At 40.8% G+C, this 72089-nt stretch overlaps 1 long non-coding RNA gene across 1 annotated transcript; it reads right to left on the bottom strand.

The window, feature by feature from the left end:
- Nucleotides 1–22990: 22990 nt before the first annotated feature.
- On the bottom strand, nucleotides 22991–67313 carry LOC136874574 (uncharacterized). The gene is made up of 3 exons (XR_011018324.1): nucleotides 67158–67313; nucleotides 64417–64578; nucleotides 22991–23258 (listed from the first exon to the last, which is right to left on the bottom strand). It is a non-coding gene; the product is annotated as an uncharacterized lncRNA (long non-coding RNA).
- Nucleotides 67314–72089: the final 4776 nt, after the last annotated feature.

The raw sequence follows: 72089 nt of genomic DNA, 5'->3' as shown, positions 1-72089 counted from the left end.
CAAGTAGTGCTTTACATTAGTTGAATTTTGTACTCGTGTTGGAATAACATCTCAAATTAGCTTGCAACCAGGCATGGAGTGCTCAGATTTGGCTATGTGTTGTTGGCACTTCTGGCTTCCTGTGACAAATTAAAACTTCTCTGTTTCTGTCTAGCGATCTTCTTTCTCTTACTCTGACTCGCTTGAAAACGTTACCTACGGGGTCTTCACGAGTAAGTTCAAATAAAACTTGTTTCCTCTTGGGGTTTCAATGAGTAACCGCAAGCACGGCAGCTTGTGCTACGGGGTTCGTCTCCCCCTAAAGCATGGAGCTCGGGCTCTGCATTGTGCTATATTCAAATATTTTATTAACGTCAAATGAAGGTATTTTGACCGTTATATGGTGATATGGTAGAGTATGGCCAAATAGGATGAAAGCTGTGGCCATGTAGGGTGAAAGGATAATCTGTTATGTAATCAAGATTACATAAGGAATAATGAATAATTATCAATATTATTTCTCTTTATATAGTTATCTTTCACATAAATAATTCAAAAATCTCACGAATTAAACCTTTTAAAGAACGATTTTAGGAAATAATTAAAGCGAATTTAAAGCGATGGGGTCGAACCTATTTCGCGAAATAACGCGAAAAATAGTTTCCTTTCGCGAAATCGAACATAAATTAATGCGAAAAAGTCATGCCCCTACATATATAGTGGTCAGCTGTACAAAAATCACAAGTACGGTGTGTAATTTGATGTTCGTGTGGAAAACAAAGGCTTCGTTACAGCTAACAGTACTATATTTACACGGGACTCCAGGAACGAACACAGGCCTGTACTGTAGGCAAACTATTCTATGATACACCCAGCAGAGATGGCTGCGATTGATACTTTATGCTAGGGATTATGAGGAACCTGCCATACACAAAGGACGTTATTCCTCGAATATTTCCACCCTGTGGGTATGGGCGTAAGAATACATTCAGGGTAACCCTGCCAGTCGTAAAAGGTGACTAAAATGGGACCCTGGATGCCTGGATTGGCTACCGCGGGTCCCTAGCTGAATATGACGTTGTGTCCACTTGTGTCGCCTTCTTCTTTCCTACCTGACCTCTCTTGGTTAACTCTTCTTCTTTCCCGACCCCAGCGGTATTAAGTTTGCGGGTCCGAGGGAATGCTCTTCGTCACCCTGCTCTTTCTTCTACCGATACCGTCATTCTTCGAAGTGTCGGGCTTCTTCCTGTTTTCCTTTTAATTAGTGTTAATGGAGGAAGTTTGCCCATTTGCACCACTCACTCGCTTATTCTTACCACAATAATTACATTGTTAACTATCTCTTAGTCCCTTTTCCTAATGAGTCGTATAAGAGGTGAGTTGAAATTATACTGCATGTTTTTACGGTCGAATGCCCTTCCTAATTTCAAGCTCGGTTGAGGGGCTAATGAAGATGAAATATACCGTATGGTGGATGCTGAATGAAACTGGATAAGGTGGTGGAAGCCTATGAATAGGAAATGTCCCGGCATTTGTCTGGAAATGCAAATCGTAAAGCACAGAAAATCATTCTCAGGAGAGCCCGCGGTGAGTTCGTCTCCCGAATGCAGAGCTTGGCTCCATAGCGGTTAAAACTGTTTAAGACATACAGGATTGGAAATTGCATTATCTATAACTTTGCTTATGAAGTACTTTTTGATAGGGCCAATAACATATGTACAGTATTTAAAAATTCACTTTTAGGCGCCTCCCACAAAACTAACATTTCAGCCAGTGTGAATAACAATTATTTATAACCTAGACTATAGTGCCTTATTCCCTGACTTTACATACCCATTTTTCATTCAATTCTGTTCACCTATTTTCTTGTGGTTCGGCGTTGATATGGACCTAGCAACACAAATTGAAATTCATGAATATCTCTGCTATAGTAGCCGGTACGCTAAAAATGTATAAGACATAAATGGTCGAAAATTTAATTCCATATAATTTTAGTTACATAATATTTATTGATAGGACCACTAATGGCATATATATTTGAGAATTAAATTTTTGTCCTTCCCCTAAACTACCATTTCACTCAGCGTGAACAGATTGATTTATAACCTATATTGCAGAGCCTTATTTTCTGACTTTACATACCGATTTTCATTAAATTCTCTTCGGCCACTTTCTCGCGATGCGCGTACATACAGACAGATAGATAGACAGACAGACAGAGAGAGAGAGAGAGACAGAGATGAAGGGACATTAAAAAGTGCATTTTCTTCATACTGTGGGCACGACCGATACAGAAATACAATTCTTTTTTAAATTCTTGGCAATGTACAGAGAAAATGTTCATCATGTACACCAGGAAGCCCGCGAGCGCCGTACTTTCTACTTACACTTGTCCCGCATGCACTAGTGATGCACAGGATGCCTAATCACTTGTTTCCGAAGGAGCACGTCAAAGTGCTGTGTTTCGGATGTTGTGAAACAGATAGCAGTCATTTTACTACACACGTTTCATAACATGGTGCATTTGTAAATACGTCAAAGATGCAGAAAAAAGTATAACATTAATTTACACACGTGCAGACATTCCACGCTATAAAAGAGTTGTCTGTATGAAAAACCAAATACTGTTCTGCGAAATACGCGCGTAGAAGGCAGACGTCTGGTTGGAAACTCCTGTGCATACCGTCCGCGAGCTTCGGCTGCATTTCGACCATAGATGAAAATTCATAGATGAAAAATGTCTGCGTATTCGTCGTTGCTGAACACATTAGCCATTCCCTATATACAGAGAGCAAATATAGTGCTGCTGTACCATATACCAGCCTAGTACTATGCGGTCGAAAACGAGGTTTACCAATACAAGGGGTTGCATTAGACGGGTAGCGCTGAGGAACATGCTGCGAGTGACTGTCCGGTTGTTATCTTTTCATACTGACATAACCTGCCCCCTGGCAGTAGTTCTCCTGTGCAAATCAGTTAGTAGACATCCCATTCATCAATAGGGCATGCGGGACATTTATAAGTAGAAAGTACGGCGCTCGCAGGTCGCCTGGTATAGATCAATAAATTATCAGTTATATGAATTGAGTGCTATGAAAAAGAAAGTAGTAACCCGGAGAGGAGTGAAGCAAAGCTGCAGTTTGTTCCCTTTCCTTCTCAGTGTTTGTATAGAATAGGCGGCAGAGGAAATCAAAGAGGAATTTGGAAAGGAAATCGCGTTCGAAGTAGGCCAGAGGAAATTAAAACTCTGAGATTTGTCAATGAAATTGCTACAGTCTTGGAGAAGGAGTAAAGGATGAAAATAAATCCAAAACAAAAGTAATGAGTGCAGTCAGCGGCGGCTCCTGACTAAAATTTTAGGCTGGACCAGATAATATTATTGTTGTTTCATATTAAACAATGTTTTATATTTTAGATTCATTGTTGTCAATATTGCCATTATCATCATTCCGCACAACACAACATTGTAACCAATTTTAACAAAGACAGTAGTTCATGTATTAAAAACTGTACTCACATGGTGTCTTATTTGCAAATATATTCTCCTTTCCTGTGCTTGGATGAAGCAAGTTTTGGTTCATCTTGGAACATGATTATAATATCTTTTGGTTGATGAGTTCCTAATATTTGTATTTGTTAACTTAATGTTCATAGGTATAGAAGAAAATGGATTTGTAAATAAAAATTCTGCTGCATTTATTTTCCTAAATCGGACACAATCAGGATATGAAATAACTACTACAAACGTTAAAACACATTCATTTATAGAAATGAACTTCATTCACAGAGAACTCACAAACACACTTGTACTTGGAGCACCTGACAACTGAAACTGTATAAATATACTTTTGTATAAAATTTTAACTTCAACCAAATAGCTTAAAATCATATTAAGCTATTTGCTTCAACAAGCTGTCAACATTGGCCGAGTACCTGTTCAAAGGCGTGGGGTAGATGCATCTCCACTAAACCGATTTGACCTTTCAAACAGAGACAGAAGCAGGAAGAGGGAACATGCATGATCCGGGGTTTTAGTTAAAAATATGCTAATCTGATTCAAAATTTCATGCAGAATTCAAAAATGTGATCAGAATGTACAAATAATAACTCCAAACATGATAAAAATCTAAATTAAAGTACGAAAATGTCACGTGACGCAAGTACGCGATCTCATTGGTCTGACGTCATCGTACAGGTTGACTGAATTAGCAGAAGAAATAACACATAGGTAGTGTGCTGTGAGAAGCAGGATACACTTTGCGTATTTCTACTTTATGTTAGTGTCTGGTATAGTTAAATTCGGGGTCTATACATTGAATAATAATCTGAGTGGTATATTTTAGGCTTAAAAGGAATCCTGCGCAGACAGTGAGGCAGAAAACTTATAAATGGTGTACAGTTCCTATGTGCAATAGCACATCGCATACCATCCCAAACAAATTGTTTATAAATGTTCCAAAGACGCTAAAACTAGGTAAAAATGGATTTTGGCGAGCCGGAGAAATGCTGGTGATATATCGGAAAAGTCCACAGTTTATTTTTTGAAGATCATTTTAACCTACGTTGAATTTGTTTGAATTTTCAATCACTTTTCCATGTCAGCTGTTCTAGTATTAAAACTTTAAATTTTAATGTAGGATGCTTTAATTAAATGCTTCAATTACATCTTGGAATATGAAAGTAACAAACAGCGCATTAATTAATGCTGCTTATTGAAGTATTCTCCAAACCTATGTTTTGGGTGATCCATGTCAAGGTAATAAATCAAAGGGGTTATGAACCATATTGATAGCTCTAATTATACCAATTTATCTTGGCATGCGACAGTTATTTATGTCTTTGTTGAAGAGCTTACATTTGTAAAGAAATTTAGGCTATAGCTAAATACTCTATAATATAACAAAAATAGGCGTGTACATCATGAAAGAAAACAACGTGAATTTAACGAATGTATATCTCTACACAAAACCAATGCTTGTCTGTTGGGGTCTTATAAGTTAATAATGCTCAATTATAATAATTATCATAATATTAATGAAATAAATAACATAATTGCACACAGGTGTTTTAAATATTATGCAACTTAGCCTAAGTTTTAGGTTATAAAAGCCAAGTCAATAAACCGAAGGGTAAAAATACCGAGCGAGTTGGCCGTGCGGTTAGGAGCGCGCAGCTGTGAGCTCGCATCCGGGAGATAGTGGGTTGGAACCGCACTGTCGGCAGCCCTGAAGATGGTTTTCCGTGGTTTCCCATTTTCACACCAGGCAAATGCTGGGGCTGTACCTTAATTAAGGCCATGGCCGCTTCCTTCCCATTCCTAGGCATTTCCTGTCCCATCGTCGCCATAAGACCTATCTGTGACGATGCTACGTAAAGCAAATAGCAATATATATACGTAAAAGTCACAGCACCCAAAGACATCCTTGTATTGAACGACTAAAATGTCACCAAGAGACTTTTCTTGGGTGATATGCTCAGCTTGTTAAAAGCCAAATGTAATTAATGTTATTGGCTTTACGTCCCGCTAACTACTTCTACGGTTTTCGAAGACGCCGATGTGCAGGAATTTAGTCCTGCAGGAGTTCTTTTACGTGCCAGTAAATCTACCGACACAAGACTGACGTTATTGAGCACCTTCAACTACCACCGGACTGAACCAGGATCAAACCTGCCAAGTTGAGTTCAGAAGGCCAGCACCTCAACCGTCTGAACCACTCAGCCCGACTTGTGAAGACTAGATGAAGTCATATTTATCTTTATCATGTTTGACCTTTTCCCTCCACCAAGATATTTAATGTTTCTCTTTCATGGGCCCCGGAAGTGGGTAGGCCAGTTGCTCCAACCATAAATATATATTTTTTCGGGAATGATAGATTATAGACCTATAGAACTATGATCTTTCTTTCTTTCTTTCTTAATCAGTTTATCCTTCAGGATTGATTTTCCCTCGGACTCAGCGAGGGATTTCACCTCTACCGCTTCAAGGGCAGTGTCCTGGAACGTGAGACTTTGGGTATAGTGATACAACTGGTGAGGAGAGCCATTACCTCGCCCAGGCGGCCTCACCTGCTATGCTCAACAGGGGCCTTGTTGGAGGATGGGAAGATCGGAAGGAATAGACAAAGGAGAGGGAAGGAATCGGCCGTGGCCTTAGGTGCCTGGAGGAGAAGTGGGAAAATACTAAAAACCACTTCGAGGATGGCTGAGACCCCTCTACTCAGTTGAACTCCCGAGGCTGAGTAGACCCCGTTCCAGCCCTCGTACTATTTGTTTTCAACTTTCTTGGCAGAGCCGGGAATCGAAACCTGGCCTCGGGGGGGGGGGGGCAGCTTATCACATTAACCACTACACCACAGAGGCCGACTAGTACTATAATGCTACCTATATGTTTATGTTAGTGCTGCACTTTACTAATGCTGAAAGCCCGAAAATGTAATGTTATTCTTTAATATGGGAATCAGTCTAGAAGGAAAAGTTGAAAGTGATGTGATTTCTATCCAGGTTCGTTGTTATCCTAATATTATGAGTTACAATACATTGCACGTATATAAAAGTTCCCACTTACAAACTTGCTTTTTATCCGCGAATTTCTGCGGCCACAAAAGTCACTATTTTTCAAGAATGATGACATCTGCACATGGTAGATTGTCTGACTGTGCTGTTTTGAACCTTTCTTCTGTCATTTTGAAGGTATTCGCGATCACGAATAATAAACAATCGGCTTTTAGTAACGGCTGATGCACAATGGCTGGTAGAGCTGCTTGCGGTACTGGATCGTGACGTCACAGCGCGCCGCTTACGTCAGAGGCCGTTTCACTCGCCTTGCGGAAAGGCACTTTTAAATATTTTTTTAATGGTAGAAAACAAGGCAACTTGCCTCACTGTAATACGTTTACGTACTATTTCATTGGTGTACTTTTAAAAAAATTGAAAATTATCCATGTTTCCTATTCTCCAGGCCGTTGAAAAGAAAAGAAAATCCTTTAAGCGCAGAAATCTCTGCATGCAAGACAATCCACTGTTTTCTCACCCGGCCCCTCGCTCCATACGGAAGGTTCCGTAGAGCGGCCCTCGCTGTTACAACACACCGCACGAGACTCTCGAAACTTAAGCAAGGGATGAGTTCTGTATACTGAATTCTTTTTAGAGATTCGAGAAGAGAAAAACACCTATTTTACGTAGAGTATCTGCAATGTTGTAAATTTGAAAGACAATAAAACAAATTTTAATGAAGGCACCGTCCCTAAGTTCAGTCGAATGAAGTCAGGTCTTAAAGTCTTAAAGGAAGTACCGGTAGATGAGTATTGTTACTTGTGTTGTAGAGTAATTAATAATGGAAGAAGTAATGTCATGAAATGCAGACTAGCACAAGCAAGGAAGGTCTTTCTTAAGGAATTAGAAGGATATTTTTAAGACTTTCGTCTGGAACGTGGCATTTATGGAAGTGAAACATGAATCACAACTGGATCAGAATGAAAGGGCTAGAAGCTTTTGAAGTAAAGCGTTACAGAAAAATGCAGCGGGGAAAATGGGTAGATCAAGTCATGAATGATGAAATACTGAATCGAATTGGCGAGAGAACGATTTTTCAATATTTGGTCAAAAGAGAAGACATGATGTAATGATAGGACACAAGACACCCATAACTTGTTCAGTGGTTTTTTAATAATAATAATAATGTTATTTGTTTTACGTCCCACTAACTACTTTTACGGTCTTCGGAGACGCCGAGGTGCCGGAATTTAGTCCCGCAGGAGTTCTTTTACGTGCCAGTAAATCTACCGACACGAGGCTGTCGTATTTGAGCACCTTCAAATACCACCGGACTGAGCCAGGATCGAACCTGCCAAGTTGGGGTTAGAAGGCCAGCGCCTTAACCGTCTGAGCCACTCAGCCCGGCAGTGTTTTTTTTTTTTAAGGAACTGTAGGTGGTAGGGACGGCAGGGATAGACCAAGGTATGCATATGACAAAAAGATTAAAGTAGATGTAAGATGAAGTAGTTACGAAGAAATGGAAGAGTTATCGCAGGATAGGGTGGCATGGAGAGCTGCATTACACCAGTCTATGAACTGATGACTCAAACGACAGCAATAATATTACAAGCCCATACTAATGACAGACACCTATTATATTGTTTCTATTCTTCGTCAAAACTTGCGGTCATGACCTCGACGCAGCCCAGTTCGAATACTTGCGGCGTCTGAACACTAGAAAACAAATACGTACGTCAGTTTCGTGTCGGTAGATTTACTGGCACGTAAAAGAACACCTGCGGGACAAAATTCCGGCACCTTGGCATCTCCTTAAACCATAATAGTAGTTAGTGGGGCGTAAAATCAATAATAATATTATTATTACCAGAAAACAATAACTTCAATTACATTTTAAAGGTAGTTTAGTCCACTGTTCCGATTCGTCTTAATATTTACTTACCTCTTCAAAACAATATCGGCATTTACCCAATAAAAGGATAATCCCGGAACATGCAAGATCCATTCCTCAGGTGGTGGTGGTGGTGATTATTGTTTTAAGAGGAAGTACAACTAGGAAATCATTCTCTATCAACAGTAATCAGAGAGAAAATGAGTGGAAGGGATCCGACACTTCGAAAATGAAGATATCGGCCAAAGGAAGACAAGGGCCATGCAGGACGTGAAAATGGAAGACTCCCTAGGATTCGCAACATAATACCGTCGGGGTCGAAAAGAACAAGAGTTGACCAAGGGAAGTCCTATCCTAGTAGGTGAGAGTGAAGAGCTTGCAAAAGTAAGTGGAAGCAATATCAGGACTCAGCCATGGGCCCCGTGGTCGCCAACCCACGATCCTCAAGCTCAGAGCCTCTGGGGTCGCATTTATTTATTTATTTATGTATTTATTTATTTATTTATTTATTTATTTATTTATTTATTTATGTATTTATTTATTTATTTATTTATTTATTTATTTATTTATTTATTTATTTATTTATTTATTTATTTATTTATTTATTGTTCAACGGGAATTTCTACCCACTTTCAGAATATTTACATTTCTTATTTCTAATGTTATAAATAATTTACAATAAAAATTAAAATATGCAACCTAATACTATACTTAAAAACTATGGACAGTGGTAAGTGTGTGTTTCAACTTAACATTTTAATTTCTCCTAAAATATGCATTGTTAACCTGAATTAATCTAAGGGCAACACTATTCATGATACACAAATATGCTACTCTACTTAATGTATGTCTCCTCTCTGTGCGAATTCCCTCTTCATTCCCTCTGGAATCCATCATGTAATAAACGTATAAAAGAAATAGAAAGTGTTCAAGCTAAATTTCTGAGATATCTGTATTTTTGTATCTCTAAAATCGTGATTTGTGTTTGACCATTTAATAAAGAAAAATTATTTCTATTACTTCCAAATGGTGCATACAGGTTTATTTGGTGGAGTAACTCTCGATTATCTGCTTTACCTTTGAGAATTATATGTAGGTAATGGTCTCCTAGTATGCAACTTATCTATTCCAAAATTTGATATTAAGTCACTATATGCCTCATAATTTGCACTAGTTTTAGAGATACAGAAATACAGATATCTCAGAAATTTAGCTTGAACACTTTCTATTTCTTTTATACGTTTATTACATGATGGATTCCAGACTATAGATGTATATTCCATTACTGTTCTAACTAATGAATTGTATACCTGATTAATAGCTTTGATATGTTTTAATTTGTTCGTGTTTCTCATTAGAAATCCTAGGTTCCTATAGGCCTTATGAACGGCGTTATTTATCTGTATATTGAACTGAAGTTTACTATCAAATATTAGTCCTAAATCCTTCTTTCCTTCAACCCGTTTTAGGCTGATACTGTTCATTTCATGAGAATGGATTTTTGGTTGTCTATTTCTAGTAAAGATCATTTATTCACATTTCTCATTGAATTGAAAGGAATTGTGTTTTCCCCATTCAACAAGTGCTGTGAGGTCTTGTTGCAATTTTTCGTTATCCTGGTTTAAAGAAATCTGCCTGTAAATTTTCATGTCATCGGCATATAACTGAAATTTAGAATCCTTCAGTACAGAACCAAGATCATTAACAAACAGAATGAACAACAGTGGACCTAATTTTGAACCTTGGTTTATGCCTGAAGTTACCCTGTACATGGATGGAGCTACCCCTTCGAAACTAACAAATTGAAATCTATTCCTGAAGTAGGAGTTAAAGAATTCGACCAGGCCAGGCCTAAAACCAAAACTATGAAGCTTGTTTAGAAGTTTATGATCATCAATCCTATCGAATGCTATTGTCATGTCCGTGTATATGACATCCAATTGTCCTCCTTGATCTAAAATAGATGAAAATGAAATGTCGTATGGCTTTTAGTGCCGGGATATCCCAGGATGGGTTTGGCTCGCCAGGTGCAGGTCTTTCTATTTGACGTCTGTAGGCGACCTGCGCGTCGTGATGAGGATGAAATGAGGATGAAGACAACACATACACCCAGCCCCCGTGCCATTGGAATTAACTAATTAAGGTTAAAATCCCCGACCCGGCCGGGAATCGAACCCGGGACCCTCTGAACCGAAGGCCAGTACGCTGACCGTTCAGCCAACGAGTCGGACTATCTAAAATAGATGCCAAATAATTATAACGTTCACTATATTTGAACTTGTTGATCTCTCTTGCATAAAGCCATGTTGTTGCTCTATGATGACTTTCTCAATGTGTCGATAGATATTACAGTAAAGTGTATCCTTAAAAAACGTTGCATAAGACTGTTGGTATTGATACTGGTTCATAATTATGTAGCCTATGTTTTCAATATTACCATCTTTATGAATTGGACACACTCTTGCTATCCTCCACAAAACAGGAAATATTTTTTGTTGCAAAGGTTAGTTAATAATTATACAAAGCGGATACACAAGTGCGCCTCCACATCCTTTCACTACATACTGGGGTATATTATCTGGACCAGCACTCCTTTTAGACTGTAATCCTTTTATGGCATATTTAACATCATCAACAGATACCTCTGAAATGTTTCACATGTCAAGTTTCTTATATTACAGTTCTTCTATAATATACTGCTCATTGTTTTCGGTTTTAGTTTTTGTGTATGTCCTTTTGAAGTACGATGCAAATCCATCGACTATTTCTGTCTTAGAAGTTAAGAACATATCTGTGACATTCTTGATTATCGGTCCTCTTTTTCTTTAAAAAGTGCTAAAAGTGTTTGCTATTACTAGCTATACTACTTTCTGTACCTTGAATGTATTCTTTATACGCTATTCTTATTTTTATGGCAAATATGTTTTTTCCGCACGAATGCTGAATCTACCAGACAAAAGAAAATATATGTACGGGAGTGGGATGTGTAAGGTGCTGTGGAATGTATGAATAATGCCGAGTAAGTTTACCAGCCGTAGGACACAAAGCGAGGAAACTGTCCCCCAGAAAATCTTTGTGCTGCATAGTGTTTATTATGAAAGAGCAAAGTAAATACAACGGTAAAACCTAGATTGACCACAACACGTTGCCAACTATACCGGAGACTTTGGATACCAGGCGCTGAACCACCCGTGAATTTTGCGATGTTCCACAGCGTTGGCAATGACCTATAGTGTCACAAACCACCTCTCAAGAAGCAATACTTTCTTTCCGGGGACGAGATGAAACTTGCATGGAGATAGATCCAGTGAGTATGGTGGTTGTTCCTGTATGTAATTCTTACTCCCAGCACTGAAGTTCCCTCCGTACAGTCTCTGTGACATACGGATTGGCGTTGTCATGGAGAAGACTGGTATTGTTTCGGCATGTAACTCAGGCAGTGTCACATCTTCTGCCCACGTCCATGCACTGGCTAATTACTGCACTTAACACATCAGTCCGAACACTAACAGGTCTTACCTGCTTGTTTTACGTCCGTGCTGAAATGTTGTTGCCTATTTCCCAACAGTTCGGTACTCAAGGGCATTATTCTCCGCAGCATCCACAACCGCTCTATGACATTCTTTGGTATTGCGACTCCGGGTAACGACCAGTTTGACGTACGCAAGCAGTTCTTGCCTTGTCACATCTATTCTACACGGAGCCTGACTAACTACTGCAATCCCATCGCCCTGTGAGTGGTACATGTCCAACGCACCGCCATCTCGTGCTGTGTCCATATACTATAAATATCATATGATCATTGTACTCGTATGCAGTAGTAGCACGGAGCAAAGGTGAGGAAAATCTTAGTTGCCATGACTTCTATCCCAACACTCATATATGACATCGGGCCTACGCAGTTTATCACCACCTTAATTTAAATTATATACAAATTAGTGGTACAAGAAATAAAGTAGGGGAACCTGTCCTAAAATGACATACCATGAAATAAAAGCACTGCTGTAGACATAATTCTTTACATAACTCAGTTTTGAACATTAATAACACTAGGAAAGAGCACTATTGTGGCATAACTTACGTATTTATATAATGTTTCTGCCTCTTTTAATTTGAATATTTCCAAAAACACATTACTGTGCAATTTAACCTGAGGTACTTGGTAAAAATTATGTACTTGCTGAATATCTCAGGTAAAAATGATTTCTTTCTCGCACACTCACAAATAAATGCTTTTGATGTTTTTGAGAGTCCAGCATACTCATTGTGCGCCCACAATGCACACTTAGTACACTTTGATCATGTCTCCCGTGGTTTATAGTTACTGAATGTCATTACAATAGAGACATGGTACATCACTGTCGTCATCAGCATCAATATCCACGTCTTCATCACTGTCAGCACCTGAAGAAAGCTTCTTTCTTGTCTGTTAAGCAGCGCGTCTTGATACTACCTTATTCTTCTTCTCTGCAGCCTTACTTTTTATTTCAATGAGGTATGGATTGCTAGTCAGGATTTGAGACCCTTCATGTTTCCGTTTTCTTGAGACACATCCAGTTTGTGATGCAGAAGGTACTGGAGATATCCGAACTGGTCTGATATATGGGGACGGTGAATAGACAGGAGATGTAGGCCTACTCACAATTGGAAAAGACCTAGAAGATCACGGTGTTGCACACGAGGAACTGGAGGGGATTACAGAATCTTGAGGAGGTTAAAAGGATGCTGTTGCAGCCTCTTCCTGTGTTTCACCGTTTGCCTTGTTTTGGTCTTCATGGCTTGCTTCCTGGCGTTACCCGCATTGCATAGACCTTTCAGTAACTGCTACTGTGCAGAAGACATGATCTGGAAACACATCACGATCTGAAGGCCAGATGCCAGTTTTGGCAAACCCACTGGTAGCATTGTGAATTGAAGCTGCTTTCCCATAGAATAATGAAAACAAACCAGCCATTTGGTACTGTGTAACAACTCTTCCTGGGTGAGCTTTGAGCCATTTGGATACTTCTTGATTATAATATGTCTTCAGTGGTCAAAACAATGCTACATCCAAAGGCTGAAGCCGATAGGTACAGTGAGGAGGAAACGAGAATATGATAATACTATTCTTCTTAGCATATGTTAGTACATCAACCATACTTATGACTAGCATGGCAATCGGTTAGGAGAAGCACCCTCTGGTCTTCCGATGAACTGGCATGTTATTGGAAGTGTTTCAACCACTGAAGCAACAGTTCTCCTGTTATACAGCCCGTTTCAATTATAAGAGCCAATGTTCCTGTAGGTGCTTGTTTATGAACTTCTTTCTTGCAAATATTGTAGCAAGCGGATTGAAAATTCCAGCAGTTCTCATACAGCATACCACTGTCGCATGCTGACCCTTTTCATAACTGGTCATAGAACCAACTTGTTTCTTGTCTTTAGAAGCTAGAATCTTCTAGGGCCTCTTACATGTGGTAAGAGCCGATTCACCTGCATTGTAAATCCTTGTTGAATGGATATCATTCTGAGCAAGAACAAGTTCGAATTTGTCCAACAACGTAGAGACTAGCGGCTTATTGAATGCTTGGGTTCTTCCTGCTGAAGTTGCTTCTACCGGGAGAGCTGGCCGTGCGCGTAGAGGCGCGCGGCTGTGAGCTTGCATCCGGGAGATAGTAGGTTCGAATCCTACTATCCGCAGCCCTGAAGATAGTTTTCCATGGTTTCCCATTTTCACACCAGGAAAATGCTGGGGCTGTACCTTAAATAAGGCCACGGCCGCTTCTTTCCAACTCCTAGGCCTTTCCTATCCCATCGTCACCATAAGACCTATCTGTGTCGCCCCCCCCCCCAAAAAAAGTTGCTTCTGGTCGCCTCAATGAAAGCTCGATGTTCCTCTCCCGAAAACCACGTAACCATTCTCAGCCCAGAAAAGATCGAGGCATTTGTGATAAATTATTGCCATTATCCTTCAGCCTTTTAACGTATAGCTTATAAAAAATAAAATGGCGTATGGCTTTTAGTGCCGGGAGTGTCCGAGGACATGTTCGGCTCGCCAGGTGCAGGTCTTTCGATTTGACTCCCTTAGGTGACCTACGCGTCATGATGAGGATGAAATGATGATGAAGACGACACATACACCCAGCCCCGTGCCAGAGAAATTAACCAATGATGGTTAAAATTCCCGACCCTACCGGGAATCGAACTAGGGACTCCTGTGACCAAAGGCCAGTACGCTAACCATTTAGCCATGGAGCCGGACATAGCTTATAATTTATCAGAAATATACTAACCTTCCATCTTCTCTTCTTTGCTAAAACGATGAATCATTCCATTACTTTCAGCCAATTGATAGGCTAGCCTTCGAACATCATCCAGTGTAAACCAAAAAGACTACTTTCAAGATCTTGAATGTGCTGTATGAGATCAACCTCCAGGAACAAGGGAAAAGTAGTTTGATAACGGCCCTGTCTCTTCTCAGCATCAGTTACTTTCTTATTTTTCCTACAGCTCTCCGCCTCAGCGCAGCTTGTGGGACATTAAAGGTCTTGGATGGAAGATACTAGCCTATTTCCTTTTTCTAATGGCAATCATGGCTTGTTTCATATTTGTTTTATCCCCCGATTGTTGAGTATTATGTCTTTTGTAACTGCCAACCATTATCTCTGAAAATAATAATAATAATAATAATAATAATAATAATAATAATAATAATAATAATAATAATAATAATAATAATAAAAATCCCGTGTGGGGATTTACCGGTTACCTCCATCGGGCGCGTCCCATTGGAGTTGGGGAAGCTCGCTGGCTCTGCCGCCAGCAGAGTCAGAGGGTAGTAGGGAAATATAATACCACCGTGAAAAAAAACTGGTCCCTTGCCAGGGTTACGGCGAAGACTGGTAAATGACCGGAAGCCAGAAAACATCTTGAGGCAACCTCTAGGGCTAACAACCCTATTTGTAAAATAATGGGTACCCGTCCAAAGCAAAATCAAGTCAAAAAGCATGATGGCACAACATTTCAAGAAACATACCCCAGGAGATAAATCTTCGGATAAATCCCTCGTCGTGAACGCCACGGCGCACGAGTCTCGTTCGCATTCTGGGGGAGACTCGACATCATGCAAGAGACGAGTCGAGCGTCTCGGTGTACCCCGAAGAGTCAAAAACTCAGGCCAAAATCTAAAACCTTTCTAGCAACTTTCAACATAAATTCACTTACACAAACCGGCAAGCTGAAAACCCTCACCAAAGCTCTTCACGAAAATCAGATATCCATAATGGCCGTACAGGAAATAAGGTACCCAGATGAAGAGATTTTTGAATTCGAAGGCTACCGATTTTTCAAGAGCAAAGCGCAAAGAGGAATCCTCAATGGAAAATCACAACCTGCAGGTCATGTCGACCCACTTTCGCCATCTACCCAGAAAGCAAATGACTTGGCGTTCTCCCGTTCAAGCTCTCGGAGAGTTCCAAATTGATCATGTTGCAATCTCCAGGAGAAACAGCCCTGAGATTATGAATGTCAAGGTAAAGAAGGCATCAATGTGGCCTCTCTTATCAAATTCAAACCAATTCCCGCAAACACAAGGAAGACCACCAAACAGATCACACGCTTCGACAACGATAAACTTCGGCAAAGGGTCGAGGAGTTCCAGGAGAAGGCTAGACCAAATGACTGTGACTTTAACAACGCCAAAAGTCTCCTTGTTGAGGCCGCCAAAGACGTTGCAGAAATCAAGAGAAGCAAAAAGCATGCCTGGTGGAATGGTACCTGCGAATCAGTCCTCCAAGAAAGACTCAATGCGCGGAAACAGTACTACTCTACGAAATCAGAAAATGATTGGGAAACCTACAAAACCCAACGTGCCCAAGCAGCTAGGGTGTTCAGAACTGAGAAACGTAAATACGAAAAATCTCTCATTGAAAAGATAGAACAAAACGTTAGGAAGAATGAAAGCGGAGAGTACTACAGAGTCTTCAAACGCAAACTCACTGGCTATAAACCACCATTTCTATGCTTTGAGCGAAAGGACGGCACACTGGCGATGTCAAATGAAGAAAATTGCAGCATTCTGGCAGATTACTTCAAGAATTTACTTAATTGCTCTAAACCGCAAAGCGCCATTGAGACCAAGGAACCCTTACTCAGGTACCCAGATTCCAGACCACCCGACAGAGATGAAATCAAGCGCCACATTGCCCGTCTCAAAAATAACAAAGCGCCGGGGGAAGACTCAGTAGTAGCAGAACTATGGAAATATGCCCCAGAGGAATCACTTGATATCTTGCAAAAGCAAATAGAAGAAATTTGGAACAAGGAGACCCTACCCAAAGATTGGAAAATAGCTTTGATCCATCCATTACACAAAAAAGGCAGCATGAAGAACATCAACAACTACAGAGGAATATATTTGCTACCCGTGACTTACAAAATTATATCACTTGCCATCCTGGAGCGTTTGGAAGCACAAGTCGAACATCAAATAGGTGAATACCAAGGAGGGTTCAGAAAAGGTCGCTCAACAGCTGAACAGATCCAAAATCTCAAAACGATCATCAGATATTGTACACTAAGGTCCAAGCAGTATGTGTCTGTCTTTGTGGACTTTAAGAAAGCGTACGACTCCATTGACCGGGAAGTCCTGCTAAACATCTTAAATGAATTTGGAGTTGATTTGAAACTGCTGGCATTAATTAGAGCCACCCTGACCGATACAAAATCCAAGGTGAAGTTCCACGGATGTCTCTCGCATTCCTTTGACATCAAAACAGGAGTCCAACAAGGTGATGGGCTATCCCCGATACTCTTCAACTGTGTTCTTGAAAAGATCATCAGAACCTGGCGGGTGAGATTACAGGAAACCAACTACAGTCCATTGAGAATAGGAACCAAATCCAAGGGGATCGCATCAGACTGCTTAGCATTTGCCTATGATATTGCTGTTCTCTCAAACGACATAGAAACCGCTAGAGCTCAAGTTGAAATTTTAAAGGAAATTGCCGAACAAACTGGTTTGCAGATATCGTTTGAGAAAACAGAAGTAATGACTAACATCAAAGAGGTTCCACCAAAACTCCATACAAAATACGGGGACATCACCCGAGTAGACAAATTCAAATACCTGGGTGAGATCATCATGAAAAATGGACTGGACAAAGAAGCACTTCACGAGCGAGTACGCAAACTGGAAATAGCCTACCAAACATCCCGCACAATCTACAACAAAAAATGCCTTTCCCAAAACACCAAGATACGTCACTATGAAACAGTTCTGAAGCCAGTAGTTCTATATGCAGCCGAAACCCTGTCTCTAAATGCCAACAAAGGACTCCTTGAAGAATTGGAGAAAAGAGAACGCAAAATTGTGAGAGAAATCTTGGGATCAAAGTACAGAAATGGAATCCATCAAAAGAGATCCAACAAGGAAGTCTACAGCAAAATAGAGAAAATTACCGACACAATCAGAAAAAGACGGGCACGATTTTACGGTCATCTGAAAAGAATGGACGGAAGAAAGTTAACTAAAGAGATCTTTCACTTTTTTTATTCAAATTCCAAAACCACAATTCCCTGGTTTAGAAATACCAAAGAAGACCTGCAAATGCTACATATCTCAGCTGAAGACGCCCTTAACAGAGATCTCTTCCGCAAGAAAATATTGACGAACGGACTAAACCGAGACGAGCAACCGAAGAGAAGGCGCGGTGCCCCTTGGACAGAGGAGCGTAAGCAGGCCCACTCACAAAGAATGAGGGAAATTTGGGCTCTAAAGAAGGCCAAGTTCAGTGCCAAATTCAACAAGACTTAACGTGGTCCTTGATGGCCCCAGCGAATTACAGTATATATATAATATTAATAATAATAATAATAATAATAATAATAATAAAAATAACGGGTTGACGACCACAAATTTCCCAAACCCCAGAAGCTTAAGCAACCACCACCACCTACAACAAAAACAACAAAAACAATATTGTGATGTTAGTCCTATTCGTCTAATTACCAATAGTTTAATAGTGTGGAGGAGGAAAATGAAATTAAACTTTGCTCGGGTATATGTCATTTTACCTTAGGGCACAGTATGTCATTTTACCAACATTGTTAACCTCAAACACAGCACAGCAATGCTCACAAACGCCTCGTGTGAGGAGTTATGTAAATACCACAAAATAATCAGAATGAATGCTTTTAGTTAATGTAAAAAAATGTTACGCTATTTGAAATAAACATATTTGGTAACAGATTTACACTTACTTTATAAGCCAATGACGTGATGTTGATAGATTTCCACTACTATACAAAAACCGCGGCAACAGCAATGCTATACACTCTGCTCCAGACTTACCAATCCATAAATAATTCCAGCTAGAGAGATGAGTGCTTCCCAATGCGTCATTTACGAGAAACGACCAGTATTTCGTTTTATCGAAGTTGTATGTCATTTTAGGGCAGGTTCTCCTATATCATTTCCTCAGTGCGTGAATCATATTTTGATGTTCAGCTCGTGTGCTTTCTCTTAACTTTGCCGCATATATTTCGTAAAATCAACGATCTGGTAAGTTACCTTTCTTCCTCCTCAATGGCTCAACACAGTCTGAATTTCTTCGTTCCTACAATCAAGGTGTCTGAAATAATTTTGCTATTTATTTTCTTCTCACTGACACAGTTTGGTCTCATGTCGACGATGGGATGGGAAAGGCCTACGAATGGGAAGGAAGCGGCCGTGGTCTTAATTAAGGTACAGCCCCGGCATTTGTGTGATGTGGAAATGGGAAACCACGGAAAACCATCTTCACTGTATTCGAAATAAACTTTCTACGCATTAGATTATGTTAAGTACATGCAGCATGTGCCGAAAACATGTTCAATACGGAACAAAAATGGTCAAACGGAGCTGTAGCTTAGATCTTGACCTGGATGCTGGGGCTGTAACTTAATTAAGACCATGGTCGCTTTTCTCCCTCCACTAGTATTTCCCTATCCCGTCGTCACTATGAGACATATCTGTGTCGGTTCAACGTAAATTAAAGAAAACACTAGCAAAAGAAAGAAACCCTAGGTCACCATAGCTCAACTTGTAAGAGCATACGACGCGAAATCGGAAGGTTGAGGTTTCGGATCCCAATCTTATCCTGTTTGCCATGTTTGTCCTGTACTCAAGATCTATGCACTATATCTTCTGAACACGACCTAAATCGTTGAAAGTTTATTTCGATCACATAAAGCTAACAGGTGAGAGCAGTTTTAGGCTCCAAAGCCTCACAACACGTCACAACGTGGAAAATAGAACTTCTAGGCGGTATAACACACTTCGCAAACTTTCGTGCTTTATATTAAACATTAGGCATTTAACTAGTTTCGCCTCAGGTGCATACTAGCAAATATAAGCATCTAACTTAGAATCGAAAGTCTACGAATAACTTACATTCTCGTATTTTCATTTTTTAATATATTTTAATGAAATGTAGGCCTACATATAATTTTGGAAGAACCGGATTGTTTACATAAATGCTGCATCATTTCTCAGACGAGCTAACAGCCACTGATAAAATTTCGTTCAAGCTTCGAAATCCCACCCGTAGATCTCCTGGTTTAGCTGTAGATTGGGGGAGATATTTATTCGCATGCAATATCCGTAGTACGGAAGCCTGGCTGATGTTCACCTGTTGTGCAATTGCCGTGTACTCGAGTGTAGGTTATTGCGATCTGTGTCCAGAACAGCTTCCTCATTCGCACCAGAAGTCATGTATTCTAACGGACAGGTCGTGTCGTCTGGAGTACCCGTGTTGTTCGTAAAAGTCCCTCAGCACTGCGGAACGTCCTTACAATCGGAAGTTGCTTGTCTTGATGACTTTCCTGATACAGACACGGTGCCTGCAACGAATTCTCTCTTGCTTCCCTAAACATAAACAGCACGTTAATGTATTCGTCCGTGGAATACAAGGCGAAGGCCTGAAGCAACTTAATTCCGATCGTATAGCAGCACATTTTGCGAAACACACTAAAACAATAATGGTGGCATTTTACTGCATGCGTGTGGCACACACCGGCCAGTCTTTAAGCATTAAATGATGTAAAAATGTGTGTACGATGTAGGACTCTATCAATAGAGAGTTTTCGCGCTGTACTCGTTCGTTAAGCGCTTAACGTTATAAAATGTCAGTTATGACGTGTTTCTGACGTATGTTTCGTAACTTGTAGCGTAACGTAAACACCTTTCGCGTACCTTCTGACCGTCCGCTAAACTTCGGGGAAGAATCGGAAGAAATTGTAACTCTCCGCTTGCCGAAGGTCGCTTCACGAACGGCAGTCGAACAGCTGTATTAACATGGAGGAAATAATACAGCTTGCATTACTTGGTGATGTGGAAGATGATATTCCTATTTTGATGCTACAATCTCTATCGGAGAGAGCAGGAAAGCGAAGGTTAAGATCAATGGAATTTCCACGTTTTAATATAGACAACTTTTCTCCCGAGGATAGCTTACTTAATTTTAGATTTGATACAGATGGCTTGGTTAAACTGTTGGATGCTTCAAATATGCCAAGAAGCATTACAGTAGAGAATCGAACTGTAACACGTACGTTTACTAACTCTGAATCTACTGAATTAGCATTTCACATGTCTTCATATACTGTATTTAGATCTAATGAATGCCATTATTTTTCAGGTTTGGAAGCCCTCTGCATGTATCTACGACGCCTAGCCTACCCAAATAGGTTAACTGATTTGGAAAGAATATTTGTAGTGTCTGCACCATATATTTCAATGATTTGCAGTTAAGTAATGAATTTTATTCACCAGCATTGGGGACCTCTACTTACCAACTTGCATAATCTGAAGTGGTTAAAAAAGGAGAAATGAATTAACTATTCTGCTGCTGTTGCATCAAAAAATGTTCCAGTTAACAATTGTTGGGGATTTATTGATGGAACAGCAAGGGCAATATGTAGGCCAGTGAGAAATCAAGAAAACTACTTTTCTGGACACAAGCGGGTACATTGTATCAAATATCAATCTGTTAGGTTCCGTAAAGCGTTTGACCACATGCGCTACGCCACAGCTTCAAGTGAGGGTTGTATTATGAAAACCTCCTCCAGTTCGCGTTTCGTCACCATATCTCATTTTTAAGCATTAACTTTGCGTTTTTCTCTACCCCGTCACTTGGCACGACATCTTAACATAGTCACATGATGGAATGACGTACGGTAAATGACTGAAAGGATGATACATACTTTCGACCGGTCTGTAGTCACATGATGGAAAGATAATAGTGTACAGAATCGTTTGCAGGATGTGTTTAAAGGGTACTAGAAACATACGGGACGCTATAAGAGAAATATACTGTAGACCTCATGATGATCTCACATGTTTGTTGGACTATTGAATAAAATATTGATTGAGGTAACCGATTCACAACACTGATTTAGAAATCAGTGGGACAAAGAAAAATGCCAAAATAAGAAGAGGAGTTAGACAAGGATGTCCACTGTCTCCTTATCTCTTCAATATGTTCATCAAAGAAGCCATCTCAGTCATGAAGGAGAAAACAACGGGGATCAAAATTAATGGCAAACAAGTACACTCTTATAAGACTTGCTGATGATATTGCCATACTAGCAGAAACAGGTAAAAGTATGCAGAGAATGATCAACATATTGGCAGAAACTTTAGGCAAATGGAACCTCAAAATTAATACAAGGAAAAAAAAACCATGACAATATGTAAAGACAAGAAAACACCTGTAACACGCTTAAGAATTGGCCCTGATAAAATAGAACAAGTGAAACAGGTTTGCTACCTGGGAACCCTGATCACGAGTGATAATCGGAGTATATCAGAAGTTACGAAGAGGATAGCCATGGCAAAGAGAGCATTCTAAGATAAAAAGCATCTGCTGGCCAACAAACATATAGATATTCAAACTCGGAAGCCCTTTGCAAACACCTTTGTATGGAGCGTGCTTCTGTATGGTTGCGAAAGCTGGACGTTAGGAATGCAAGAAAAGAAAAAACTAGAGGCAGTTGAAATGTGGATCTGGAGAAGAATGCAGAGGATAAGTTGGACTGAAATGAAGAACAATACCGAAGTCCTCAGAGAGACAAGAGAAGAACGGAGTCTGATAACCGAAATTGAAAAACGGAAAATAAAATGTAATGGTCATATTCTGCGGCATGAGGAGTTCCTTTGTAATATCATTGAAGGAAGAATTGCTGGAAAAAGAGGAAGAGGACGACCCAGAGTGTCTTACTTCAAGAACCTGCTTCTGAGGATGAAGTGCAAGACCTACGCTGAGTTGAAAAGACTGGCTCAAGATAGACAACTGTGGCGGCAGCGACAAGGCTTAGCCTTTAGAATATGATGATGATGGTGATGATGATGATGATGATGATGATGATGATGATGATGATGATGAAGAACTGATTCACTTGGCATACCTCATGAAACTTTAATTGCTGAGCCACTGAAATAAGAAAATACATTCTGAGAGATGTGATTGTGTGCATTTACCCATTATTTCATAAAAAAGAGAAAATATCCACAACTAGAAAAATGGCTTGTGAGCTGGGCACAATCTTTTATTGTAGCTCAAAAACTCAATCACTGAGTTAATCTCCATAACTCGAAGTTTGACCAAAAATTTTCTAAGTGTGGGGCATTAACCTCCACCATTAACATCATCGATAACAACAATAAACTGTCTGTTGGTGGAAATATATTTCATATTTTTCACGAAGTACGTTATTTTCCTGCTGCTTCTTCTGTGATCTCCGCCACACTGACCATGCAAGAGAAACGTTCGTCACCTTTTAGGTACTCAAACTTCATCTTGTATTTCCCAAATGGAAGAGCGGGAAACTTCTCTAGCTTCCCTAAGTTAACTGGAAATTCATTCAACGTGTACGAACCCTGAAATAAACAGAGAATTGTGTTTTAATCCATATGATATGTTACAAGTACAGAATACAAATGTACAAAGCTAAATCTGAAGGCAATCTAACGACAAACGTCATGTAATTTTGTCAAATACACTGACTGACAGTGACAATGCAACACCAAGGAGGAGTGGTTCGAAAGGGATGAAAGTTGGGGAAAAAACAGAGACGGCACGGATGAATAATTGATGTTTATTTCAAACCGATATGCATTTTACACAATGCGCACGGCATCGACTTAGTAGGATGTAGGACCACCGCGAGCGGCGATGCACGCAGAAACACGTCGAGGTACAGAGTCAATAAGAGTGCGGATGGTGTCCTGAGGGATGGTTCTCCATTCGCTGTGAAACCATTTGCCACAGTTGGTCGTCCGTACGAGGCTGGGGCAGAGTTTGCAAACGGCGTCCAATGAGATCCCACACGTGTTCGATTGGTGAGAGATCCGGAGAGTACGCTGGCCACGGAAGCATCTGTACACCTCGTAGAGCCTCTTGGGAGATGCGAGCAGTGTGTGGGCGGGCATTATCCTGCTGAAACAGAGCATTGGGCAGCCCCTGAAGGTACGGGAGTGCCACCGGCCGCAGCACATGCTGCACGTAGCGGTGGGCATTTAACGTGCCTTGAATACGCACTAGAGGTGACGTGGAATCATACGCAATAGCGCCCCAAACCATGATGCCGCGTTGTCTAGCGGTAGGGCGCTCCACAGTTACTGCCGGATTTGACCTCTCTCCACGCCGACGCCACACTCGTCTGCGGTGACTATCACTGACAGAACAGAAGCGTGACTCATCGGAGAACACGACGTTCCGCCATTCCCTCATCCAAGTCGCTCTAGCCCGGCACCATGCCAGGCGTGCCCGTCTATGCTGTGGAGTCAATGGTAGTCTCCTGAGCGGACGCTGGGAGTGCAGGCCTCCTTCAACCAATCGACGGGAAATTGTTCTGGTCGATATTGGAACAGCCAGGGTGTCTTGCACATGCTGAAGAATGGCGGTTGACGTGGCGTGCGGGGCTGCCACCGCTTGGCGGCGGATGCGCCGATCCTCGCGTGCTGACGTCACTCGGGCTGCGCCTGGACCCCTCGCACGTGCCACATGTCCCTGCGCCAACCATCTTCGCTACAGGCGCTGCACCGTGGACACATCCCTATGGGTATCGGCTGCGATTTGACGAAGCGACCAACCTGCCCTTCTCAGCCCGATCACCATACCCCTCGTAAAGTCGTCTGTCTGCTGGAAATGCCTCCGTTGACGGCGGCCTGGCATTCTTAGCTATACACGTGTCCTGTGGCACACGACAACACGTTCTACAATGACTGTCGGCTGAGAAATCACGGTACGAAGTGGGCCATTCGCCAACGCCGTGTCCCATTTATCGTTCGCTACGTGCGCAGCACAGCGGCGCATTTCACATCATGAGCATACCTCAGTGACGTCAGTCTACCCTGCAATTGGCATAAAGTTCTGACCACTCCTTCTTGGTGTTGCATTTGCTCTGTCAGTCAGTGTATGTTATACATGTGGCGGAAAGCTATCGATAGCGACCACCATCGTCTGAGATCGATAGTTAGTTCCTTATTATCGATAGTCAACGATAGTTCTTTTTTCCTCATTGGCTTATTTTTCGCGCTAACAAAAATTGCACAGCTGTTTGCAGTTAACTGGTGAGGAGTTTGTTCCAATTCAAAGGTGTGCATTTAAGTATATCTATGTACGTGCGACTTCAGTGCCGGCAGAAAGACTATTTAGCATTTTGGAAGGTGGGATTCTCCATTCAACCTAACCTTAGTTGAGTTGAGGCCAATACGGGACAAAATAAATAGATTTATATGTTGTCAGACATTGCAAGTAGGCGAGAGAAGATAAGCAACTGAGAACCTTCCTGCCATCTGTTGAGAATGCTGTAATATATTTTCCAAAGGTATTACACTACCCGAGAAAATGTCGGGCGATCGCAAAATGAACACTGCAGCTGAACGAGAATTTCTCGGGCGGTCACGTTATGAGCAAGCGCGTGCAGCCCGAGAATGTCTCGGACGTGCCACTGAAGAGATTTATGAGTGATTCCGATTTGAATTTCAGAAATTACACAGCATGACATAGTTGTGCTTTCTACTGAGTTTTTGTGGATTGTGTTCAATAAATGTTCAATTTTCAGGCATAATAATATGATTCGTTCCACTTTTTGAAAACTATCGATTACTATCGATAGTAGAACTCATAATATCGGAAAGTATCGATGGCTATTATTATCGATAGTTTGCCTCCTCTAAATTGTGGCGCAAGCTGAGCCCTTCGTACTCGGAGTAGGCACCAGCTGCAGTAGTATTATATTGGAGATCCTCTCGAGAAGATAGCCATCGACATTGCAGGACATTTTCCCGAAAAGTACAGCACGCCAGAAATCAGTACCTACATCTAGCCGTGGACTATTTCAGCAAGTGGCCTAAGGTCTACGCTATCTCCAATCATGAAGAATCAACAATGGCGGATGCCCTGGCGAAGGAGTTCTCCTGTCGCTTCTGTGCGACGGGGGAGCTACATAGTGACAGGGGCAGGAACTTTGAGTCAACACTGATGAAGCAAGACCGACTCCAATCCTCATACCGAAATATAAAAACAACATGGCGGCCGAAGTAGCCGGATTGCTGGTATTGGCTAACCCGAAAATATCACGTACATATTATACAAACGGCGGTAATTTAACATGCTACAGGCAATATCATAGGGAAAATCACTTTTGCACGAAAACGCTTCGCCAACAAGTACGCACCACATGTAATCAACTAGAATCACATATATTCTACTAGAAAAGAGAACAACAAGCTGATTATTTAGAAATTTCAATTAATCACATAACGTTTTCTCTTAGATTTCACTTCGCTGGATATATGAAAATCTTACTTACTTACTTCCTTAATCTGTTTACCCTCCAGGGTTGGCTTTTCCCTCGGACTCAGCGAAGGATCCAACCTCTACCGCCTCAAGGGCAGTGTTCTGGAGCTTCAGAATATGGGTCGGGGATACAACTGGGGAGGATGACCTGTACCTCGCCCAGGCGGCCTCACCTGCTATGCTGAACAGGGGCCTTGCGGGGGGATGGGAAGATTGGAAGGGATAGACAAGGAAAAGGGAAGGAAGCGGCCGTGGCCTTAAGTTAGGTACCATCCCGGCATTTGCCTGGAGGAGAATTGGGAAACCACGGAAAACCACTTCTAGGATGGCTGAGGTGGGAATCGAACCCATCTCTACTCAGTTGATCTCCCCAACTGAGTAGACCCCGTTCCAGCCATCGTGTCACTTTTCAAATTTCGTGGCAGAGCCGGGAATCAGACCCGGGCCTCCGGGTGTCACATCTAATCACACTAACCACGACACCACAGAGGCGTCGGATATATGAAAATATATGATAATACTCTTAAAATCATATTTATACCTTCATTTTGAATGTTTAAAAATAAATTAAGGTGCGAAATTCCTCAATTTATTCGGTCTCATGAGAACTATGAAACACAATTCGTTGCTTTAGTTTTGAAGTAGTGGACAATTTCGTATGTTCAGCACCCAATGAAAGAAAGTATACCCGAAATAATAATGTTATTGGCTTTACGTCCCACTAACTACTTTTTTACGGTTTTCGGAGACGCCGAAGTGCAAGAATTTAGTCCCGGAGGAGTTCTTTTATGTGCCAATAAATCTACCGACACGAAGCTGACGTATTTGAGCACTTCAAATACCACCGAACTGAGCCAGGACCTAACCTGCCAGAAAGCCAGCGCCTTAACAGTCTTCGCCACTTAGCCCAAGTACACACGAAATTATTATGTCAACCCAATGAACGGCCCTGGTAATGCTAACATAATGTTGACATATGGCACAGCAGCACTTCGCACAATGATGGTAACCTTAGTAATGAAACTTTCAGACACTAAAGATATAATAGGTTTTTACCCATTCAAGAACATGAGTGCAAAACTCTATTGACTCTAAACACTGATATTTAACCACATGGACGAGCTTCAGTTTTGTGGTAGTCTGCTTGATAACAGATAACCACAGCATGAACCGGAAGGTGTTGGTAGTGTAAAATCCTGCGTTACAAACCCACCTAATCCCTCCAAGTCACTATTTCTTCTGTGTAACAGTATACAGATTGCTCCATCTGTCACACTTATAAGTTATGTTATGCTCCAAGATCCAGCCAAACATTTCCGCAGGCAAAGCACAGATTATTGTAAAATGCACTTGCATATAAATCACTCGACACTTTAAAGCACATAGACACTGACGGAATAACACAATATCAGTTATATTCTATCTAATTTAATATTTTTTGAGAAACACGAATACGTTTACCGTCTGGAATTAGAGAAAAGTCTTCCCTAACCTCAGACTTATTCTCAAAATGATGTGTGTACACTGCAGTTTTGTCATCGACTTCAAGGTAATCACGATGTGTATTCCTAATCCGTTTCTCTTTTAATGTTTTATTCCGTAGAAAACTTAAGAATAGTTGTATGAGAGGCATTGCTATAGTTAAACGGTTCACAACACGATCAAAACACATTCTCACATTACTGCGTATAATTACAGATCCTAAGTATCCACTGATTCATATAAATACACTCGTACATTTATATTCTACAAAGAAACTAACATTTATTGTCAACTTTCATTAAATTACACCGACTACATTCGATAACAACAAACCAAAACAAACCCACGTTTCTAACATATCCGGCTACTCGATTCGCTATCTTTGAACGATCGAGAGTAGCATTAAGGTCTGAGGATTGGAGTCGGTCTTGGATGAAGGATGTTCTGCTGCGCCTCGGTGTACGAACTACCAGAACGAGACTTCTCCACCCGCAGTCGGACCGAAAGGTAGCGCAGTTCCTGAAAATTGGCGAAGAGGATCTGAGTAAGTTGTTGGCGGCGCACCTGAGAGAATACAATGAGAGGATGCCCTTCCTCCTGATGGCCTATCAAGCATTTGCTCAGGAAAAAACAGCAATAATGCTCATCATCATTGTCTTCGGAAGAGAACTATGTCTTCCGAGTTATTTAATGTTCAGGACAACCCCAGAACAAGAAAAATCGGTGATAGATCATGCATGGGAACTGGTGATCAGACACAGTTTCATCCTCAGGTATGCCCGACGACACCTGAAGACGAAAGGGATTTCCCCGACACTGCAGTCAACATGGGGAGTTCCCTACATCGTAATTATGAGTATTAAAGGTGTAGTTTACAGGATCCAGTGACCTCCCCGAGGAAGAATTATAATCGTCAACTTAGACTGGATGGTACCTTGTTCTGGAGCTACCTGACAGAGGAACCAAAGGAGGGAGGATTGTGACAATGACGGCCATGAGTATAACTGCGGCGGGACGTGGTGGGTGGGGAGTGGCGCTTAGGCTGCAATACCGACGGAGCTTTGACAACCAGGGTGGAGCCAGCGGCGAACGAAGCAACGGGTCCAGCGAAGTTTTTAGGCCCGTTAAAAATAAGTTGGAATTAGTCAATAATTGAGAATGTGCCTGAATGATTTGTAGGTGGAAACTGCGAGTATCTTCCATGGGATGATATAAAGAGCGAAGCTGGATTGTGCCCAGTCATGAGCGAGATATTTGGGAATATCTCAGCAGGGTGTGGGATGAACTTGATCCTGCTAAATGCATCTTATGAGATGATTTGTGAACTGCTCTGGGGCAACACTGCCCTGAGGTAGCCCGTGTAGGAGAAAAGTTCTACGCTCGGGAGGGTAGCGTTGTCGGCCAAGTTAGTGAGTACGAACTGAACTCGTGTGGACACGTAAAACGATTTTAAATCACGCTACCTCTCTGAGTAATCATTGTTGTTTTGAGCATCCTGCCTGTGGAAGTAGAGGAGAAGAAGCGGTAAGCTTAAGCAGCTGAACAAAGACAACAGCAAAATTTTACATTTTGAAAATATTCTGAAAAATAGTTTCTTTCCGTTTTATTTTTATCAAAACAATAACAAGACATAACAGAAGAATATGTATTTGAAAGGTTTAACAAGAGTGATTTACAAGAAATCCCAACAGGGTAGACAAGTTTCCATAGTTCTTGAAGAGCAATCGATTATAGGGGAGAATGAGCTCCCCTTTCACAATACCAGACTTTTGAATCTTCGTAGGACGAATAGGTCTTCCCAATTCTTTGGTAATTAGCAGAAGGAGCAAGTATTTTCAAAACAAGTCCATTATTTCAAAACAAATTCTTAAGACTGATAATCTCTTTGGTAAAGCACAAAGTATGAATGATGTTTTCCAAAAGGAGATTAAACTCCTAACCTTTAAGACCGAGAGGGCCTATTTTACACTCACTGAAAATCTGCAGCTACCTGGCAGAGGATAGGTCCTGGAAAATGTTTAGCCTCTTTATAAAGGAGTTGTTGAAAACAATCAATAATTGAGAAGGCTCCTGAATTCTCCCTACATTGTCACTCGCTACCCTGACTGAGTAGCGAAGGATCCAGAAATAACAGGAGCCGGAGCTCATACGAGATGGCTGAGAAAGGGAACAACAAAAGGTAAGTAGAAAGCACGAGAACAAAATTGAATAGAATGTTGAACCTACTCAAGCAATCCCGTGACATAACTTGTCATACAACCTAATGGGACAGAAGGTATGGCATACTACACTGGCAACTAAGAGACGAAGAAAATAAAATGCCAAAGGGTGCGAAGAGACTTAAGAAAGTAAAGCTTGATCACCGGAAAGGAAAGGAAAAAAGGAAAACAAGAGTCCACACAAGTACACCCTTAAGATTAACATTATACCCCTTAGGGTGGTTACACGGTTACACACTGCCCATAGACATCCTAGAAACCTATAACTTGACTGAATTTAAAACAAACCTACATTTAAAATATTGGTAATCATGGTACGCCCTAATATTTACATGCTGAAGGGGAATGCTCTAAATTTCCCGTCACCACACACAGGTAAGTTCACTTATGAGGGAAAACTTACCGCTTACCTTATATACTGCCCCAGCTCGCCGTAGCCTTTTGTGAGGAGTACTTCACTATCCGTAGCGCAAATCAAGTTAGATCAGAAGATGATCATAAAGGCGAAGATTACTAGATTTTACTGGGAGGAGCAAGTCACAGATCGGTCGGTTTAATTTGAACAGCTAGTAGTGGCAACTTAGAAACAGTTGAATAAATGTATTTAATGCCAACACAGCAACAGGAGAAATACACTATTAAAGCATTAATATACCAAGTTCCTAGGAGGCACTAAAAAAAAGTAGTGACATCTGTCAATACGCATGACATTTAAGGGATCTTCAGAAATGTCAGCTCATTTCCGTAAGAGTTCACAGCCCTCAGGCGGTTAAAGTGTTGCTTACTACTAGGCTTACGATTGTCACAGACCTCCCCCTCCTAAGCTTTATAATTGTACAAAACATCTGAAGGCTTTGAAAATTTTCAAAATTATGTCCAAACATTTTCAATTCTTGAGGTTAAGTTCCCGTAGGACATAACAGAGAAATTTATAGAAGATCGACAGATGCTGTAGGCAACCGTTGCATCGGCTCCTCGGTTGAAAATCACGTAGCCTCCAACTCGGTGAATGTACGGTGACGAAGAGCGAAACATAAATAAGAACTGTAGGCCGGAGAAATGCCCTCTATTTTGGTAGAAACTATCTGTATTTCAGAGTAAATTAGAGCGACGAATCCAGCATAGAACTCAATGTCTTGTGTAAAATTAGCCTAGTTTTCATTTAGGCATTGCACTAGGAAATAATGTGTTTACACTAAATACGAGAGTGCTCTGGAAGGAATAAAATACGCCAATAAATGGTTACGTAAGCATTTAAGTGAACTCTTGTCCGAAATTCTCACAATTTTATCCGTCAACACCCCTACAGTGCAGGGGGAGATAATATACAAAATTTGCGAATGAGATAACCCAAACAACAATGTGTGATCTCGAAATTCAACGGGAAAGCCAAAAAAGGCAATAATTTCGTTGGTAGAATTAATAGAATATCTAGATATTCCCTTCAGTAAAATGGCAAGCGGATGGGGCAAGTTAAAGAAACTCGCAAAAATACAGGGACCGGATTGTCCGGTAGAGCAAACGCACAATTAATGGAAAATTCAGGCAACGGAGGACTCTCATGACGACCTGGGACCTGTTGATCTGACAAAAGCACACTTTCAGATCATAAATTATATTCTCCTTCAACATTCTCAACAGCAGGCGGAACTCCATCAGACTTACTATTAGCAGGACCACGAAACCAAAACTAGTTAACTTTTATCTAGCATAAAGGAAAATTTGCACTCACGGAGTCAGTAGGTTTGCGATAGTCGACACTTAACTCAAGAGACAATAGATCCCCCACACGATTATCAAAATGCGAAAGACGACCTGAATGCGCCTAAGCTGATTAGCTAAAGGTTCACCACCTTCAAGAGCTAATAAGAGAAGTGAATTCAGCAATGTTCGATTCGATCAAGAATAGTGACTCACCCAATCCCTTCTCCTCGAATTCGGGAATTACAAAGGACAGAGTCGTAGCATCTTATGGCATGTCACATCGGTAATAACAGTGTCACCAGATTGCCCCTTTCTGATTAGAAGTTCATCAATAAACTAGGTATTCTTTGTGGAAGTACCGAGGACGAAAATCTTTCTGATGTTCTCACTTATTAAAATTTTTAAAATGGAAAAACAAGAAATTTTCACAGTCTAGGAAAGGAAATATATGAATATGGTCAAAAGGTACTCTGTCGGGAATATTTAACCATGCTTTGCTACCAATTTCTAGAAAAATTCCGTAGAAGTAGTAGAAAAGAACCGGTGAACATAGGCAGCTGAACAAAGAAAACATCAAAATTTTAAATTTCGAGGATATTTCGAAAAATTCTTTCTTTTCTTTGCTTTTCTCTTTATCTCAAAACAATAACAACACATAACCGAGGAATAAATATGTTAAAGTCTTAACAACAGTAATAAATCCCAACAGGACAGACAAGTCCCCAAAGTTCTGGAAGGGTAATCGATTATAGGGGAGAATGAGTTCCCGTTTCACAATACCAGACTTTAAAATCTTCGTAGGACAAATTGGTCTTCGCCATTCTTCGGTAATTAGCAGAAGGAGCAAATGCTTCCAAAACAAGTTCATTATTTCAAAATAAATTCTTAAGACTAATAGTCTCTTGGGTAATGCACAATGTATGAATGTTTCTTTCTTCAAAAGGAGATTAAACTCCTAACCCTTAAGACCAACAGGGTCTATTTACACTCACTGAAAAGCTTAGCAGCTTTTCCCTACTCTGACACTCGCTGCCCTTGCTCAACAGGGAACCAACAATACATGTTTGGAAGGATCCAGAAATAACAGGAGACGAAGCTCATACTAGACGGCCAAGACAGAGCGAGCCATCTACTGACGAACGAAAGTACCACTTAATATAGACAAATCATTATTAGAAAAGACTTGATGCCTCTGCGGCTCAGCACCGCTGGGTTCCGTGCTTCAAATCCCGGTTAGTCCACATGGGATTTGTGCTGGATAAAGCGGAGGTGGGACTGGTTTTTCTACGGGTACTCCGGTTTTCCCTGTCATATTTCATTCTAGCAGCACTCTCCAGTATCATTTCATTTCATCTGTCAGTCATTAATCATTGCCTCGGCAGCCGGCACAATTCCTACCCTCGTCGCTAGATGGAGGCTTCACTCATTCCATTCCTGACCCGGTCGAATGGCTAGAAACAGGCTGTGGATTTTTATTTTCATTAGAAAAGACTTGCTCGTGAACAGACGAGATTTCCTTCTGAAGACGCGGGGCAAAGTTCTCTGAGAAACGTAAAGAATTTCATCTTCTTTTCTGACACGGCAAAACTCCAAAAGATTATTTTCTTATTCTTCTTCATCGGTTTACCCTCCAGAGTCGGTTTCACCCTCGGACTCAGCGACGGATCCCATCTCTACCGCCTCAAGGGCAGTGTCCTGGAGTTTCAGACTCTGGATCGGGAGATACAACTGGAGAGAATGACCAGTACCTCGCCCAGGTGGCCTCACGTGCTATGCTGACCAGGGGCCTTGTGGGGGATGGGAAGTTTGGACGGGATATACAAGGAAGAGGGAAGGAAGTGGCCGTGGCCTTAAGTTAGGTACCATCCCGGCATTTGCCTGGAGGAGAAGTGGGAACCACGGAAAAACACTTCCAGGATGGCTGAGAAGGGAATCGAACACCCCTCTACTCGGTTGACCTTCCGAGGCTGAGTGGACCCCGTTCCAGCCCTCTACCACTTTTTGAATTTCGTGACAGAGCCGGGAATCGAACCTGGGCCTCCGGGGGTGGCAGCTAATCACAGTAACCACTACACCACAGAGGCGGACAAGCTTATTATCATGTCTACAATTACGGGCCGTGAAAAGCATCAATCCTTATTATTATTATTATTATTATTATTATTATTATTATTATTATTATTATTATTATTATTACTATTATTATTATTATTAATAATGTTATTTGTTTTACGTCCCACTAACTGCTCTTTTACGGTTTTCGGAGACGCCGAGGTGCCGGAATTTAGTCCCGCAGGAGTTCTTTTACGTGCCAGTAAATATTATTATTATTATTATTATTATTATTATTATTATTATTATTATTATTATTATTATTATTATTATTATTATTATTATTATTATTATTATTATTATTATTATTATTATTATTATTGTACCGGGCGGTACACCTCCGCTCTGCTAATTCAAACATTGCGCCAGTTGAAACTCCTCTACAGGGGGAAGCCTGAACTTTAACTGCTGTGCTAATTAGTGATGGGACATTCGATTCATTTTACTGAATCGGTTCATTTGATTCCGTTCACATTACTGAATCGATACAGTGATCCGATTCACGGCTCATTGGTCACCGCTCCTACTGCATCTGTGTAGTATGTGCTGGTAAGACAGCAGCAACAGCATTCAGTGCTCGCAGCTGCCATCTGGTCTTCATACAATGAACTCCTTTCTTAGAAAAAATGCTAGTTACTCTAATACATCGAAGGTTTCCGGCGACGCAGGGTGGGAAAGCCCTGGCCTGAATTAAGGTACAGTCCCAGCATTTCCTGGTGTGAAAATGGGGAAACTACGGAAAAACCATCTTAACGGTTGCCGACGGTGGGATTCGAACCCACCATCCCCCGAATGCAAGCGCATAGCCACGCGATATTAACCGCACGACAACTCGCTCAGTCATTTTTTTAAAAAAGTATTTTGCTATCAGCTGAGGATTTTTTTTAATCGTCATATTTTGTATAGGCTACCCGAGATGTACAGTTGCCCGCTGGTTTTCTGATTCAACATACTGTTATTGCGTCTGTCCACATATGATTGAAGTCTTGTGCAACGATGTGACATATGAACTGAGAGAATACTGAGCCGTTCTGGTGTAAAGGAATGGATTCTCCTGAAGAAATATGGTATTCCTAAGTTTTGTTTTTACTAAATTTTGGTCTGTGGTTTGTGGGTTGGCAATATAAATCCTTTCTTTCCGCCTGTTTTGAATGTAGCCAATCATGAATTTCAGTAATTAATTTTTCACGTCTCGCTGCAGCGGAAGCTCGGCTCTCCGCGTGTCCAGTGAGCCGATAAGGAGCCGTGTGTATCATGTGTCTCACTGAGCCGCGCTCGTTCACGATTCTTTCGATGTGCCATGATTCAGTGTCTCGCTGCAGCGGAAGCCCGGCTCTCCGCGTGTCCAGTGAGCCGATAAGGAGCCGTGTGTATCATGTGTCTCACTGAGCCGCGCTCGTTCACGATTCTTTCGATGTGCCATGATTCAGTGTCTCGCTGCAGCGGAAGCTCGGCTCCCCGTCAACGTCCAGTGAGTGCGCCACTCAGCACTGTCCGCTGGGAGTAAGCTGAATCGTGTGCCGTGAGTTCGCCGTTCCTATGAATCGATTCACTCGGACACTTAAATGAATCGATACACTGCTTCGAATCATTCATTCAGTAGCCAACACTAGTGCTAATTCTCAAGTTTTTCAGAAGATGTCACTACTTGTAAATTTTGAAGTTTTCTGAACCGTGTCATTTTCGATGTATTTTTGTTTTGCCTGTAGTAAGAAGTGTGAACATTCTCTTCTAGATGGCACTACTGAAGGACTACAATTATGCACCCTAGTGCGAAGTGAAAGAACTGTGTTTTTGGAGAAATTTGGTGTTCATAAGTTTGTTCTTTGTTAAATTTCTTTCAGTCATTGTTTAAGTTGGCAATATTAACCCTTTCTTTCCGCCAGTTTTGAATTTGACCAATAAGGAATTTCTGTAATTAATTTTCCACCTGTCGTGTCCGCCCCAGATTGGAGCTCAGGACTCATTCTTCCGAGGATCGAACCCATGACCAGGAACGTAGGAGGAATGGTGTCGCTGAGACATACATTGATATTATAGGGGAAATTATAAGCTAATAGTAATGACTATGTAATGGCAACAAGGCCAAAGAATCATAATTATAATGTTGATATAAGTAAATTAAGAAACATATAAGATTTAAGAGTTTGAAGGCACACCAAAAGCTGTGAGCAACAAGTTGTGTAATTAGAAGTAAGGCTTGGTCGAAGTAGGTGAATCATAAGCTGCACCCTGCTAAAGGTGCGTAGTATATCTTCAGAAAAGGTGGGTAGAGAGTGAACGGAAGAGGCAATTCCGTTTTCGTGTGTCTGAGGACAGACTCCATAGGATGAGAACTTCGATGGCCTTCTCGAAGGGAGGCGAAAGTTAGTGAAGGTATAAAACAGGGGTACACACCCTGATCGAGGCTTTTTTTGGAACAAGTCAACTAGAAGTGCGGGCGGAAGCCCTGTCAGTCAGGTCTCCGATAATAATAATAATAAGGTCCAAGTGTGAACTTAGGGTATTCACTTCAATACTTCGACCACGCCAAGTCTTCTATGTCAGCGATATTTGAAGTTAGGAAGGAGATTGTAAATACTGTATATAATTATACATACTCATCAGTCTACTATTAAAGGAAGGTTTTGGGAAACAGAGGACTTCGTCTCTTCACACGTAGCAAATCTCCCAGGCCCATTGAACAATCCCTCATTACCGCTCGGAGGAAGTCAATCTGATTATTCATCATTTCTCGTTGTGGCAAAGCCTGTGTCACGACAGGAAAAACTAAACTGGTGTGCAGCTGCGGGGTACTGGGTTCGATTCCGCCTCAGTGAAGAGACAGATTTTTTAAGAGCCACGCAGAAGAGGCTAGCTCAAGCAAGAAGATTCGCAGATCCGGTCCAGAGCAGCAGACGAGAGACCTACCGTTCCAGCCGACGCAGAAGGAAGCGGACATCAGGACAGGAGAGCAACAGGAGGCACCTGGAGGAGCTCAACGCCGAGACGCCGAGAGAAGACAGCAGATATTCGGGCAGTGGTAAGTACCCACAAGTGTTGTAAATATGGCAGATTCCAATGTACCCAATGATGTACCAGATAATGTTTCTGACTATGATTGTGCGGGGGATGCACAGGATGGTCATTTATACGTGTCTGTTACTGAAGGATACCGGTTAATAGGTCATGAATTTAGTGGTGCTAAACCAGAGCAATTGCGTGAGTTTATTGCTAATGTGGATGCCGCACAGAGTATGATCAAGGATAGGGACCAACCGTTATTCTTTAAATATATTTTGACAAAGATTACGGGTTCTGCTCGCGAAAAGTTATTATCTAGATGTGACATAATCAACTGGGAAAGAGCTAAGGAAGCTCTTTGGGAATATTATGGAAAACAGGGCACTTTTGACTTGTATTTGTGTCAATTGTTCCAAAAAAGCCAGGGACCGAAAGAGACCGTGGCCGAGTGGGCCCATAGAATTGAAGAAATAGCGTTGATGTTTCGGAACGCTATCCTAGAAAATGAACCGATAGAATATCGTACAGGGCAGCGCAGAATGCTGGTGAAAATCGCGATAGCGGCTTTCACTCAGGGGATTCATACAGCGCGAATACAAGGTAAGCTACAGGATCGTAGCCCTCAAACTTTTGAGGCGGCTGTAGCTATTGCTAGACAAGAAGAAGCCATGATCAATTCCCAGAAGGAGAGAGAGGCACTCCTCAGGAATAGTACGGCTTCTAAAAGAGAAGGCGCGCACACCCAGCCGGTAAGCTACACGAAGGGTCGGTGGCAAGGCAAGGCCACGCAAGGGGCGCAAAAACCTAGTAAATCTCCCCATTATAACAAGGTAATGTTAGTATGCTTTAATTGTAATAAGGAGGGACATATAGCTAGAGATTGTAAGCAGAAGAATCAGAGTTCTAAGACAAAGGAATCCCTTACTCCTCGAAGAAACTCCACAGGAGAGATAAAATGTAATTATTGCGGAAAGCCAGGCCATTGGGCACGGCAGTGTAGAAAGAAATTAGCTAACCAAAACAGAAATAAAGAGACCGGTAAGACCGGTAACGAGGTGAACATAGTGCGCACCTCTGGTTACCAACAGAGCGCGAATAAGGTGGGACCGAAATGCTTTAAGTGCAATGAAAGAGGGCACAAGAAGGCAGAGTGCCCACGTAGAGATTCGAAGCTAGAATTCAGGCGTTGTTATGCTTGCGGCAGAGTTGGCCACCTACAGTGGCAGTGTCGCACCAGATGCGATAGGGAGCCCAAAGGTAGAACAGAGTTCTTGCCTAGAAGTCGAACTAGGAATGTTCAGAGTGGTAACAGTAATAATAATAATAATAATAATAATAATAATAATAATAATAATAATAATAATAATAATAATAATAATAATAATAAATCCTGTGAAAAATCACGCGAAAAGGCGCGGTGTAGAATTTGTAAGCGATGGTCGCATTCAGCTAAAGATTGCTGGTTTAAAACCGAGAGAGAGGCTTTAAACTAGATAAGGGAGACAAGTCAGGGACGCTTGAGATCTCCCATAAGACCATCAGTCCCAGTAAGGTCGGACAGCATGAGGAGGGTACCGTATTAATAACGGTAACCGGGCGTAAGGATGCCTTAAGATTTTTAATCGATACAGGAAGTGATGTCTCTCTTATTAAGGAAGGTAGTGTTCCTTACGGTGCTTGGGTTAACCGCAAGGAAATTCTGAAGTTAAGAAGCATAACGAAAGGTTCGAAGCAAACCAAAGGAAAAGTTCGAATTCCCGTTGGTGGTAGATGCCCAGACTTCCATGTAGTGGACAACGACTTTAATTTGAAACAAGACGGTATAATTGGAAAGGACGTGTTAAGAGACAGCGTCTTAAATTATAAGGAAGGCTATGCTGTGATAGCAGGAAAAAGATACCCACTAGGGGCGAAAGAGGATATGTGGGTGGTGCTCGAACCAAGAGTGGAGAAAATCGTGGCCATAGAGGTAGATAAACAGGTAGGCGAAGGCTTGATAGAGCGGCAGGAAGTAAAGCCAGGTGTATACCTAGCTGAGTGTTTAACGAAAGCCAAAGATTATGTCGCACTCGTTAGTATGTTGAACACTACTGACAGGGAATGGCGATTAAAAAATCCAGTAGTTAAGTTATTGGATATAGAAAGCGAAAATACAGCGGAGGTACACAAGGTTGAAGAAGCCATAGCTGTAAAGGGCGATAGTCAGGCCAAGAGGCCGATCGCGCAGAAGAATAATAATAATCATAATCAGGAAGGTAAATCTCGAACACAGCGAATACGGGAGCTGCTTAGAGTAGATCACTTAGCTCCCCAAGACAGGGAGAAAATTTACGCTATCTGCACGGCTTATCAGGATATTTTTCACCTAGAAGGGGATAAATTATCGCATACAAATATACTTCAACATGCTATCCCCACACGCGTAGATCAACCCCCAATTCATGTGAGGCAGTATAGGTTACCTGAGGCTCAGAAAGAAGAGATAGGTCGCCAGATAAATCAGATGTTACAGGATGATATTATTACTCCTTCGACTTCCCCATGGTCTAGTCCCATCCTTCTAGTCCCAAAGAAATTAGATGCTTCTGGTAAGCAGAAGTGGAGGGTCGTTGTGGACTACAGACTTTTGAACGACGTCACCATAGGAACTACGTATCCTATCCCATTAATTTCTGAAATATTAGATGCCCTAGGAAAAGCGAAGTATTTTTCCACTATGGATCTGGCCAGTGGATACCATCAGGTATTGCTGAAGCCTGAGGACAGAGAAAAGACAGCATTTTCTGCCTTAGGAAAGCACTATGAATACAAGAGATTAGCTATGGGACTTCGAGACGCGCCAGCAACTTTTACGCGTTTGATGAAAACGGCACTAGCAGGCTTAGAAGGCATTAAATGTTTGGCGTATATGGATGATTTGATTGTGTATGCTAGCTCTGTAGAGGACCACAATCAGAGATTGCGTGATGTTTTTCAGAGACTGAGAGAGGTAAATCTCAAATTAGGTCCAGATAAATGCGAATTTCTAAGAACGGAGGTAGCTTTCTTAGGACACGTGATTACTAAGGACGGTGTTCAACCTGATGATCGGAAGGTTCAAGCAGTAAGAGAATATCCGCAGCCCACCACTACGAAACAGCTGAAAGGATTTCTAGGCTTGTCAGGCTATTATCGTAGGTTTATTCCGAACTATAGTAAGATAGCAAAACCACTGTACGAGCTGCTTAAGAAGGAAGTACCGTACGAGTGGACGGATAAGCAAGAGCAGGCATTCCAAATCTTAAAGAAAAAGTTAACAGAGAAACCAATATTGCAGTACCCAGACTTTGAGAAACCTTTCATATTGACCACAGACGCTAATAATGAGGCCTTAGGAGCAGTGCTGTCACAAGGACAGATAGGTAAGGATTTGCCGATAGCTTACGCTAGCAGGACTTTAAATAAGGCCGAAAAGAATTATTCTGTGACGGAGAAAGAATTACTAGCAATTGTTTGGAGTGTGAAGTATTTTAGGCCGTATTTTTTCGGCAGGCATTTTACGGTAGTAACAGATCATAAGCCTTTGAAATGGGTATTTAATGTCCAAGACCCATCTTCTAGATTAATTAAATTCCGATTAAAATTAGCAGAGTACGACTTTGAGATAGTGTACAAGGAAGGCAAACGTAACTGCAACGCAGATGCCTTAAGTAGAATTCCAGTTAGGAACGAAGAGCCTGATCAAAAAGTGCGAGTAGTTAAATCTAGTAATAATAACCAAGAGACTAGTAATGAAGAGTGTGAGGCTAATGACCCCTTAGGAGCACCTGTTAGCTCAGATAATAATGTGCAACCACGGAGACTCAGCTCTGAATCCGAGGACGCCACGGCAGAGGTGACAGAGCCTGAGAGTGGAAGCGAAGAAGGTAGTGATAGTGAGGACGTAACCGGAGAGGCTAGGAACGCTAGCCCGGAGCTAACAGAACAAGAGAAATTAGAGATTATTAAGGAATGTCATGAATCATTAGTATCAGGCCATCAGGGCATATCCAGAACGTATGCCCGGATAAAAGACCACTATCAATGGGAAGGGATGCAAAAGGATGTAGAAAGGTATATACGCTCATGCCCATCGTGTCAAAAGAATAAGATTACCGGGCCTGAAGTAAGGGCAAAGATGGAGATCACAGATACTCCGAAAGCAGTCTTTGAGAAAATAGCACTAGATGTGGTAGGACCCTTAAATGTAACGGAAGCAGGAAACAGGTACATACTCACCTGTCAAGACCATCTGTCTAAGTATTTAATTGCGAGTGCTATGCCGGACCAAAGTGCAGAAACCATAGCACGAACTCTGATTAATAGAGTAATTAGTATATTCGGTATACCAAATATTATACTGACAGATCAAGGTGCAAATTTTATGTCAGATGTTTTTAAGAAGTTATGTAGAATATTGCGAATTAAGAAGGTCCATACAGCGGCATTTCGACCGCAATCTAACGGTAGTTTGGAACGCTCTCATAGGGTGCTAGCAGAATATTTAAGACATTATGTATGCAGTTCACAAGATGACTGGGATAGTTATCTTCCTATGGCAACGTTTGTGTATAATACGACCAAGCACACTAGCACAGGTTATACACCATTTGAGTTAATATTTGGGCGAAAGGCAAATATTCCCGGTGTTCTCCAAAGGAAACCAGAACCAAATTATAACGAATGCCAGAATGTCTTGGAGCAGTTAACCAGACAACTGCAAGAGAGCCATGAGATAGCTAGAAGGACGTTAATTAAAACCAAAGAACGAGATAAGGAATACTATGATAAGGCTAAGAATGAAGTTTCATTCAAAGTAGGATATCTCGTGTTGTTACGTAACGATGCCCTACGAAGGGGACGCTCAAGGAAACTTTCTCCACCATATCAAGGTCCTTATAAGATTACTAAGGTATCGGGAGTGAATTGCACGTTACAGGTAAACAAGCGTGGTAAACAAATATTAGTTCACCAGAATAGACTCAAAATGTACATTAATTAGAGAAGAATGTAAGATAATGGTTCCTATTTAGGTCGCAGTGAGTTATACTTCCCTCACTCCAACGGCATTGTGGATTATCGTGTACCGCTGATAGAGTTAGTTGAAATACTCTGTCAGGTCGCGTCGAAATCAGGAAAGTACTATAAATTTTAACCTAAGTAAGAGAGGAACCTAGGAATTTTGGTACGGGAATACCATTGTGAGTACGTCCTAAGTACCCGTCAGAAAGACTACAGGTGACGAGACTGTATGTCCAGATATCAACTCGTCAAAAGGCAACCGCAGGGTTCGAACTGAGTATAGAGAGAATTTGAGTTCATAATGAGCATTAAAATTATCTACACTTGCTATGTACACGTTCTGAAAAAGTCTTCACTTACTGTCACTAGAAATTAAATGAGTAAATTAGGTAGCGTTGTATGTATTAAAATCAGAAGGGGCGTGAAGCCAAGCCTAGTTCCACCGAAACGAAATTCATTTATGGTACAGAAAAATTTCACAGATAAATGTTTTACGTAATCCAGGAGATAGTCGAATAAAGGTCGTTATCATGAGGATAACCCCGTGTGGTGTCGGGGATTTACGCAAACAACACTCTACACTTTGGTACTCTTCTTCCCATACAGTTACACAGCCAGAATAACACCACGATTCGAACCTGTCTGTCGTAGGAGGCGACTAAAGGTTCCACTTAGGGAATGGCCTTGTATTTAGTCCTTTATGCACGAATACGGGCGCCCTGAGTGAGGCATGGAACCCAGTGAGGCGGGTTCTGCCTGGGAAATATCACCATTAGGCCGGTGATTTTCCACAACAGTGTGATTCTCGTGGGAACAGAATCCACTGAAGGGAATTTTCTCACCACGTTGAGAACCATCCCGTGAGATGTGACTCCAAGGGTACGGAGTACAATCCCATAAAGATCACTTCGGTAGATTCATACCTGTATTTAACTTTAACTTCTGTAACCATTCCTGGAGGTAAATCCTCTGCAGTCTTTAACAGACGCTATTCAAATTTCTTAATTGCCAATGATGTCTTTCATATGTCCGTAAGGATAAGGAGAAGTGACGCAGGTACGTCAAACAGGAAGAGAATTTTTGAATGGGCTAATGATGGCTCTAAAATTTTGTTAGAGCTGCCCAAGAGTGAAGTTTCACAGTGATATCAGTTACGAAAAGGAATTCGTAAATTTTATTAAAATTACTCACGAGTATACTAGTAGACTAGTGCAGAGCATAATTACGAGAAGACAAACGTTACAGTAAGACAGTCAGTCACATTAAGTGTGTATTCAGGTACAGATAAACAGTTGAGGGTAGGTTCCACAACACCTAACAGTATAATGTGTAAGGTAGAGTGAAAGAGAAAGTGAAGGTCGCTGTTTACCTTGTAGAGAGGTGAGCGAACCGAGGTGAATGGAAGGGATGACAGACCGCACGACCTAGAGAATGCTGGTCGTCGCAGTTATGTTGCTAGGGGTGTCCATACCCACCAGTCAATTGGATTTTAAGATGAAACGGTACGAGAATACAGCCGGAGTCTATTTTGATTATCAAGGAGAAGTACAATTATACACTGTAGAATGGAAACTGGTTACTTATATTAACCTTACACGTTTGGCAGATCTATTTGTGGTAGCCCGTAGAAATTTACAGAAGACTAAAACCCTCTGTATTCAGATAGAAAAGGAAGTACATATTAAGTGCGAACATGAGATAATGTTAGTAGAGCAACAATTTCAAAGGATCCAAGGGATTAAGGACTTAATTAGGAAAATTACTAGGATCGAAACACCGGAAGGCAACGGGAAACGAAGTAAGCGCGGGTTAATTAATGCAATCGGTACCATTGCGAAGACGTTATTCGGAACGATGGATGAAAACGACGCTGTTTACTATGAAGGCAAGATTAAGGAACTAGAACAGGAACAATTGTCCATGATACAAGTAGCAAAAAGTCAAATGTTAGTTGTAAAGTCAACTTTGCAATCTGTCAATAATACTCTGTATGACATCACAGCAAATGAACTCAAGCTAAGTGAAAATTTTGAGCAACTTAAGAGTTTCATTCAGAATGAAACAACGGGTATAAATGAGGCTTTTAGACAATCAGAAATGCAAATATCATTAAATAAACACTTAATTGAATTGCAAGGATTTTTGATGCAATTGCACGAGCATTATCAGATCTTGTTAGATAGTATTGTAAGTTCTCAGACAGGCACGGTGAGTGTCCAAGTGTTAAGTCCCGATGATCTAGTAAGGGCATATAAAAAGGCCCAAAGAGATTTCCCTAAGGGTTATGATCTGCCATATGATTTGCAAGTCACTTATGGGTACTTGATTCTGAAAATATCATCAGTGAGTGTATATATAACTCGAGATACTTTGGTGTATATTTTACGCACCCCTCTTACTAACAAAATAAAGTACAATTTGTACCATTGTGTACCTTTCCCCTCTCCCATGAAGAGTAATCCAAACCATTTTGTGTATATATCTAATGAAAAACAGTATGTATTAGTTGATCAAGAAAGACAGACATATGTAGAATTAAGTGATGAACAAGTGAAACAATGCAAGTGGACTGACAATGGACAGAGATTATGCAAGGCAAATTTTCCTATTAATAATGTAATGTCAAAAGGTAGTTGTATTGTCAAGTTGTTAACTGGTGTTAGTTTTATTCCAGAAGACTGCAAGAAAAGTGTGATGTCGATTTATGAACTCATATGGATACCTATTGATGATAATATGTATATTTTTGTATCGCCTCATGAAACAAAGGTCACCAGTGTTTGTCAGGATATTACCAGTGATATAAGTTTAAATGGTGTGGGAATAATACAATTCACAGACTTGTGTACAGTTTACAGTCCCACAAGTAAAATTCAGAGTGCAGGTTCAGTAAATACGACAACAAAGAAGGACTTAGTGCCAGAAGTAATGCTAATATATGATTGTTGTGAACAATTAGACAGTAGTGTCAAATTAGAAGATGTACCAGAATTAAATAGGGTTACAGTAGGAAGCTTACTGAATCATATAAGCGACATAAGGTTAGCCAGTCATAAGACTGAAGATGTAGAAGCACTGGTAATGCAGAAGGAAAGGGAATTTAAAATGCAAATGACACAACAGTACACAAGTGTATATCAAATTGTAACTGGTATTATTTTGTTTGCAGTACTTATAATAGTTTGTTGCTGCTGTTGTTACTGTTGTGGTTGCTGTAGAAGGTGTAGATCTTTAAGTAAATGCATAGAAGACAGTAGAGAGCGCTGTCCCAACTTATGTATTTTTCAAAATGTGATCGCTAATGACCACAGAGCTAAGGTCTCTGATAAGGACATTACTGTCCATTTTCAGCATCCGCGACTGGCTGAAAGGGCCCTCAGCCCCTCAGGATCGCTGTCGGGATTAGAGTTGCATGAACGCCCTACTACAGGTAGAGCAATTATCAGAGATAACTTGGCACAGCGCACCCACGAACAAGAGCATGGAGACTCTAACAGGATGTAAGAGTAAGGGTAAAAGTGAATGCAGAGGTATTGCATTCATTTTTCCCCAAAGGGGGAGGTGTCGTGTCCGCCCCAGATTGGAGCTCAGGACTCATTCTTCCGAGGATCGAACCCATGACCAGGAACGTAGGAGGAATGGTGTCGCTGAGACATACATTGATATTATAGGGGAAATTATAAGCTAATAGTAATGACTATGTAATGGCAACAAGGCCAAAGAATCATAATTATAATGTTGATATAAGTAAATTAAGAAACATATAAGATTTAAGAGTTTGAAGGCACACCAAAAGCTGTAAGCAACAAGTTGTGTAATTAGAAGTAAGGCTTGGTCGAAGTAGGTGAATCATAAGCTGCACCCTGCTAAAGGTGCGTAGTATATCTTCAGAAAAGGTGGGTAGAGAGTGAACGGAAGAGGCAATTCCGTTTTCGTGTGTCTGAGGACAGACTCCATAGGATGAGAACTTCGATGGCCTTCTCGAAGGGAGGCGAAAGTTAGTGAAGGTATAAAACAGGGGTACACACCCTGATCGAGGCTTTTTTTGGAACAAGTCAACTAGAAGTGCGGGCGGAAGCCCTGTCAGTCAGGTCTCCGATAATAATAATAATAAGGTCCAAGTGTGGACTTAGGGTATTCACTTCAATACTTCGACCACGCCAAGTCTTCTATGTCAGCGATATTTGAAGTTAGGAAGGAGATTGTAAATACTGTATATAATTATACATACTCATCAGTCTACTATTAAAGGAAGGTTTTGGGAAACAGAGGACTTCGTCTCTTCACACGTAGCAAATCTCCCAGGCCCATTGAACAATCCCTCATTACCGCTCGGAGGAAGTCAATCTGATTATTCATCATTTCTCGTTGTGGCAAAGCCTGTGTCACGACACACCAATAAGGTGTTTCTTCTTCGTCTAGTGTAGTAGTTTTTGCCATTATCCAATAAAATGCTTGTGGGCGGGTGTTATCATTCTCGTAACGCCTCGAACCTTCCACGAGGGTATATAAACTGCTGATTTTCGGGTCTCTGCGCCACTTCAGTACCATCTATCTTTGTGTAAATTATGTAGCAGGGGGTGGGAAGCTCCTCTTTCTTCGGGCAGCAGTTCAACCACCAGGTAATGGCCTTTTAACAACTTATTTTCTTGCTAGCTCAGCAGTTTAACTCTCGGGGCAGGTCCGAAGCCTTTTTCCATGTAACTTTCCTCTAAAATGTAAAGACACTTGGTTTCAATCCTATCTTTTTAAACTACAAATTGGGATAGAGAGTGCTTAACCCTCTCGAGCTCCCACTCATATTGCTTTGAGGTGAACTTATTTTCTCAACCGTTTCTTCCCTTCTAGTGTAACGTAAATCGTTTTTTTTTTTCTATAAGTCACCTCTTTAGTATGGGATTAGCCCTTGCATTAGCGGCCTAGTGCCAGGTAGGTTTTAGTAAAGTATATTAGGAGTGCAGTTTTGCCTCCTCTCAAGTTGGTATTGTCGAGGCCATGTAATATTTCTGTTTCTTCACTGAATAGGCCTCAGTAGGTTGGGTATCTTTTTACCCCTGTGTGTATATCCTTGGAGGACAGCTTGAATGTGGAGTTTGGTGTGGCCTTTGATAGGCTTGAACTTAAGAGCGGGTTGCTCTTTCTTAAAATTTGTTTCTGCGTGCCTCTAGGAGGCTTTACTGTGTAATTGGGAGCAAGAGCTCCTGGGCATGATTGGGGTCTTCTGCCCCTTTGTTGAATCTTGTATATAAGTAAAGTTGGGCTCATTGCTCAAGAATTATGTGTCTGGCTCTCGGAGCCCAAATCCTGTAACACTGTACTTGTACATTCTCGATTTGTTGCTTTGCTACTCTGTACCTGCCATTCTTGTTATTTCTTGATTTTGCAAAGAAAATATAACCTTGTTAAATTTTAAATTAACTTTAATTTCGTAGATTGAGACCTGTTCATCCCAGCACCTTCTTTCACCTCTGCACATCCACAATACTCCGTAACAATTATTATTACCGAGTGGGTTGGCCGTGCAGTTAGGGGCGCGCAGTAGAATGGTTGTGTAGTGAGCTCATAGGTTAGTCTCAAAGAAGCTTTTTTTTTTTTTTGCCAAGCAGAGAACTTTTTTAAGATACATGGTCTTCACTCTTTCTAGTGTAGCTAGGTTATACTTCGATAGGTGTTCCCAGATAATGTCTAAGGCGCATGTCATAATGGGGTTTGTTTGTACCGTTGCCTACGTTATAAAACAAGGCCTGGAAATAGAGCCCGTAAAACGCTATCGGAGTGGTTACAATGCAGTTCAATGCCGGGCCGCTAGGATCGCTTTCTTGCCCCCTGTTGACTAGGTTTGCGCCTTTAAACGTGTTTATTGAGTCGGTTGTGAATCTGTTTATTCTTGTGATAAGCACTTGCAGTTTCAATAATGGTTTATTGCTGTATTCCTTGTCCTCATTCACGAGAAATTAAAGGTAGTGGAATTTCATTTCACACGTTTCCAGTGAATATTGCTTTAAAAGAACGGTGACTTATTGCTATATCTCGCGGAGGACACAAACCGGGATCTCTATGGGTCCCTACAGAAAAATCGAGGGTGTGCTGTAAACACTTCAGAGGAGAAGACTGTAGTATGAGTACATCTAAAAAGACACTGCTGCCTAATAAAGTCCCTTCAGTTTTTATAGATTTTCCCAAACACCAACAAATCACTTTAAAAGTGTAGGAAAGCTCCCAAGAAAAGACAGCTCGAAAAACTGGAAAGTGAAAATGAGTATATAAGAAATAAGAGAAAATGTGCGGAACAATCGGATTCTCCTGCGCCTGATAATACCGGAGAATCTGACCTGATAAATGTAGGCACCGCAACAGCAGGTACACAGTTTTCTCCCGTCCTAAAACCTACAGTACCAAAATAAATCACCAGGAAATTGAGGAAGGAGGTCAGAAGAAATAGAAAGCAAGTGACCATTATTAAGAAGTTGCGCGTAAAAAATCCGTGACTTGGAAGCAGAACTTAGAAAGGTAAAGAAGGATCCCGAAAAATCTTGCAAGCCGAGTTTCTAAAATTCTGAAGGGGGTAATATGAAAGCAAACTTTTTGTTAGAGCATCTTCAGAGCTTTGGAAAACAGAATTGTAAATACCAAGAGACTACAGTTAAATTTGGTGTGCTGTTATCTTCAAGGTCGCCAACGGGTTATCGGCTTCTCAGAACACTCGATATTTTGCATCTTCTTCATCCAATAACGTTGAAATCGTATGTTGATACTCAAAAGGGAAAACGGTATAACTTCGCTAACTACAGCCTGATCACTGGCAAAAAACTGTCGTTAGTGAACGATAACGGAAAGGTTGGTTCCCTTATAATAGATGAAATGTCCATAAAGCCGAGACTAATGTATGACAGGAAATTAGATATGTTTATTGGATTGAATGACATTAAAATTGACGCTGTTGGAATCGAAGATAGGTTGTACAATAAACTACTCTGCATTTTGTTCAAGGGTCTCTACATATTACAGAATACCGGTGTCTTTCTATTTCACTTCATCCGTTACTTGCAAAATTAACCTGGGATGCGTTAAATGCTGTTGAAGAGTGTGGTTTCAGAGTGATCTGAATTGTGACCGACAATTCCCATGTAAATGTTTCGATGTTCGAAACATTATGCGGAGGAAGCATTACGCGTGAGATACTACATCCAGCTGATGAAAATCGGCCTCTGTTCCTAAGTTTTGATCCCAGTCACGTCATGAAAATCGTGCGATCCCAACATTTGTCACTAGACTCTTTTGAAAACCGTGACCGGCGATCATCTGAGAGGTCTTTTCAAACTTCAGAAATCTTCACTTATGAAGCCGGTGAGGAAACTAACCAGAAAGTAGTTTATCCGACAAATTTGGAGAAAATGAATGTAGCAAGAGCCAAAATTGTATTTTCCCCTGAAACAATCGCTGGTTTGAAGAGTATGGAGGTGGTTTGTCCCGAAAGCATTAAAGACAAGCGATGATATCGAGCTTTTTTTTTGCCACCTACGACGCAAAGCAGGATACAATGACACAATGAACACAATGCCATGCCTTAACGCAATCGAAACAACGCTCCATACACGAATTATTGCTGCATCAAAACATGGCAATGTTGAGCTGAGGGATGAAGATAAGATCCGCAATGTACGAACCAGTTTTCCTACAATCAAGAATGTGCTATATGGATGTGAAATATAGAAGGAACGAAAGTCGCGAGCATGTGCAAATTCCGCAGCTTCCTGAACACATAATGTCTATCATTACAAAACCCTTGCAAGGTAAATTACATCAGATCTATGTGAAAAATACTTTATTGTTAAGTGTTCGCTAGTATATAAATGTGATTAATTTGTTTCAGATTCAACAGCTACAATGACTGGTATTTCTCTAGCTGTGGTAGCAGGATACTTAGTGCGTGTGGCAGAAGAACAAACAGACTGTGAATGCTGTTTAGAACATATCCATTCTCCTGCTAGTGAAAGTCGAACACTGTGTCTTATTCGCTTTCAAGATCGAGGAGCCCTCAGATACCCGAAACCATAGTTTGTGGTTCTTCTGCAGTGCATGACGGAATTTGTCACCTCTGCTCTGCAGTATTTACCCCGACGACAGTTACTAAAAATGTATACGTTTTTCCTGAAAGCCAGTTTCATAAGTGAAATTAAGTGTAGAAAGGCGACAAACTTCCTTTTTTTCTACCTAAGAGTTTCTGAGACCTCTATTAGACAACATTGCTTCGAGCCACTCAAGTAGAAGTGAGAAAGTTTTGAAACTTGATAAGAAGCCCCTGAGTAGGAAAGTTTAAAAATTTTAGAGACCTATTCAAGCCAATGAAGCACAGTAAGACACTGTAAATACTCAAAACACCTTTCAGCTATATTTAGGATATAATTTACTTATAGACACACACGGCCATGCGAACACAAGAGGGCAAGAACGCGTTCCTAGTGGCTGAATGGTGAGCTAAGATGGCACCCGTTTTCATTAGTGCATTTCAAGGCCTTGTATTATAGCGTAGGCAACGGTTTGTACGCAGATTTTTTAGCAGCATGTAAGTTATTAGGAACGCTCTGTCATCTGTTGAATATATTTGGAAGCTGAGATGATGTGCATTCCTTGGAATTGTAGAAGAGAGAAGTTTCATTTTCTGCAAACGAAATAATAGAAAGCTTGAAGAATATTAATCCATTTTCACGGGAAAGTAGAAGTTACGCGAATTTGAGGAATTACTATCATCTCAACTGCAGTAAATAGAATAACAGCAGCTTGAAAATTCCTTTTGTGTGTGTTTATGTGAGTGCATCATGAACGAACCTCCTGACACGGGTCAGGTAATTAACGCTGCCTTACAAGCATGCTGCAGCAACTCTCCATCGATGATTCCAGACTTTACTTTAAATGCTAAAATTCCTCCGAATCCACATCAACTTCTGTCGACTCAACAACCTGTCAACACCTACTCAACAGAGATGCAAGGAGCATCTGCCGCATTACTTCAAAGAGGTCAGGTACCAGTATCCATTGCTTCAGCACAACCAGCCAACAAATCAGGTAATTCTGACTCTGAATTTTTAAGTGAATTCAATCCCCAGTGCAAAAAAATGCGTCCTAGTGGAAGTGAACCCCGTCCTACTGAGGAGTCTGACATGATCCTTGATGTCACAAACAGTTCCGGTTCAACTCATACCACGAATAGTTCTAATGGTGCAGATGTGGGAGAAATAAATACTTTATCCTCATCTGTAAATCAGCCCAACACTAATCAAAGAGTTATATATTGCAATAGTAGCGAAAATAGATACAATCCCAATGATCATGGCCCTTTCGTTGTTATCGTTGAAAGTGTAAACAAAGACGTAGGTAGTCTCCATCCAATGGCGCTTGGTAGGCTTTTATTTAACGAGCAGGTCGTTAGCCGTCAAAACATCCTGGACATAAAACCCATAGGGCGAAACAGACTTCGAGTTGAAACCACTTCAGGAGCAGTGGCGAATCAACTAGTGGAAACAGAATTTTTTCGTAAACAAAAACTAGAAGCTTACATTCCGTCTAGTGTTATTCAAAGACAAGGTTTAATAAAAAATGTCGACCCCTCACTTAGTGAAGATGAAATATTACGGGAGATACAAACCCCGTTACCAGTTGTTCGTGTAAAGCGCTTCAGTAAGGTTATTCGCGGGGAGAGAAGGCCTATCCCAGTTTGTCTCTTAACTTTTCGTGCACAACAACTGCCAGCATATATACACTTACTCGGAACTAGGTGCCCAGTGCAACCATTTGTGATGTCTGTACGATTATGTGAACGATGCCTCAGATTCAATCACTCTAGCCTGCAATGCCGAAGTGCTCAACGCTGTAGCCGTTGCTCAGGGCCTCACAATATTAGTCAGTGTTCAGATTTAATTACTCCCTGTTGTGTTCACTGCAAAGGAGCTCATCTCTCCACTGATAAAAACTGCACAGAATATAAAAAGTGGATTTCTGTTCGGGAACTTATGGCATTTAACAATATCTCTCAAGTGGCTGCGCTTGATATTTATAACAACAGAGCGTACGCGGACTCAGCGGCACGCCCACCAGTTAATTATCAAAATCAGGTGGAATTTCCCCCGCTACCTAATACTGCTGCAACCTCTAACATGCCAACAGCAAGAAACTTTCCAAAACAACATGAGCCCTTGACACCAAGTTTTACAGCAGAGCCACCAATGAAGGAAGATACCCCATGGAATATCACACAACAGATCTCTCCCCATTCAACATTTAACCAACAACTCGACCATCCACTCGCCTCTCAGCGTAAAATTTCAGTTCCTGTAAACTCGTCAAGACGTCCGGTACAACCTTTCAAACCCCATTTCCCACCAATTTCTCAACTGGCCTATATTCCTCCACATTTACCTGTTACTCCGATTACTCACAATCCCTACCCTCCCCAACCCCATCGCGTAACATCAAATCCTGCTCAAAACAACGAACAACTCATTGAGCATATATTCAATATTATTATGCTCATCGTAGGTCAGCTCCAATCTTCAGCATCCAGCAACATTCATCCAACAACAATCCGCGACATGATTACCAATATTTTCGCCTCTGAAAATGGCCTTTAAAATCTTACAGTGGAACGGCCGGTCGGTGATCTCGAACAGAGGTGTTCTACAGCGTGAGATTCAAAGCCAAAATGCATCCATAATCGCACTATCTGGGACATGGCTACTTACCTTACTGACCCAACTATTTTCGTCTCAACCATCTGACTCTCTACATCCCATGGCGATCAAGTATATTCTGCGACAGATTTTCCAAGCTCATAATGGTATTTAAAATTCTTCAATGGAATGCACGATCGGCTATTTCAAACAAAGAGAGTCTAGATAATACACTTCACAATATAAACCCTCACGTTGTTGTCCTGTCAGAAACATGGTTCAAACCTCAAAGATATATACATTTTCGCAACTATACCATTTTAAGGGAAGACCGTGATGATGGATATGGTGGCGTTGCTATTCTGGTACACGCGACATTATCTTACAGACAGCTAACTATCCAACGTAGTGTACCATCGCCATTTCAACTGATTGCAGTTAGTATACAACTACCTTCTAGAACTCTTACGATAGCATCTGGATATTGCCCACCGAGAACAGCAGTCACCTTGGATATTTGGCAAGAAATCATGTCGCAACTTCCTCCCCCACAGATCATCTGTGGAGACTTCAACGCTCACTCCACAGCATGGGGTTGTCCAACCACCGATCGCTACGGCAATGATATAGTCAATATGGTCGAACATTATAATTTAGTCATCCTGAATGATCATTCCGCTACATTGGTTCCTTCACCGAATCGGCAGAAATCGGCAGTTGACCTCACTATTGCCAACCCCTCTTTATCCTTGTCCACCAACTGGTCCGTCCTTACTGATTCTGGGGGTTCCAACCACTTTCCCATTTTGATCACAATAGAGACTTCTCCTCCACCTCATCAGCAGAAAGTGTCAACAGGAAAATGGAACTGCTCTAAAGCAAATCGGCCAGTATTTACAGCCAATATGGATGAAGAGATATTACGCCTTCCACTGCAAAATCCTAGTAGTGTCAGCTACAACCTCTATATCTCCGCTATGGAGAAAGCTGCATCCGATTCGATTCCCCTTAAGAAAGTTGGATCTATACACACGGGAAAACCAGCTGTCTGGTGGACCCCAGACTGCTCTCGAGCTGTTGCACGACGACGGACAGCGCTTCGGCAATACCGGGAACAACCCACTTTTGAGAGGTACCAGCAATGTCTGCACACTACAGCTCAAGTAAGGAGATTTTTGAAAGAAAGGAAAAGACACAGCTGGAAGGAATTCTGTGCATTATTAGATAGGAATGCCAACATCTCCGACGTCTGGAACAAAATCAAAGCCTTCCGCCACAAAGATCATAGTCCACGATCCCACACGATATCACCAGCCTGTATAGAGGGATTCTTTGACAAAATAGCTCCACCGTTTGTTGATTCTCAACCCCTTCAGTTCAACACGAAACCGAGTACTCATTTTTTATGCTCTCCCTTCACATTGGCTGAGCTGCAAAATGCAATAAAACAGTCCTCCAGTACTGCACCAGGTTTTGATAATATTTGTTACCCGATGCTGGCCCATTTATCAATCCATGCTCTACAGTGGCTGCTTCGGATCATAAACGAAATATGGTCTCAAGGAGAATTATCCTGACTAACACAGATTGTGATACCCATCTTCAAATTCGGAAAGGAACCAGAGGATCCGAACGCTTACCGTCCTATCGCCTTGTCTTCATGTATACTGAAAACCCTCGAGCGTATGATTAAACTTCGACTCGAATGGTGGCTAGAATTTCACAATCTTCTACCACGAACTCAGAATGGTTTTCGAAAAGGAAGAAGTACCTATGACAGTCATGCACTGCTCACTACGGACATATATAAGACATTTGCTTCGAACAGTTATATGCTTGCCCTTTTTCTGGATATTTCTGCTGCATACGACAATGTTGATATCTCAAGATTATTATCTAAATTGATGGACCCCGGCCTTCCTCATCCGCTCATCAAGGGCATTTACAATCTTCTACACACCAGATGGATATATGTGCGTTATCATGACAAACTACTTGGCCCACGGAAAGTCTCACAAGGTCTGCCTCAAGTTGCTGTGCTTAGTCCCCTGCTCTACACCATTTACACCAGTGATCTAGAGACCATATTTTCACCCAGGATTAAAATATTACAATATTCTGACGATGTGTGTGTATATACTAGTGCAAGCTCTCTCCAGACTGTAGAAGCCCACATGGCTTTAGCTATATATCAATTAGACCATTGGCTCCTTGAAAATAATTTATCCCTATCGCCTTCCAAGTCTCAAGTAGTGATATTTACGCGAAAATACTTTAGAGTCCTACCCTTAACCTTGAACTTGGGTCCATACAACATCAGAGTCAAACCTCAGGCAAGGTTTTTAGGTCTCACATATGACACTCGACTGACATGGTCGCCACATATATCTGAGCTTACACCAAAACTGGAAAGATCTATGAATATTCTTCGTGCTCTCACCCGAACATGGTGGGGGGCTGATCCCTGTGTTCTCCTTCTCCTATATCGCAGTTTGATCCGATCCAAAATGGATTATGGAAGTATGTTTTATCATAACGGAAGCAAAATCGCTTTGCGCAAGCTGGACAGAATACAATATAGCCGTGTCAGAACCTGCATAGGAGCAATGGCTTCGACCCCAACAAATGCGTTGTTACTAGAGTGCGTCGAACCTCCTCTTGCTGTACGTCGACAATATTTAGCAGACAAATTTGTATTATCCAGGATGTACAACAATGAACCACCAATCTGCAGCAGTCTGGATGATTTAGAAACAGTTATGAGAGAACACGGACACCGAAAATGGATGAAAAATATATGCCTTCTGAACAGTCTTCAGTTTCTACGCCCCATACTTCCATCGTCAACACCCCACAAGTCTTGACCTGCTTTTGAGATTCCGTACTCCTACTTATTGTTTTCTGTTCCAATACATCTTTTTACAACAGACTTACTTCCTCTAACTACAGTTCAGTCTTACTTTGTGGAATATACTCAAAGACAGTGGCCCAATGCTCTTCAAATCTTCACTGATGGCTCAAAAATACCCTCACCACCTCAGTGGGATGCGCTTTTTACTGTCCCGCAACTGAAGAATCTCGTTTATTCACTTTACCAAATGATTGGTCTATTTTTACAGCAGAAGCTGTCGCTATTTCCGAAGCTCTAGCATACAGTTTAAGAGTTAAACCTTCTGCAGTTCTTATAATTACTGACTCTCTCAGTGTCTTGAAGACTTTACAGTCACCTGCTACATACAAACTAACGGTTCATCAAATTCAGATCATTCAGAGAATTCGACAACTTACTCGCCTCAATATTGCTGTACACTTTCTTTGGATACCTAGTCATAAAGGTATCAAACACAACGAGTATGTTGACCGGCTCGCTAGAGCAGCAACGCATTTGGGCGAACGGTTAGATTCACCAGTGTCTATTCGAGACTACGTGCCACGTATCAAGCAGCGTTCCCGGACGCAAATTGAAGAAGAATGGTATATTACAAAAGGGCAACGGGGAAAACAATACGCTGCAGTCCAACCATACCCTCCTCACTCACCTTGGTTCTCCAAATGGAATGCTTGTCGCCGATACATCACTTCTCTTATTCGCATGAGGTTCAACCACGGCAGTTTTGCAAATCATCTCTATCGGATAGGAGTCCTAAACTCGCCCTACTGTTCCTGTGACCGCCAAGCAATCGCTGACCTCAACCACATCTTCTTCTCGTGCCATCTTTATAATGTACAGCAGGAAAAATTTATAACAACTTTACTTTCATTGAACTTCCAACTACCACTCAACATCCACTGCATTTTATCATCCCAACAACCAGAAGCGTATAATGCAATCGCCTTATTCTTAAAAGACACCGATTTAAGATTATAAAGTTTGATGTGATACTACGGTACTTCAGAAAAACTACGTAAACATACTACAATTGCAGTGTCCCAATTTGTTCTTTTTTTTCTCTTCGTATGTGTGTGCACGCATTCTGTACGGGCTCGGAACGTAATACCATTATAATACTATGGAAGATTCATAGGTGTATATGTATTCTAAGTGTATATTTAATGTATATGCTTTGTTATCTAATGTATATCTAGCTGGCTGTTTGGTCTGGCACCTAAAGCCAATAAATTAATTTAAAAAAATAAAATATATATTTGGAAGCTGGAAAAGTTGAGAGATTCAAAGAGTATCTAACAGGGAATTGTATTCTTCCATGATCAGAGGAACTGTATACTCTCTAGCTTGACAGGTAGTGATCAAACATGGCTGCGTGCAATGATATTACTCAGGGTGAAAATCACATTATATCAGAATATTAATGAACGTGTTCGTCGCTTAGCAACCCGCTAAGTACAGAATCTATTGCGGGTTAGGGTTAGCCTTCGCCTTCATTTGTTGGAGTGATGATTTAAGAATTTGATTTTATGATTGCTCAAAGTTGGCTGAACTTAGAGACCTATCAAAGTCTCATAACTCACCGGCAGCTAATTCGGAAGAGAATAAAAGAAAAATGAAGAATCGCTCCTGTAGAACGGACGGACGGATTTGCCAAAGCTGCTTTTAATAAACTATTTTAGTACATAGATTATTATTATTATTATTATTATTATTATTATTTTGCTGTTTGCTTTACGTCGCACTGACACAGATAGGTCTTATGGCGACGATGGGATAGGAGAGGCCTAGGAAGTGGAAGGAAGCGGCCGTGGCCTTAATTAAGGTACAGCCCCAGCATTTGCCTGGTGTGAAAATGGGAAACCACGGAAAACCATCTTCAGGGCTGCCGACAGTGGGGCTCGAACCCACTATCTCCCGATTACTGGATACTGGCCGCACTTAAGCGACCGCAGCTATCGAGCTCGGTATTATTATTATTATTATTATTATTATTATTATTATTATTATTATTATTATTATTATTATTAGTTTCACATCCCGTGAATTACTTCTACACCTATGCAGATATTCTTCATCCTCTTCTTTCAGATACTTGGTACAGGAAATTCGTTCTGTGTTCGACCATAGAAACTGACAGGAAAGAAGTATATATAAATAAAGTTGGATGTTGGTATATTTGAGATTGACAGATTCAAAACCTACTGGACCGGCTTCGCTGAAAATTTCACAATTTGTTCTTATTACTTCTGGGAGGGATTATGAAGTGGTTTGGACGAAATCGAATAGGTACTTTTACTAATTTGAGTAATTTTATGTAATTTTATCAAATTGCAAAGCCGCACCAAGATTGGATCAACTTGTTGAACAGATTGTCGCTAGGCGACAGCAGCGTACTCTATATCATGATAGTTCGCTAATAAATGTTGTATATTGCAGGAAAGGAACACTCTGCCATGTTTTATAAAGTACCGGTACCTTTCTTGACAGGAGGTTCATTCTTATGCCTATTATTTTGAAATAGCAATCCAACATGCCGTGATCGAGATGTACTTTCATGGCATAGGACCAACATTGATAGGTCTGCCCATTTTGAAGAATGTAGCTGTGTATTATATGTGTAAAATATTTAAGAAACTGTGAAAAATATAGAATATCGACAGTAGAATGACAAGAGTTATCACCCACTCCTAACGAAGAACAACTGGGGGCACTCAACGAGCAAAGGCGAGTCTATGTAATCAATCTATAGGTCTTAAATGTAATTGTGTGTGTATAAGTATGTATTACATCTCCTAAACCACTGGAGAAATTTTAACCAAACTTGGTACACTTGTGACTTAGTATCAGGAGACAAACCTCGTGGGGCAAAGACACCACAAGCATCCTTAAAGGCGCGGGCCGAGGGAGCTGAGTTATAAAAATAACCGAACACAGCGTCAAATCCGTATTCGGGGTCGCTGAGATAAGTAATAACAATGAGGATTTTTTTGAGCTGTGTTAAAAAATAATCGAAAACAGTGTCAAATCCATATTCGGGGTCGCTGAGATAATGAGGATTTTTTTATAAAGTCCAAGTTCAGCCCGCTTTGGTGCCAGGGGCGAGGGTGAGTGAAATATAAAAATAATCGAAAATAGTATCGAATCCATAGTTCTCGGGGTCGCTGAGATGAATAGTGACACTCCGGATTTTTTAAGTCCAATTTCAGCCCGCTTTGTGGTGGGGGTGAGGGGGTAGTGAGATATAAAAATTATAGAATCTATAGTTTTCGGGGTCGCTGAGATGAATAGTGACATTAGGAGTGGGGGTCGAGCGAGGGTGGAGAAATAGTCGAAAATAGTGTTGAATCCATAGTTTTCGGGGTCACTGAGATGAATAATGATACTCCGGATTTTTAAGTCCAATTTCATCCCTCTTTAGGGTGGCGGCGAGTGAGATATAAGAAGAAGATAAGAAGTTTATGGAAGCGGAGATTGTTATCAGTGGAATAATGTGTAGGAGGGATACTGACTGGAAAGTGATTGGGGATTTAAATGAGACAATGGAGTGGGCATGTGGGAAACTGGGATGAGATTTCTAGATCCTAATGGGTGGGTAGGAGATAGGGATCTGCGCTCAGATGGCCTTCACTTAAACCGCAGTGATACATATAAGTTAGGAAATTTGTTTAGAAAGGTCTTGGGGAGGTAAATTCAGGGAAACAGGGTGGCCTAGGGAGCGGTATTAAGGGAAGAGGGAACTGGAAATCAAGTAGGGATGACATAAACTGTTAGTGCTCAACTGTAGAAGTATTGTAAAGAAAGGAATAGAATTAAGTAATTTAATAGATATACACTTATCAGATATTGTAATAGGAGTTGAATCATGGCTGAGAAATGATATAATGGATGCAATAATTTTCTCACGGAACTGGAGGGTGTATCGTAGAGATAGGATAGGAATGGTAAGAGGGGGAGTATTCATTCTGGTGAAAGAAGAATTTGTAAGCTACGAAAAAGTCAAAGATGACAAACACGAAATTCTAGGGGTAAGACTCATCTCTAAAGATAATATGCAACTTGATGTCTTTGGAGTGTACAGACCGGGAAAGGGTAGCGTAACGCTTATTCAGAATTATTTGATAAGATAATCAGCTACGTGGGAAACGATAAGGAAATTAACGTGATTGTAGCCGATGATCTCAATTTACCAAATGTCAATTGGGAAGGTTACGCGAAAGACAGGAATCATGACCAACAAATGGCAAATAAGTTAGTATGGGAAGGGCATCTGATTCAGAAAGTGATGGAACCAACAAGAGGGAAGAATACTCTGGATGTGGTGCTGGTAAAATCAGATGAGCTCTATAGATAAACCGAAGTAATGGATGGTATTAGTGGTCATGAAATGTTTTGTGGTAGTTAAAAATAAATGTGAAAGAAAATAATATATTAAGAGTAAAACTATTAGGCAGTACCATATGGCTGATAAAACAGGCATGATGGAGTTTTTACAAAGTAATTATAATCGGTGGAAAACGATAAATAAAAATGTAATGTGTATGTGAGGATCTTCAAAAGGCAGAAGTATTCAGTCAGCAGTATCTAAAGATTGTTAGTTACAAGGATAATGTCCAGACTAACACTATGAAGTATTAAAATTTACCTATGAAAGCAATGGCATTTCAGTAAGATACAAAAGTTGAAAACTAGAAAAGCAGCTGGAATTGATAAGGTTTCGGGGGATATACTAAAGACAATGGGTTGGGATATAGTACCATATCTGAAGAACTTATTTGATTATTGTTTGCATGAAAGAACTTTACCAAATGAATGGAGAGTTGCTATAGTAGCCCCTTTATAATAAGGAAAGCTAAAAATTACAGGCCAGTTTGACATGCATTGTATTTTGGGAAAGCATTCTTACTGATTATATAAGACCTATATGCGAAATTAATAACCGGTTTGATAGAAAGCAGTTTGGGTTTACGAAAGGTTACTCCACTGAAGCCCAACTAGTAGGATTCCAGCAAGATGTAGCAGATATCCCAGATTCAGAAGGTCAATTGGACTGTATCGCGATTTACCTATCTAAAGCATTTGATAGGGTAGATCTTGGGAGACTATTGGTAAAAATGAGTGTAATTGGACTAGACAAAAGAGTGACTGAATGGGTTGCTATATTTCTAGAAAATAGATCTCAGAGAATTAGAGTAAGTGAAGATTTATCTGTCCCTGTAATAATTAAGAGGGGAATTCCTCAAGGCAGTATTATTGGACCCTTATGTTTTCTTTTATATATATATATATATATATATATCATTGATATGTATAAAGAAGTGGAATCAGAGATAAGGCTTTTCGCAGATGATTTTATTTTGTACAGAGTAATAAATAATTTACAAGATTGTGAGCAACTGCAAAATGACCTCGATAATGTTTGTGAGATGCACAGTAGGCAAAGATATGATGATATACGGGGATAAAAGTCAGTTTATGAGTTTCACACAATTAGGAAATTTCCTCTCAGTTTTAATCACTGCGTTGATGGGGTGAAAGTTCCCTTTGGGAATCATTGTAAATACCCAGGTATCAATATAAGGGAAGATCTTCATTGGGATAATTACATAAATATGATTGTAAATAAAAGGTACTTCAAATATTTAGGCATCACCCTGCAATCGAGCGCATATTGTTTCACAAAACATGTCACAGAAAAGGCAACTCAAGCAATGATGGCAATGCATGAAATAAAATACATTAGATCACTCAGTCTGGAGACAGCAATGTTGCTATCCAGAGTAAAAATTCTTCCAATAATGACTTATGGCATTGAAATTATCTGGACACATTTAACAATGAGGAACTTATCAACCTTGGAAAAGGTGAAAGCGAACTATATAAAGAAGGTGATAGGTGTATCAAAAACGACACGATCTAGACTTGTATATCTCCTCGCAAGGGAATCATTTCTCATAGAAGATCTCAGGACAAGTATGCCACTACCGAACACCGGTGCATCAAAGAATCTGCTAGCAAATCTGACGGAGAAGAGAGAAGAAGTCCAACCAGACTTCTATGGCACAGGGGCAATGATAGATCGCTTGTGGACAAAAGCTAATTTTGAATTAAGACATGTCATTACAAGATTAGCAGTTCACGGTTTTCATCACCTACTCTGCAAATCAAAACACTTCCATGACCCAAGTATAGACTGTGAGTGCAAACTAGGTGGAAAAACGTGTGAACAGTACCATATTGAATTCTGTACAAGAAGAACAATGTCTATAAGTGATTATGCAAATATGCAACCCATGAATGTAACCTATATTCTCTGTTATGGCTATTTGCCTGCATTAAATATATTAATAAAAGGTACAAATCTCTTCACATGGTTATGAGGGTATTTAGGGGTTGTAGTATGGATGTAAAGCAGAGAGAATATTTGTCTCTGGTGAGACCCCAACTAAAGTATGGTTCCAGTGTATGGGACCGTCACCAGGATTACTTGATTCAGGAACTGGAAAAAATCCAAAGAAAAGCAGCTCGATTAGTTCTGGGTGATTTCCGACAAAAGAGTAGCGTTACCAAAATGTTGAAACGTTTGGGCTGGGAAGACTTGGGAGAAAGCAGACGAGCTGCTCGACTAAGTGGTATGTTCCGAGCTGTCAGTGGAGAGGTGGCGTGGGAGGACATCAGTAGTTTGAGTGGTGTCTTTAAAAGTAGGAAAGATCACAATATGAAGATAAAGTTGGAAATCAAGAGGACAAATTGGGGAAAATATTCGTTTATAGGAAGGGAGTTAAGGATTGGAATAGCTTACCAAGGGAGATGTTCAATAAATTTCAAATTTCTTTGGAATCATTTAAGATAATGCTAGGAAAGCAACAGATAGTGAATCTGCCACCTGGTCGACTGCCCTAAATGCAGATCAGGAGTGATTTATAGACCCCCAGGGGAGGGAGTGAAATATACATATAAATAAAAACGACCGATATTAGTCTGGAACGATACTTTTCAGGACTACTGGAGCGATTTTTGGTATAGCCTACTTATGACTTACTAACAGGAGACTAACGGCGTGGGAATAAAACACCCCTATCGCCATTAGTAGGGAAAAATTCGGAAATAGTGTTGAATCCACAGCTTTCGGGGTCACTGAGATGAATAATGCTTTCCCAAAATTTTTGAATTTTTTAAAGTTCAAGTTCAGCTCTCCTTGGCATAGGGGATGAGAAAGGGTAAAAACAGAAAATGACCAAAATGACCGAGATTATGAATGTTTTTGTTTATTTTCCAGCATGGCCGCCAACTAAATTTGGTGCAAATATTACTTACTACGTGTGAAAAATACGCTGGGGACGAGACATCCCTAGATACTTTAGGGGAAGTATTGAAATCCAAATAAAAATAAAAACGACCAATAATAGTGTCGAATCCGTAGTTTTCAGGACTACTGAGGCGATATGAACCAAACTTTGTACACTTATGACTTACTATCAGGAGACTAACCACGTGGGGGCAAGACACCCCTAGCACACTTAGGGGTGGGGTGAGGGGTTTGGCAAATAAAAATAAACGAAAACAGTGTCGAATCCCTACTTTTCGGTATTGCTGAAATGAAAAGTGACACTTCGGATGTCGCTCAAGTCCAAGTTGAGCCCCAATCGGCAGGAGCTTGAGTGGAAATGAAGAAATGAAAATGTCCAAATGACCGAGATTATGGATGTTTGTATATATGTTCCAGCTTAGGTGTCAACTAAATGTGGTAATCATATTACTGTGGGAGCAAGACACCCCTAGAAGCCCTAGAAAAGGGGGCAAAATATAGTTACAACTAAAAACGACCTATATTAGTGTTGAATACATACTTCTCTGGACTATGGGAGAGATTTCAACCAAACTTGGCTCACTTACGACTTACTATCTGGAGCCTAACTGTGAGCAGGTATGGCAACCCTAGCATCCCTGGGGGTGATGTGGGAGGGGCTGAGTGTTGAATCCATAGTTTTCGTGGTCGCTGAGAAGGACAGTGACATTCCGGACGTCCTTGAAGTCCATCTTCAGCTCCTCGGTACGGAGATGAGAAGGGGTGTAAAAGAAATTGTCCAAAATGACTGAAATTACGGATGTATGAGTGTTTCTTCTTCCAACATAGCCCTCATACAAAACTGGTACACATATGACTTAGTATCTGAAACAAATACTGCTGGGTAAAACGCCCCTAGTACTCCTAGCGGAGGTGATGAAATATAAAAATAAACGAAAATGACTGATATTAATGTCGAATACAATCGTTTACGACGTCGCTGAGTTGAACTGTGACATACATATGGGTGTATGTGGATATGTTCCAGAATAGCTCTCAGCGAAACTTGGTACACATATGACTTACTATCTGGAAAAAGAGAACTATGGAGGTGAAACATACCAACCCCTGCTGGCGGTGGGGAATGGGAGGGGATGGCATTTAAAAATAATGGAAAATAACCATTATTAATGTCGAATCCATTGTTCATGTGTTGTTGAGACGAATTGTGGCGCCCTGAATACCGTTTAAGTCCATGTTCAGCCTCCAATTGAGACGGGAGGCTGAATGGGGTTTAATAGTAAATAGTCTAAAATGACCTATATTAGTGCTGAATCTATTGCTTTTGTGGTCACAAGGCTGATTGGTGACAGTCTCAAAGACAGTTGAAATCGTGTAGATCATATCTATGGCGCGACGGATGAATACATTAGTTATCAATTACAGTATTTTTTTCTGAAAGGATACTTCCCAGTAAATTCGAGCTTTCCCAAGGATAAAATTTTACTCGAAATTCAAATAATCTAAAACTTGAAATCAAACACATCTAAATAACTCTAAAACTACATAATACATAATAAAAATCAATATCCCAAAACTGAATTCTATAAATATCCACTTCACACATAACTAACTATTAAAAGTAAACATTCAAAAACAAACCGGGCAACGCCGGGTACTACAGCTAGTCTATTATAAGAAAGGACTCTCCAAAACTATGCACCATAATTACAGCTCAGTATCCAGTGATTCGCGACATAGCCTAAACGATGTAATCCTCTAGATTGTACTGTATAATAAATGTCACATCAGTAATATTGGTATACTTACTTTTGGTATAGGACATTCATTAGGAACACCAAGTCTGTCGGTGAGCGACTTAAACATATTCGGAGTAAATTCTTTCAGTTTTGAGCAGTACGGTTTGAAGTCCTGAACCATTGCGTTCTTTCCCCAGCCTCCTGCTCCCCACTTCGCTGCTGTGTACTTCACCTGCAATAAAATTACATTGACGAATATGAACGTACAGTCGATCAAAAATAGAATGAGTGCATGGTATCGAATACGTTTCACTCATTAATATGTATACAAATGACATCGGTTCAGAAACCGTGAATAACACGAAGGATCCTAAATGTTCACAGTTTAGACGATAATAACCAAACTTCTGAAGAACATTGATATGACACTAAACGATTATCATTTAAGAGTGGTATTGGCGATGATTTTAAACTGTCATTGAATCTTTTAAAAAGCCCACTGTAATATTCTTTAAGCTCGACAATATAAATATTATATGCCAGAAAACTAAATCTTAATGAGGCTCATTATAGATCAAGTTTCATTATGATACAGGTTCTCCACCAATCAGAGTTCAGATTTACATTATGATACAGGTTCTCCACCAATCAAGAGTTCAGATTTTCACTATGATACAAATGTTTGACCAATTAGGTAAGGATTATCATCGCACCTGTTCTCAAGACTAGAGATAGGAAGTTCATATTCACAGGACATGTTCATTAGTATGTTCTGCAGAAACGATTAACATTTCAGTCACCTAGGTTCAGCATGTGTCCTGTTGCCTAGTAGGCACTGGGTCCTCCATGGGCACTGATAACTTGTTCCATGCGTGATGGCATCCACGCGTATAAGGCACGCATGGCGTCCTGGGATACAGCCATCCATGCTGCATTCACCTGGCTCCACAGTTCATCATTGGTGGTTGGTATTGGATCACAGCGCCGCGCGCGTCGTTTCACCATATGCCACACATTTTCGATTGGTGACAAGTCCGGCGATCGGGAGAGCTAGGGCAACAGTCTGACATCTTGTGACAACAAGAAGGCACGTGTTCGTGCAGCAACATGTGGTCGCGCATTGTCTTGTTGAAATATGGCGTCTGGGATGTCGTGCAGAAAGGGTATGGCTACGGGTCGCAGGATGGCATTCACGTAGGTAAAACTGGTCACAATGCCCTGGACACGCACCAACTGTGATTTGTGGTTGTACCCAATTGTACCCCACACCAAGCGGCCTTGAGTTGGCGCTGTATGTCTTGAGCGAATGCAGCCAATGTGATGGCTCTCCCCCTGTCTGCGACGAACCAAAATACGGCCATCATTTTTAAACAAACAGAACCTGGATTCCTCCGACAGCACTATCTGCTGCCATTCCTGTTCCCAGTGACGTCGTTCCATACATCATTGCTATCTAACATGTTTATACACATTCGTCAAAGGTAGACGGAGAAGTGGACGACGCGCCGGTAACCCAGAGCGTAATAAACGGCGACGGACGGTCACTCCTCATAGTGTACGATGTGTTACACTGTTCCACTGTTTCGCCAGAGTAGAGGGGGACGCAGATTTGCCCTGCAATGCCATTCAGATCAGATGTCGATCTTCTCAGGGGGCTGGGTTGTGCTACCAGACCCATCTCGTCGTGTTCTACGGCCTTCTGTGATCCATTATGTACACATCCGTTGCACTGGCGACACACTTCGTCCCACACGAACAGCAATTTTCCGGATGGATGCATCACGTTCTCTCATGCCAATAATGCGCCCTCTGTCAAACTCACTCATTTGACGGTACGGTTCTCGCATACGTCTGCGAGGCATCCTGCACGTCTGTTCAAGTCACACTGATCCATTACCTTCAGTTTATAGCGAGAGCGAGAGCCGCTGGCACATTTTACCAGTCGGTGGTTGTGCGCCTAGATTTCGATGTGGACCTTGAACCTGAGGGCCGACATGGTTCAAATGCTTATCGTTTCTTCAGAACGTATTAATGCACATGTCTTGTGAATATCAACTTCCTATCTCTAGTCTTTCAAGCTGTTCTTGTTTTTATAAACATGAGTGTATGTATGTATGTATGTATGCATGTATGTATGTACAGGGTCTCCCATATAAACCCAGACCGAACGCACGGTGTTTGTACCCTGCGCTACGACAGCTGCCTCAGCCGAACTTACGTCGCGCGGGGCCGCTCTGCTTTAAGCGTGTAGGCCTATACAATCTTATATGAAACCTTACCTTATAAAAGATGCTGGGAGTGTCGTCCTTCCTGGGTTATACAACCCGTATAAATCTATACGGCTTGATGTGTAACAGCTTTCTAGCTCTGTGTTCAGAAGAAACCGAAACCCCTACTCGTGCTAATTTTGTGAGTGATTTATTCTGCGACAGTTCAAGATTCGCACCACTGCCATCTAGCTTTTCCTCTGTTAAAACTGTTCGTGAGCGCTCAAGTTTTTTATTGATCACGGAGCCAGTAGTTTCGAATTTACCTACAGTTACGTGAATCTACCATCGTGAAGGTGGCACTTCATCAGGAAATTGCTGAACAAATGCGTCGCGTCCCCGTCGAGCCGACTCGTACTTACCAAAGTAATGCACTCAGGCACATGCACAAGTTACCACCATATGCGGCATGCCCTTATTACAAAAAAAATTTCATAGTTCGGCACTTTCACTATTTTCCATCTTTGGCCCTCAATTGGAGATCCTCGGAAAATTATGCAAACACACCGCTAGTGACCTAAAATCAAACCGACAGTGTACTCACCCAGACGTCATCATCCAAGTCGTGAATTATATTATAGGGAGTAGTCCACACGGTCTCAGTCTTGCTTTTCTTAGTGAACTTGAGAGTGTAGTTGAAGGTTTCAGGTTCCCCATCATCGCAGTATTCTACACTGGTGATTTTTATGTTGTATGGGCCCTGAAATGAAACATACGGAGTTAGTAAATAAGAAGAGTGAGATTACACGCATCAATCACTTTTCTGACAGTTTATTTCGAATGAATGAAAGCTCTCAGCCTACACCTACGGAACATCAGCAGCTCAAGAGAGAACACTCCCTTTATTGCAACCTTAAAAACATAAACATGCAATTAGCAATTAATTCCATTAATAATAATCAGGCCCGGAACTAGGGCGGGGGAGGGGGAGCACATGCCCCGGGCGGCAGATTCCAGGGGGCGGCAAAATATGAAAAGTTTATTAAAAATAATAATAATAAATTATTTATTTTTTTCAAAATAATGATATCACAATTAATATTGCTTAATTTTATTTAATTTTGTTGCCCAATTCATCAGCTTTATTACACTGACACTGTATACCAAGTAATATTTTCTTCATTATAAGACACGACACAAGAATTAACGTAATTCATGGGTCTGGAGTGAGTCTTATACTGTTATGCCTACTACTGATATGAATAATTAGTAACCTGAGCGCTCAGCAGTGGGGTCGGGGACCCGAAAACAGTCTGACCTTGACGCGATGCGCGAGCATCTCATCTACCTCACCCCCTTTCTCCCCATGCTCCCCTCTGCTACCATTAAACACTAAACTTAACAGACACCTGCAGTCATCGTTGTCGTTATCGACGGCTACACATGTAGCCTGCGTACACTGTTGTCTGCGTGTGATGATACGAACCGACAGTTGTTTTATTTTATTTGCATTTACTATTTAGTTAATAGTGTTCGGAGTGATGGTTAGTTATTCGTGTTACCGTTTATCAGCGTTTGGAAAACGGAATTGTTTAATACATTTTGAGCTGCGTTTTTTATCAGTTTCCAAATTATGCATGGCAGAAAGCGACTCAGTGGAGCCGAGTATAGAATACTTGCCAAAAAAAAAGGGAGAAAGAAAGCGATGTGCTGTCACAAACACCAAGATTAGAAGCATTTAAAAAAAAAACACCTAATGTTAATGAAGATGAAGGCTCGAAAGAAAAATCAGGTAAGGAAATATTAATTTTTATTTCAATAATTAAATTATAGCACATTAGGGAAGAGATGAATTAATTGTCCCTTATCGGACTTTACGACAAATTTAATAATACTTCATTTTTTAATACCGTATATCGTATTACTGATTGAATTTTTATCCCGGCTTTTAATATTTTAGATGACGTTGAAGCTGGAGAGGAAAGCACGCAACATGTCGAACTTTGCAAGAAACTCAGTCCTACTGGTGAAGCGAATGAAGATGAATTATTATCTCGTCCGGACCCTACAACTGGTGTTCAAGAAACGTCCGAGTTTTCCTTTGATTTTAGGTATCCAGGTTCATGGCCACAGAGTTTTCAGATTCTGAAAGGTGTTACATCACAAAAATAAGCTTGAAAATGTGATTGAGCCAAATTTAAGTAATAGCAGCAGAGAAGGACTAATATAACCAAAGATTGGTTTTATAAAGTTCTCAAAAGTGGAGAAAAAGTAAAGAGATCATGGTTAGGCTATAGTGAAAGTAAGAAAGCACTATATTGTGTTCCCTTCAGGCTGTTTTCACACTTAGCATCAAATCAAGTGCCTTCCTTAGCTAAAGAAAAAGGACTTACTAATTGGAGAAAACTCAGTGAAAAATTGCCTGAATATGAAAATTCATCCAACCACAAACTTTGCTTTGGTTCGTGCAAAGCTTTAGGATCTTGTTTAGGAAAGGGAGGTATTGATGCGGAACTCCAAAACCAGATCCATCAAGAAGAGTCTCACTGGAAGGCGGTATTGCGCTGCATTAACGATGCTATTCTATTCCTAGTAAAGCAAGGGAGTCCATTCCGAGGAACTAAAAAAGACTATGATTTCAGTGACCCATCCAGTGGAAATTTCTTGAACACAGTAGAACATATATCGCATTACAATGTCCCTCTTCTACAACATATTGAGCGGCATAAGAAAGAGCAAATCTCGTATTTCTCACATAAAATACAAGGTGAGTTCCTTAAAATTATTGCCAATAACATAAGGCAAAAGATAATACAAGACATTTTGGATGCGAAATATTATTCCTTAATATTTGACTGCACTCCGGATATCAGCCACAGTGAGCAAATGACTCAAGTAGTTCGTTACGTCAAAACAAATACATCGGAGGTAGAAGAAAGTGTTATTGATTTTTTCCCAGTTAGTGACAAAACAGGTGAAGGTCTCAGCCAAGAAATCCTAAAAAATTAGACAAAGATGGACTAAACTTAGAGAACTGTAGAGCCCAATCCTACGACAATGGGGCAAATATGGCCGGGAAGTATAAAGGAGTTCAATCCAGACTACTTCAGGAGAACGAGCTAGCATATTTTGTCCCATGTGCTACTCCCTCCCTCAATTTAGTTGGTGCTAATGCGGCCAGTGCTACTATTTGAGTCTCAGATTTTTTTCGAAACTTTGAACTGTATGTATACTTTCTTTGCGGCTTCAGCTTCACGCTGAGAAGTTCTCCGAAAATATGTGCCACTAATATTGAAACCTGAAAGCAATACAAGATGGTCAGCAAGATTGGATGCGGTCGATGCTGTGTATAAACATTGCGGTAAAGTTGTGCAGGCTCTAGAGGGTTTTAAAAACCATGATCTCTAGAAACCTCAAACTAAGTGTTAAAATATTGAAAAATATTGGGAAACTTGAATTCATCATTTCCACATGTTTTTGGCATGCTTTGTTCAAAAAGATCAATCATGTCAATGAGTTTTTGCAAATAAAACATGTAACAGTAGATTTGGCTGCCAGGAACCTTCAAGGTCTTTTAACGCTCTTGAAGTCTTGCAGAGAATTTGCTCCATCTGAGGCCATTACTGAGGGTAAATTCTTAGCAAGCATGAGTGATCTACCATCTGAGTTCTCACAAAAAAGACAAAGAAAAAAGAAAAAAAGAACGTCTGATGAGCTGTGTGGCGATGAAGCTCCGACAAGTATTGAGAATGTGTACCAAGTAGCTATGTTAGAGGTTATTGACCAGATGATTACGGAACTCAGTGACAAGGTTTAAGGCTTTGGACAATATAAACGGCAAGTTTGGATTTTCGAATGGAGTTCGAATTAAAGAAATGCAAACAAAAGATCTAAAAATGAAAGCAGAAGAATTGGCAAATATCTACACTGCTGATCTCAACATTGAAGAATTTACATTTGAAATAGAAAGTTTCAAGCACCACGCTTTATCAGTTGACGAAAATTTAAAGGAAGCCACATCAAGAGAAATGTTAAGTCTTATTTATAAAAATAAAATAGAGGAAGGCTACCCTAACATCACTACTGCACTGAGAATGTTTCTCACGTTGCCAGTTACAGTGTCATCTGGAGAACGAAGTTTTAACAAAGTCAAAAGCATCAAAAACTACATGAGAAGTACAATGGGACAGGAGAGACTCTCTAATCTAAGTATAATATCAATTGAACACAAACGAGCATCCCTTATCTACATTGACGACATCATCAGTACATTTGCAGTTAAGAAGGCTCGAAGAATTCAATTTTGAGGTACAATACATAACAAATTTTTCCGTAGTTACAGTTGAGTTACACTACAAACAAATTATTTGTATTAGTCATGTATAAGTGTATTAATATAAGTGTTTTCAATATAAGTGAAATAAATGTATTAATATGTATAAGTGTATTAATATAAGTGTTTTTCATAAATAAAACTTCTTAATGCTATACATATGGTGTGTAATTCCAACTGCCATATCTAAAAAATGCCTTACGGAGGTATTATATTTTAGTAGTAGGGGTGGGGGAGGGAGGGGGATGGGGCGGCAAACTGATCTTTGCCCCCTTGATAAATCTCCTAGTTCCGGCCCTGATAATAATCACAGTTCTTTCTTGTTCTGCTGATGATGTTATTGGCTTCACGTCCCACTAACTACTTTTACAGTTTCGGGGGACGCCGAGCTGACGGAATTTAGTTCCGCAAGAGTTTATATACGTGCCAGTAAATCTACCGACACGAGGCTGACGTATTTGAGCACCATCAAATACCATCGGACTGAGCCAGAATCAAACCTGCCAAACCGGGTTTAGAAGGCCATCGCCTCAACCATCTGAGCCATTCAGCCCGGTTTTCTTGTTCTATTTATAGCAGATTTACAGCCCAAACTTAGCTATCTGGCCTAAGTCTGACCTGCATGTATTTTATGATCTTGCCATTTTCTTATGAACATATTTCTAGTAGTAACTAAGCTTTGTCCATTCTTTGTTTATTATTCTGATGATTCTATAACCATTGTCTTCCTAACATAACACATGCCCTTCGTAATTCATTCTAACTGCTTGAGTTTCTTTATAAGATCTCAGCAAATGAAGTTCTTTATTTCCTTGTTGAATCATTTTTCTGATCCATCCCTTATTTCTATAAATTCTCATCATCCACCAAATTAGACTTCGTGTTTCTCTTCTGTTTATATTTACAATAGTTATGTTCAAACCCGGACTTACTCTATTGAATTCTGAGATGATCGCTCTGCTCCTATATTCCAACACAAACCACTGGCTTTGAATATCCCTAAGTCGTATAATAAATTATTTTCTCAGAGATTCCTCAACCATCTCGAAGTCCTTCTACCAATAATTTCCGAATCTCAACCTCTCTAGTATACTTTTCACATGCAGTACCCTTCCTGAATATTGTTCCTCTGATGATGGTAAGCCGTCTGCAGAAACTGGCCACACTCTCCTGTTTTCAATCTTAAAAGATACTTTAAAATTA

The sequence above is a fragment of the Anabrus simplex genome, chromosome 5 (genome assembly GCF_040414725.1).
Source record: "Anabrus simplex isolate iqAnaSimp1 chromosome 5, ASM4041472v1, whole genome shotgun sequence".
Lineage (NCBI taxonomy): Eukaryota > Metazoa > Arthropoda > Insecta > Orthoptera > Tettigoniidae > Anabrus > Anabrus simplex.
The sequence above is the reverse complement of the archived record's forward strand: the minus strand, read 5'-3'. Positions and strand labels throughout refer to the sequence as shown.